We start from the raw sequence: 72,089 nt of genomic DNA on the forward strand, positions 1-72,089 counted from the left end.
CCCACCAGTTGAAGATCACCAAGTATATCATTTCTATGGACCTTCCATCTATGACACTTCATGATTCTTTATTTTTCACAGAATTAATATTTGGTTGTTCTTCAAATTACCTCAAATTTGCAGACAATTATTAGGCTAGCACTGACAAGACCCAGTATGGTTTCTTGACATCTTGCCATTTCCTTTCAGTTGATGTATTAGAAATGACCCATTATAACTTTTTTGATTTACCTACAAACATTTTATTTCAGAATGCATATATCCAGTAAAGAATACGCTGTAGAGGCACATGTTTAGTTGTCTATGGAATTCAGTTTACCACAGCAGAATTGCTTAGGGATTTTTTAACACTGCCTTGGTCTAGGGTGGCTGGCATTGATCTGTTGAAAAATCAATGAAGTCTGTGCTTTGGAAAAGAGAGCATTAAATTAGTTTTACTGGTTCACAAAACTGGAAAGTAGGTCATTGCCCAACATTCCAGTAATTGCTGCTAGTTGTTGCAGGCTCAGTGGCAGATACTGAGGGACAGGACAGTCACCCAAAGCCCTGGGGGTAGAGGGAATAAGGTCCCATGATTCCAAGAGGGGCTAGTCAAAGCACTGTCTTCAAAAAGGGAGAGAATGAACCTCCCCACTTAGTCTTCATCTAGGGCTACAGGAAATAATTTTCTGCCACAGCATATGGTTTGTTTTAGTTTTAATATGTCAGAGATGTTTCCTTTAATTATTTTCTCATTACTTTCTGCTTTTTAGAAAAGACTTTTACCCATCCCTCCCCTGAGAGTGCTTGAGGATTCTGTGTTATTTCATTTCTAACATGTTGCATTTCAAAAGACTTGCAGAATTAAATCTTGGCAGAAAAAGAAGGGGCTAATTAAGTAAGAGTGGGTCATGTTCTAATATCCTATTCTTAGTCAGAATGAAAGCCTTTTTAATTGCAAGGCTTAAGTTAAGGAACTAAAAATTTTATTTTAATAATTATGAACATCACCCTCTTATACATTGGTCAAAAGAGAAACTTGTACAAAACCAACTAAGGAAAGCCATTGATGATTTCAGAGAGAAGGAGATGGGAGGCAAAGTAGAATAGCAAGGGATCACAGGCAAGAGTGATATAGCTCTGGTGTTAGCTATCCTATGATATGTGGTATTATTCTTGTGGCCCTTGGTTGAGACCTAGACTATAGATTTAACAAGGGCTAGCCCTTATCAAGATATATGAGAAGTCTTTTCCCCCTGACTTCACATTTCCCCCTGAAAATGTCTCCCCTTCCAGTCCTCTCTTTTCCCACAGAGAAGGTGCCTCTCTTGTCCTCAGATACTTATCAAGGCCATGACATAGGATAACCCCAGGAGGCACCATTTAGAGATGGTGACTGGAGTTGGGTAATACCATGACTCTTTTGCTTTCACTAAAAGATTAAAAAGTCTTTGAGGCAGAAGAAAGTCACTCTTCAATAGTGGAGCATCATGAAATTTGGCAGAGACAACAGAGACAGTTGAACTGGTAGTTTCCTAGTGTTCTGTCATCACTACAATTGTAAGGGACTGTGCATGATATGGCTCCAGCAATGATTCTTGAAGGATAGCATCATTGCTTCATTGTTCAGTACATTTTCTAGAGAATAAGATAGGAAAGGATGAGAATTTGTTACTAGAGATCTTGTGATATCTGCAGTGCTCTGACATACATTATATTCTTTCAGACTTTTGATGTCATCATGGGGCTAAGGATATCAGACATTATTGTGCCCACTATATAAAATTAGAAACACTAAATCTGAGAGACCAAAATACATTCCTAATATTCACAAGTGAACAGTTGAGCTCCACTAAAAGTCAAGTGGCCTACCTCTTAATCCATCTTATTCTAAGTGTGTGTGTGTGTGTGTGTGTGTGTGTGTGTGTGTGTGTGTGGTATTAATTCTACACACCCCCTTTACAGTAGAGAGTTCCATTTTGGAGCAGGCCCACTTAGGGCTATGAAATAGAAGCCAAAACAAAAATATATAGCTTTTTGGTCTTTTAGTCAAAGTTTTCTAGACGGACCCTGAGGCAAAAGCTTACGTGCTAATACTTTATTAACGGTGTATCCCAGGAAATTAAGAGTAACAGAGGGGCGCCTGGGTGGCTTAGTCGGTTAAGCGACCGACTTTCGCTTAGGTCATGATCTTGCGGTTCGTGGGTTCGGGCCCCGCGTCAGGCTCTGTGCTGACTGCCAGCTCAGAGCCTGGAGCCTGTTTGAGAGTTTGTGACTCCCTCTCTCTCTGACCCTCCCCTGCTCATGCTGTCTCTCTCTCTCTCTCTCTCCTAGAAATAATTAAAACATTAAAAAAAAAAAAAAAGAGTAACAGAAAAAAGGATATGAGGAGGTAAGGAAAAAAAGTTTAGTGGACGCTGGGATATAGCACCTAGATCTCACTTCAGGAATGATAGGATTGTTCCCCTGGCTGCCAGAACTGCTGCTAGGGGACAATCCTTAGTTGTCAGCTCTCTTCAAGAATTGCCTCAGTTGAAGAGAGATGCCTCATTCGAGCAACATCCTCTTCCGAACAACTGGTCAACACAGCAGCATAAAGGCTTGGCTCTCTTGTCTCAATCTGAGACAACTTTGAAGGCCCATCTCAGTTCCAGAGTTCTCCCATGGAATCAGATGGCTCCTTTATTGGGACTCATCACAGCCCAGCTTTTCCCTTTGCCTATTTCTGTTTCCATCCCTTCCCAAGATCACTCCCTAATAAACCACTTGCATGTTAACCTCTGTCTTAGTCTGCTTCCCCAGGAGCCCAATTTGTAAAATTACACATTAACATTTTGCAGTAGGCCAATGTTAACTCCCCTGCCCTCTGTTGTAGGATTGTCCAAAGAGATATGGATCATCTGAACATTCTGCAGAACACTATACTGTCCATTATATCGAGGATGTCATGCCAATTGGACCATAAAAGTGAGAAGTGGTAAATATTTTGGAGGCTTTGGTAAGACACAAGTGCCCTAGCAGGTGGGAGATAACCTCAAGGGCCTATCACATCAGTGGCATTTTGGGTTTGCATTGATCGAAGACACCTCCAAATAAAAATGAGATTATTTTATCTTTTACTTCCCACTACAAAAAATAAAAATGAGATTATTTTATCTTTTACTTCCCACTATTATATCTAATAGACCTCCTCAGATTCTGAAGTAGCATATCCTATAGTTGGGAATTCTTCTTTGACCTAAATATCAGGTAATACGACAGGCTCCCAGCTCTAAGTGGATCCTAGAATATGAAAGAGCTCTTCAGCTGGTACAGGCAACAGGCCTGCTATTTGGGCCACACAATTAGCTGACCCTATAGTATTAAAGGTATCAGTGGTGGGAAAGTCACCATATGGAGTTTATGGTAAGCCTTAGTGGGAATACTAATACAGACTGCTAAGGTCATGCTATGTGCAGAGAAACTACATGGCACACTAGGTAGAGATGGAATACCTGACTAATGGGACATTAAATGACCATGTGGCCATAACTGCCATCATGAGCAAAGCTCTGTCAACACACTAAGCCATAGATTCAGGAGGGTCTAGCAGTAATCCATCTCAAGATGGAAGAGGTACCCCCCAAACTGAGCCCAAGCAAGACTAGAGTCTACAAGGAAGCTGCATAATAGGTGGCCCAAACCCCTCATGTTATGTCTGTGTTGCTCCAGGGCCTCTTGTTGAGTTCACTCTTATAACTGCAGAGGGAAATCTCATGCCCAGCTCTCATGCCCATGATAGAGGAAAATCCTCAGCCTTGTTTCATAAATGGTATAGCTTAGTATGTAGGTATAACTCAAAAGTGAATGGGACTGTTTTACAGTCTAACTTGAGTGTGTTCAGTGTACAGAACTTTTGTCAGTCCACCTGACTAACTGAATTTATGAGCAAAGAAAACCCACCTAAGGCTATAACATATCCAAATACACGGGCAATGGAAAACATCTTGGTTGGCTGATAAAGGGTCCTGAAGGAGAAAGATTGCAAAGAGTGAGCACAATATATGAAGATTTTTGTATTACATGCAACATTCACTAGAACACACCTATCACAGAAAAAGAAAAAGTAGACAAAACAACTCAACCGTTGTCAGCTCAGAGCCCAATACAGGGCTCAAACTCATGAACCACAAGATCATGACCTGAGCTGAAATCAAGAGTTGGATGCTTTGCCAACAGAGGCACCCAGGAACCTCTGGTTTCCTAATTTTTATAGGGCACATAGAGAGACTATATAAAGGAAATGCATCTCAGAACTGTCCATGGGAATGGAGAGAGGGGAAGACGACAGAGCACCTTATCTCCTGGCTCCTTTCTTTCTCCTGTTGGTCAAAGTTTGCTCCATTGAGTGACAATACCTCCATACTTCTCTGTTGGGTCCCTCGGTCACTCCAGGTGACCACTGGGGAAGCCAGATTCTTCTCTTGTACAATCCAGCCAGTGTCTCAGAACAGGGAGTTCTCCTTGTCAGTCAGACACTCACAGGGGGCTCCCAAACCTACAATGGTGGTAGCAACAGCAGCCAGAATTTCTGACCACAGGCATGGCAAGAGCCATCAATAGTGCCACTCTGGTCAGAAGGGAGAGCAAGTGACTGAGGATACAGGGCTGAGTAGAGGTGTGATGGAAAATAAACTATGGTCAGTATAATTAGTAGGAATGTATATGAACATGTCTAATTTCTGAAGGACCTAGCTATATGTTTATCCTACTATAAAGAATTTACTTCTATTATCTGATTGTGGGAGAGGGAGTAAGCAGAATAGTAAGGGTGGCAAAACAGTGGCAATAATAATAATAATAATAATAATAATAAAATATATGACTGTATAGTTCTTCACAGCTAACAAAAATGGAAAAATATGCTTTTGTAGAGGAAAAACTGTGAGACATTTTTCCTCTATTCACCCACAAGCATTTCAACTTCCTCACTCTTTCAGCAAAGGGGAGGATTTGATGGCTGGCCTAAACTGGATTTTCCAGTGCAAAGGAAAACTAGGAAGAAGCCATAGAAGCCCAGGTATTGAAGGACACTGGAGGTGAAATATTATCCAGCCACCTTACTATACAAATTAGAAAGCAGATCTAGAGAGGGAAAATGAGCTCTGTGTCAGCTTTTGATTTAGGAGGAAATGATTAAGAAGGAAGTGATTGTATTCCTGTTAAAATTAAGTGGTGTCCTCAATAAAAGTTAGCCTCTTAGGAAAGAACAGGCATGGGTGGAGACTTGCATTTACTGAATCTCTGCTATGTTCTATGGATTTCATGTTCATTATTTCCTCTAATTAAATGATTAATCTTCACAAAATCCTAAGAGGTAGATATCATTACACCTATTAGTTAAGAAGTTTAGTAGCCTGTACAAGGCCAGATTAATAATTAGTAGCTCCTGGAATCAAACCCTGATTTCTGACCCTGAATATTATATCCATACAATAGTGCTGTATCGACTCCAGAAGTGAAGCAGTTAAAGATTACTGAAGCCAAAAACAATGAAATCATATTTTCATTTTAATATGTTGTTTCCACTTCCTTTTCATTATGTGAGTCAAAAACATCAAAGATTATAGAACAATGGCTTGTCCCAAGTTAGTAAGAGCTTAACTTTCCATTTGACTCAATAAAACACTGAGCAAAAACATTCAGGAAAGACACATTTCCAAATCTCCTCACCACCACCTAGGGCAGAATCACCAAAGTCTTCCCACCCTAGCATTTCCCTGTATAAAATGAGGCCATTCCACTTCTGGGCCTTCTAGCTCTAAAACAAAACAGAATAGAACAGAACAGAACAAAACAAACACAATCACCACCTGCATAGTTCTTTTCTTTCTTTTCTTTTAGTTTTTTTTCAGGCAAACTTTTAAAACTTCCAAGAATAGGAACACCAATGGGGAAGGGGCAGACTCACTGAAATGCTGACCCAGTGCAAACACAGGAAGTGCAGTTGCATCAGGAAACTGGAGCAAGTCATCCAGAGCACCCTGAGCTTTTGCCTGTGGTGGTTTAGGTTAATTGGCTTAGGCTGGCTGGTTGCACAGCTCATGGGGAGTCTGGGTGCTATTGCTATAGCATGGTCATATTAGGTATTACCTGGGAAAAGAATAAGAGATTCGTTTAAACCCACCTATCTGATCACTCACAGAAAATATTTATTTTTTTTCTTTTCATTTTTAAATTTTTAAAATTTATTCATTTCTAAAGTAGGTTTTATATCCAGTGTGAAGCCCAGTACAGGGCTTGAACTCATGACCCAGAGATTAAGATCTGAGCTGAGATCAAGAGTCAGAAGCTTAACTAACCCAGCCACCCAGGCATTGCCCACCACCACCAATTTTTTTTTCTTAAATAAGTCATCTTTCTTTTTCCCTTCCCCTTTACTTCCTCCCACTTTTCTCCTCCTCTCATGCTTACTATGCACCAGGCACAATCTCTGTACTTTACATGTTTTAACTCTGAGGGAAGATAAATTTGTTATTCTCATTTTACAGATGAATCCACTGATACACACACACAAAAAAATAAATAAATATCTTTGGTCCCACAGTAAATACATCTGGGGGCCAGTGTTTGAACCCAAGCAGCCTGGCTCAGGAGTTTATAACCCATAATCACAGTGCTATTCAATTATCAGTTAAGTCACAAGCTGCACATGCTTCTTACTTCCCAGAATTGGTTAACCATGTGCTTATTTGTTTATGAAGATCACTAGAGATGCTTGGCTCAACCCAAAGCAATTAAAAAATGTTTATTTATTTATTTTGAGAGAGAGAGAGAGAGAGAGGGAAAGAGAGAAAACTACCAAGGGAGGGGCAGAGAGAGGGAGAGAGAATCCCAAGCAGGCTCCACGCTGTCAACACAGAGCCCGATGTGGGGCTTGATCCCACAAACAGTGAGATCATGACCTGAGCTGAAATCAAGAGTCAGATGCTTAATCGACTGAGCTACCCAGGTGCCCCTCAATCCAAAGCATCTTAATCAGTTTTTAGCTCATTTACAAATCTGAAAGACGGTCACATTGAAATTGCTAGTTTCTAACAGCACTACTTTGGACTGCTTAGGGTTATACTGTCTACCTGTTTAGTTGATACATTTATTCTTCATTTCCAGCTTCAAGCCCATCTGCAGCCTTCTAGCCTCCATGTTCCAGCCACACCTAATGTCCTACTGTACTGTCATGCCTCTGTGCTTTGCCTATACTCTTCCCATTTCCCTTAATGCCATTCCTTCCTTTCTATACCTTAGGGACAAGTTCCATCCTCCTAGCCCTATCATTCTAGCCTGTAAGTCAAAACATTATAATGACTTACATGTCCTTTGCCCTCTAGATTGAAGTTCCCCTGAAGGACATAACAATGTTTTGTTCTTCTCTGTGTCATTACCCATAAGAGTTAATACAAAAAAAGACGCTAAGTAAACTTATATATGTTTTATCAAGAAAAATTTAAATGTGAGGAAAACCCTTTTAAATGTACCTGGTATTTAAAACATTAACAATTCATTTTAGGGAAGAGTCGGTTCTGAGCTGAGTTCATATTCCTCTTACTCTAAGCCCTTCAACCAGCAAGGCAAAAGTATATATAAAGATAATACAATGAAAAAAGTTCACAATATAAATATGCTTGTGTTATTATGTGTAACCCAATGTGATTTGTCACAAACTGTCTTTCCCTTCTTTTCGCACACTGCCCTAGCTGGAAGAGATGCACATTCTCTGCTACAAGGGTTTTAGAATTTAAGGACTGCACAAGGCAAGGTAGTTTAAGTTTACTTAGGTCTTAAGAGAAAGCCGCAAGGAGATTACTCAAAACTTATCCAGGGAGAAGGATTCATTTGACTTTTTGCTTTTCTTGGAGACAAAAGCTTGGGCTATGGGAGATACTCAACTGCAGGTAGGACTGGGTTGAAGATAGTCTGGCTGGGTATTCGCACTACCTTACAAACTAAGAGCCATGGCCTGACATACATATGCTACAGCTGCATTTCTCAGACACTTTGCTGTGCCCAGGAGAGTACGTGATGAGGACCCAACAGAATCTGGCCAGGATGGGATGGGCTCAGGATGGTCCCTCCCTTGTCTAGTAAAGGAAAACCAACATGGGAAGTGGTCAGAACAGCACACATCTAACACTGTAGATAATTGAATCTATAGCCTAGTGGAAAAGGCAGGTTGATACCAACATTCAATTTTGTTTTATTTTATTCATTAGAAACCAGTAAGAAAAGAACTAGTATATAATTCATGGCTAGACAATAACAATAATAATAAAGTAGACAAAAAATAGCATCATTAAACTATTGGTTGACTTTCTTCCACTAACGCCACATTGAAGGACTATTTTAGGATAAGAAGGGAATTGATGTTTTATGTCAGGAAGGTCAGTGACTAATTTTGCTCAAACTGAAAAATGTGTGAACTCTCTTCACCCCCAACTCCAGTTCCCTGAAGGTAATATAGGTTCACAATTCTTTATCGACAATTTTGAAAACCAAAAGTTTTTTAACTCACTGGTGGCAATATCCAATCTGAGCTCTCATGGCAGCAAAATCAGACCTGAACAGACATGAATCTATTTAGAGTCTTTATTTATCCCACTCAGTGTGAATTATTTATACATTTCTTGGCAGAAAATGAATGTGTTTAATTTGAGGCTGCTACCCCAGATCTAGAAGAAGATATCTGTTATATGCCCATTTTACCTTCCTAATAATGACCAACTCTGCATTCTAAAACACTTCTAGTTTCAAAGGCTTCAGGTATTTGCCCATGTACTTGTAAATAGATAACAATTCTTTCCTCGATGCCAGTCTCCTTGTAATCCCAGAGACTAAAATGCATTTTGAATGGCAACCAACAATCAGCTTAATCCTTTATTTCCTGTTGTCTGCATACGGAAAGAATGTTCAGTTTCTTGGTGGATTTCAAATTAAACCAGAGGAGGTTATCATCACACTTTTTGTTTCCATTTTTTAACTGCTAAAATCACCCTGGGTTTATAAAAAAAATTATATTCTTTCACACCTGGAATGGTGCCCCTTCTATTCAATGAAGTATTTATTTTGCAATTTTCACTCCAACTAGCCAATTCTAGGGATATAGCATGTATATAAAAGTTAGGAGGGTCTCAAATATAGACAGTTCTAGACTCTGGTCAGTTATAGCTCTCTTTTTATAGGTAATAAATCCAAGACAAAGAATAATTGTTCCTTCTTAGAAGTTAGTGATCATCAAGTCATGCTGCAGAAGACACCAGTTGTGTTTCTTTTTATTATTTTCATCTGTTCCTTCTACTCAATTATTTAATCCAGTGCTCTACACAGAGCAGGTAAGCTGTGGAATTTCAGTAATAAATTACAAATTGGTTAACTGCTTAATGTGGGGGTAGGGGTGTCTTTTTCACATTTTTCATCTCCCTCTCCTCCTATGTTTCATTCTGGGTATTTCCTTCTGTTGTCTTTCTACTGACTACTTTTATTTTTCTACATCTAGTTTACTCCTTGTTTCATGTATTAAGATCCCTTTTACTTCCAATAACCATGTTTTCATTTTTGTTACTTACTGTTGGTCAGATTTCATGTATTCCTACTCTTGTTTGATAACTTTATGTTCTTGTTTCTAGTATGCTCTTCACTTCTATATTTTTGAGAAATTTGAACATACTTATTTTAATTTTTAAAAAATGTTTTATTTATTTATGAGAGAGACAGAGAGACAGAGCACAAGCAGGGGAGGGGAGAGAGAGAAGGAGACACAAATCTGAAGCAGGCTCCAGGGTCTGAGGTGGGGCTCGAACCTATGAGATTTGAGATCATGACCTGAGCTGAAGTTGGACGCTTAGCCAACTGAGTTGCCCAAGCACCCCAATGAACATATTTATTTTAAATGTGCAGAATTCTATCTTATTTATATTTTATGATTTGTGAATTCTTCTTATATATGAATCTTTTGGCTGTCTCAGATGGAAGGGATTTCCTTGTGTGTTTTATAATTTTCAATCATCAATTCTATTATCAAAAATTTCTCAACTGCAAAGGAACTTATTTTTATTGACACCTCTCCTGATCTATTTGTTTCATAGTTGGCCGAATTAGGCTATTGGTTAGGATAGGTTCTTAATCTTTTTTGTCCTTAGTGGTGTTTTTGTTAAATGACTTCATGGAAAACTTAACATTCTTGTTTCCTTTCCACAAGAAATACTTATCCCAAACCATTTTATTGATGACTTCAAGAAGTTTATAGGCTCCTCAAAAACCAGTCAGTTATCCTGTAGGAGGATTTAGATCTCAGGTGAAGGACTCCGGGTTAGAGATTTTGCTTTTGTCTCCTATGAGTAGAAAAATCCTAGATGTTTAGCTTTCTTGCAGTACACTAATTACAATGATATTGAAGGGATTTGCTTGGGTCGCAGATATGTGATGTATTTTAATTTTAGGCATCCTTAAAGGTGTATAGAGGTAATTTGTTGTGGTTTTAGTTTGCATTTCCCGATGACTAGTGATGTTGAAAATTTTTTCATATGCTCGTTTGAATTCTACATACTTTTTGGGATTATGATAAAGGGTTTGAATCTTTTGCCCATTACTTAAAAATTATTTGTTTTCTTATTTTTGGGATTTTAGAGTTCTTTATATATTCTAGATGGTAGTCCATTATCAACTACCTAATTTACAAATATTTTCTCCCATTCGACATTCTCTTAATGTCTTTTAAAGATTAGAAATTTAAATTTTGACAAAGTCCAATTGTCAACTTTTTCTCTTGTGGATTGTGCTTTTGGTCTTGTACCTATGAAATCTTTGATTAACTCATGCTCACAAAGATTTTCTCTCTCTCTCTCTCTCTCTTTTTTTAACTTTTGCAATTTTAGGCCTTTGATGTATTTTAATTTTTAGATGTGATGTAAGGTTACTGCATTTTTAAACTATATTTTTAAAACTATCTTATTTCTCCTTTTTCATTTGGAGTTGTAGGGGGTCTATTATGAACTTACTTACTCCAGCAGATCGACCTTTAATTGGTTCTACATTATATACTCTTTTCATTCAATACTTCTCCTGCTTGATATGCAAACTAATTATATATAGACTAATTGGCTAGTTTCCAATTAAGATAAGGAAATGACTGGCCATGCATGAAATATTGGATAATGAAGAACAGTATGTAAATCATTTTTCCTGACTATCATCAGACTGCTGGACTTCCTAAACAACTACACTGGGGAAGTTATTTGCATAATGAGATCAAACCCATACATTAGCAAATCCATATTTGCAATTAGGTAGTATATATCAATGGGGTGTAAATAAATCAGCACAGAGGTGATTAATTCATGAAAGCATCTCTTCAAAATATAGTATTATGAAATATATTAAATGAATAATAATATTCATGTATTAAATAACATGTATTAAATAACATGTATTAAATCATACATGTTATGATGGGAACTGATGGGTTAAGGGTTTTCTAATATTGTTTTGAACTTTAGTATATTTTCTCACCAAGTTTCTAATATTGAAACATTCAGGAATTCATTCACACTTTTCTTGAGAAAATAAATACGTTTATGAAATAAATAACTCACAGAAATGAAAAGTACAGCATAGGGAATATAGCCAATAATATTGTAATAATGTTGTATGATGACAGATGGTAACCATACTTATGGTGGTGAGTAGAATAGTGTATAAAATTGTCAAATCACTATCTTTAACACCTAAAACTCATATAACATTGTATGCCAACTACACTTCAATAATAAAAACAAAACTAAATTTAAAAATATTAATGTTTCTCTGACCCAGAAAAAAAGAGATTCTTTTATAACAAACAAATATTTTTAGAAAAGAAAATAATCAAAAGAAAACAAAGGGCCTCAGAACAAGATGGTAATATCTGGAATACATATTCATGAGCAGTTTGAAAAACATAGGTCATTGTGATGCCACTTCATCTTTTGTATAAAAATTCCAAAAACCACAAAATGTAAATCATCAGGAAAAGTCTCTGCATTTGTACCTGTGTGGGAAAATCACTGCTAACAATTTAAACTATTGTAAGAAGTTTTTAACCAATGTTTGTTTTAGCATGGGAACCATATTTAATTGAGAAAGTGCCTCAGGTAAAATGTAAGATTTTAATAGGGTTTTGACACTGATGAAAGTTCTATGTAAAACAAAAGCATAGTTTTACTTGTTACTTTGGAGAAAGGGAGATGAGAGAGAGAACAAGATCAGCTGGGTTGCAGAAAAGTGTCCATACCCTGTCATGAACTTATGCCCTCAATCTCAGTCTCCTCAAATCTTCAGTAAAATGCACACACCAATCACAAAACATACGTTACTGGACATCTTGTGGAACTGATGAAGAAGTCAGACCCCCGTCATGGACTAATACAGCACAAAGACAGATATGTGGATGAGGATCCTAAAGAATTAAGTACAGGAACTAGCAAAAAACATGGGATTTCTCTGACAGGACTGTGGAACTGGTGTTTGGACCAAGTTGAACCATATCTCTAACGGTCAGGGAACCCCCAGTGAGGGAGCTATCATGTGGGCTATATATAGATTTTCCTTGTATAAAAAAGAACAGGGCATACATACTTACCAATATAAAAACATGTCCTTGGGGCACCTGGGTGGCTTAGTCAGTTGAGCGCCCAACTTAGGGTTAGGTCACAGTCTCACAGTTCGTGGGTTTGAGCCCCACATTGGGCTCTGTGCTGACAGCTCAGAGACTGGAGCCTGCTTCCGATTCTGTGTGTGTGTATGTGTGTGTGTGTGTGTGTGTATCTCGCTCTTTCTCTCTCTGCCCCTCCCCGATTCACACTCTGTCTCTCAAAAATGAATAATTGTTAAAAAATGTCCTCAGAATATTATTAAATAGAAAAAGCAAGTTGTATAAGAGCAAGCTGTGCTCCGTTGTTCCAAATTCAACTGGAAGTTGAATTTCAGAGGGAGAATTTGTTATGCAAACCAGATCTATATTAAGAATGCATTCAGATACAAGTAACAGGTTGTGATTATGGAGTCTACGTGGAAAAAGATGCGGAGAGGGTGAAGAAACAAAGTTGCAAAGGATAGAGGCAGAACAGACCTTGCAAAGGAAAATGGGAGCACAGATGACTACATCATATACCTGGCTCAGTGAAAAGTGAAAATCTGGGATCTCCTGATGAGAAATTTTGAAGACTTCCAAGATGACAAGTGCAGAGTTATTAAATTGCATGCAGGGACCCCTCTATGGCTGGTCCTGTGCAGCTGCACAGGCCACATGTCCATGACGCCAGCCCTAAGAGGACAGAATCCGTAATTCCTGTGCTTTATTGCACACTTTTCTCTTTTTCCCTTAATTGCCTACTTTTTGGGGAAAATGTAGCTTTCCTTCCAAAGGAAATACATGGTGAGAAAATAAAGGTTTACTTGGCCCAGATCTCCTTGCTTGCCATCTATCTTTGCCTCATTTCAGCTTGGCAGCTTGGAAGGTCCTTTAAATTCTCTTCCTGGGAATCACCCGAATCTCTCACATTGACCAAGACATGAAGAATCTGATACACTACACTTGATTATACCATTTACGTAATATTTCACAGTTCCAATAAAACTATATTCCTACCTGATTGTTGTAGGGACAGTGTGGTGTAAAAAGCACAAATTACCGGCATGCAGTAGATTGTTAATACCACTTCATGAATCACTGAATTCATAAATATTTCATTCTAGTCACAGTTCTGAGTGTTACTGAGGAAGTCACTGAGAGGCTTCAGCTTCTCGTCTAAAAAATAATGAGTTTGAGACAAATATCAAGTCTAACACTCTATGGGTGGTTCAGTTTGTAGAAAGATAACATTCAAAAAGAGAAGAATCTGAGAGGATGGGAAGGTTTACTTCTAGCAGGTGTTCTATCTGCTTTGGAAAATATGCAAGCTGTTGGAACAGGAAAAATCATAAACACAATTTCTTGATTTCCAACATATAGTTAATTAATGGATGTACTTATAACTTCCACATTAATATAATCACAGCTACATTATTTATTCTACATGTTTAAATCTGCTATTATGTGATTTCCTACATAGAAGATACAGCTAAGGAGGTTAGGGTGTGACTATATCTAGTTGTATGTCCAGACTATTAACCACATAAGAATTGAAGTCAAGGTTTATAACCCCATGTCTTGGTCTTTGGGCAGACTAAAATTGGTTGTCTTCATGAACCACTTTTTTAAGTACAATGTACATCCCCAAAGTGTACAACCTGATGTTATTTCCAAAAGAAATAGCAATAGAAGCAAGCAATGACCAGAAAAGCAAGCATTGTACAAGATCCAGTATAGAGTTTAAACACAGAATTTCTCTTAAAATGAGCCTTCATGTATCAACAGACAAGAATCAAGATGTGGGGTGTCTGGGTGGCTCAGTTGGTTGAGCATCCAGTTCTTGACTTTGGCTCAGGTCATGATCCCAGAGCTCCACGTTGAGGGTGGAGTCTGTTCAGGATTCTCTCTCTCTCTCTCTCTCTCTCCCTCCCTCCCTCCTCTACTGTACTCACTCTTCTTTCTCTCAAAAATTACTTAGGATTCTCTCTCTCTCTGTCTCTCTCTCCTCTCTCCCCCCTTTCCTCCTACACTTGTACTCGCTCTTCTTTCTCTCAAAAATTAAACAAACAAACAAACAAACATGTTAATCAGCATTACTAATATTAGCTGATCCAGATTCTTTTGGAAATTTTAAAATTCACTTGGGGCCAGAGGCAATGAGGGGAAATAATGACCTCCTTATGCGCAGTTAAATACCTCATTTACCTTCCTTCTCTTCAGAAGTGGGGACAGAACCAATACAATTTCTTCCTAAGAAAGTCTTACATATTTAAAGTAGCCTAATAGCAAATTTAGAATACTAATTTGTGGGTGAGTCCGACTAAATCTAATAAACTGATTTTTCATATCAAACATAATGCTATTTTGCTCCCCACCCCTGGCTTTTCTAATTCAGAATTATCAGCAAAATGGATGACTTTAAGAAGAGAATTTATTTGGGAAAATTAAATGTAGTGAAAAAAACCTTCAAATTTCTGTGAAGTTGAAGAAAGTTTACATACTTCAGCAGGAAGTAAAATATACACAGAGCCAATTATGAGACAGTAGAAAGACAACTGGACCTTGAGTTTTAAGGAGTTGAATTGTAGCTTTGTCACTTACTAGCTTTGAGGCTTTAGATGAGTTTTTTAAAATATATTTTTTAGTTTCTTTATTTTGAGAGAGAGAGCACATGAGGGAGGAGGGACAGAGAGAGAGGGAGACAGAGAATCCTAAGTAGGTTCCACGCTGTTAGTGCAGAGCCTGATGCAGGGCTGAATCCCATGAATCATGAGATTATGACTGGGGCCTAAGTCAAGAGTCAGATGCTCAACTGACTGAGCCACCCAGGCACCTCTAGACAAGTTTTTAAATTACTCCAAGTCTCATTTTCCTCTCAAAAGGGATACAGTGATCATAGCTCACAAAGAATGTTGTGAAATCCATACAGTGGAGCAGCACCATTGTTGTGTTTATTATGCAAATAATGTGCATTCTCCCCCCAAATTAAAATATATTACTATGTGCCCTCTTTTATGTAATTAATACTTTGAGAAATGAATTTTGTATACTATTGTGTATTGTATATTTTACACTAAAAATTACCTACATATGTATATTTTAAATATATAAAACCAAGCATACTTTTCTTTATGGGCTGAGGGAATTCCATGGGTAATTTTATCCATATGTGATTTTCACCTCATAAAAATGACTTCAGATGCAACCCCCACATAACATGTAGTTCCAATGCATATGGAAATGTTTTGCAAACCATAAAGACCATGCAGGTATAAGATGTTATTAATATTTTGTTTCCACTGAGGAGGACAACAAAAATACAACAAAAGAAAAGAAAAACACACACTTTACATGAAAGTTTTCTCATATTATTTTTCTTAACTGCCCCAGTTTTATATTTAGATGAAATAATATTGCAGTTTAACACATTCTGTCTTTAATCCTAAAGAAGTATATTCGTATTCAGTTAAATACCTATGGGCTTAAACATTTTTTAAATTTATATGCATCAACTAATTTTAATATAAATTTCTTGCAAATAAAAACATTACAGCTTTTATAGATGAGAAAAAATCACAAAAGAATCTCAGACAGGGCAGAGAGACTAATTCAGCACAGCTTTGCAGTGTCAAATAAAAATTCTATCACAGAAAGCTACAAGGGAGTTTGAAACTTCCGAGTGGTCAAAAAACTTGTCCTTGCTTGGGGCACCTGGGTGGCTCAGTCAGTTGAGCATCTGACTCGATTTTGGCTCTGGTCATGATTTTGGTTCTGGTCATGAGATAGAGCCCCTTGTTAGGCTCTGCGCTGAGTGGAGCTTACTTGGGATTCTCTCTCTCTCTCTGTCCCTCCCACCCACTTAGGCACACACTCTCTCTCCATGATGTGGTTTTAGAGTGGTGGGGCTCTGAAGCTGGCCAAGATCAAATTCTTGAGAAGTCTTTGGTGCAAAAGAGTGATTTTTATTAAAGAATGGGGACAGCACTCGTGGGCAGAAAGAACTGCCAAAAGTGAGTTAAATTTAACACAATATTTAATAGTTTTTGGAAGTTAGCTTTTAGCAGTTCATTAGCTGTCATTTCTTCTTGGAGTTTCTTTGGAGGAGAGGTCTTTCGTTTCGTCATTTTAGTTAGCTTTCCGGCTCTTGTTGGTTTTAAAGACCTGTTATGCTCTCTGTTTCTATGAGCGCTGCTATATCCAAGGACTCTTTGACTTTCCAGGGCCTATCCTTTCAGAGAGTGTTTTTTGAATGGTATCCCCTGGTCTCTCTTGTTGGGACCTTGGTTATTTTATTTTCCTATTCGTAGTGATATTTGGGACTCTCCACCTTGTGTACTCTAGCTTATTTCTTGAGGTAGCCCTGGAAAAGAAAACAGACAGACAAACACACAGGGAGCAGGAGCACACAAACGCACAGGCTAATTCAACTAACATGCAAAGCGAGAGGGAAAACGAAAAAGTTAAGAGAAAAGACGGAAGAGGGAGGGCGAATAATAGGGAGTATAAAATACATAAAAGGGTCAAAAAGGGGAAAAGAAAAGGAAAAAAAGATAACCGATGGACAAAGAACGGTTTAAAGCATATAACCAGATTTCCCAGCTACAGTTAAATAGCCGTGTGTATGCAGTGCTGGTTGAGGAGCATAGAGAAACAGAGAGAAAGCAGGGCGGGATGAGACACAATTGGAAATAGAATGAACATGCAGAAGGGATAAGAAGCTTTTTTCAAAGAGGTAAAGGGTAGAATATGGTTGGATAGGTGAGAGAAGGGTGCTGGAATTATCCAGAGAAACTATATAGCCTAATTACTCCTGAAAGAGCTGAAAATGTCAGTAGGTGTAGAGTTTACATTTACACAATGGACTCGTGATTGTTTAAGCAAGCTGGCGACCAGAGTTAATCAGGTCAGTGTTCTGGGGAAAAAAGAGAGAAAAGAGAAAGAAGAAGAAAAAAAGAAAGTAAAAAAAGGAAAAAAAGAAAAAAAAAGAAAGAAAAAAAAAGAAAAAAAAAAGAGAGGAGGGCACCTCTCAGGCAGGGATGGGCGTGGTGGATCCAATGCCGCAGGCGGGAGCTCTGCCTCGGCGGTTGTGGGGAGGAGAGTGACGGTGCTCCAGTCCCTTCTTGAACCAAGCGCTGCACCTCGCTCTTTTGGGCGTGTAAACTCCCCGTACCGGGGGCGCAGCCGAAGTCGGTTGCACTCTTCAACCCAGGCCAGTTCCAATCTCCAAATCCCCGTCCGCACGCCCCGCTGAAATTGCCTTAGACACAGCTTCCCAGGCAGCCCCCTCGGGCAATCCCAGGCCCCCTGCCGAGCTCTGGGAGCGGAGTCAGAATCGCTGCTTCCTTCTCTGGGTCTGGCTGGTGCGCATGCGCGGGGGCTTGCCTGCCGGGTGCTCTGAGCCCGAGTCCGCTGGAGTGAGGAAAACCGGGTCCCTCTATGGCTCGTCACCCAAAACACGAACTCACAGGCTAATTTCCCAGTTTTTAGTTCCTTGCCTTCCCTCTCGAGTTCCAGCCAGCCAGGGGCGCGGATGCCCGGTGTCTGCGCGGCTCTTTCAGGGGCCCCAGCCGCCCGGGAGCTACAATGGCGGCAGGCGCGCCACCACTCTGAAGTCTAGCCTCCAGGAGCAGCACAAGGAAGCAGTTTGTGTGCTCAGCCCCCTCCAGGACCAGTTGGCGCGAGGGGACCTGGTGTGCATGTATTTGGCAAGTACGGTCTTTCTATGCACCGAGGGGAGGTTTTTCTCCCCTGTGCGGAGGTTTTTCTGTTTCGGACTCCTTTTCCCCTCTCACTCCCCGTAGAGGGTAGAGGGGGATCGCCTCCCACCCTGGGGTCTCCGATCCCGGCCCGATTTTATCTTCCCCGGTTCGCACTCACGTTAGAAGGCTCTCTCAGTGGATTCTGCGTCCTTTTTCTCCCAATCTCTCAGGTTTTGTAAGGTTTCCAATGGCTTCAGATCCTTCTGTGTGATGTATGGGCGCGAGTGCAAGTACGGAGCTCCTTACTTCTCCGCCATCTTGCCCTCTCTCTGTCGGAAGTTAGCTTTTAAATGATAAACAGATTAAAATCGTTTTTTAAAATTTTTTGTTTATTTTTGAGAGAGACAGAGTGCCAGCACGGGAGGGGCAGATAGAGAAGGAGACACAGAATCTGAAGTAGTTTCCAGGCCCTGAGCTGGCAGCACAGAGCCCAATGTGGGGCTCAAACTCATGAATCGTGAGATCATGATCTGAGCCTAAGTCAGATGCTTAACCGACTGAGCCACCCAGGTGCCCCTAAACAGTTTAAATTCTTGAATAACCACCTTTTTATATTAGAAGAATAACCAATTTGAGAATCTTCATATTTGTTCTGTGATCACCGGAACTTCACTAATAATTTCCAAAGTAATTGGTTATTCAACCATAATTAATACATACATGTTTGTTTTACAAAAAATAAAAAAGAACTTTAAGTTATAATTTACCCAATGTTAGCAACAGAAATTTTAAAGATGATTTTTACTCTCTTCTACAATTTAGAAACAAAGTGGAAAAGGTTAAGTTATTTGATGTAAGTCAAGCTTGTATCACAGAGAAAATGGAACTGGAGGCAGAAGAGTGAAAGCCAGTGAGAACAGGTCAGCGTGGCAAGGACAGCTGAAACAGCCTGCTCGTGAACGCTGGCCTTGCTAGACTCCTCAGAGCCGTTGTAAACATCTGAGCTTTCTGGCTAGTCTTGGAACAGTTCCAGAATACATGCATGAGGCCTCAGAATATATGCATTACCCTAAGTGTTGAACTTCATTTTATTTTAATATTTTTATTTATTTCTAGGAGAGAGAGAGAGAGAGCGTGAACAGGGGAGGGTCAGAGAGAGAGGGAAGACACAGACTGAAACAGGCTCCAGGCTCTGAGCTGGCAGTCAGCACAGAGCCCGACGCGGGGCTCGAACCCACGAACCGCGAGATCATGACCTAAGCGAAAGTCAGACGCTTAACCGACTAAGCCACCCAGGCGCCCGAACTTCAACATTTTTAACAGCATTTAGAAAAATGCTGTATATTAATAAGCATCAAAATATAATTGCAGGCTTGCAAGTGATTCTCTTGGTTCTATTTACACTTTTTGTAGACTGATTTTTTTTTTTTGATTCTTTAATTTGTGTTCTTCTATGATCACATATTACTCCCAAGTACTTAAGGGTAGGCATTACCCTGAAGGGTTTCTGTGGCATATGGCCTACAGGAACATGTACTAATGTCAAGTGAGACCATCCTGGCTGTGAATCCAGCCTCCAGCACTTACTAGTCAATACCTTGGATCAAGAAACACTTTCTCTGAGCCTCTCTTTCCTCCTTGTAATAATATTGCATAGTAGGATAATATTGCATAGTAGATATAAAGATTAAGTGAAATACATAAAATGCTTAGTTTAAAGTAGACATACAATACATGGTAGCTCTTTACCTTCAAGACCTCAGAAGCTCCTCATTTTCCTCAAAGAGAAGGAAGAGCAACTTTAGAAAGAAGAGTAATGACTCTTCCATGGGAAAAAATATCTTGCTTGAATAGTTATAGTAATTGGTCTTATTTCACGATTTCCCTTTCTGGCATTTTTACAGCATTTTTCAGATCATTATAGTAAACATTTTTCAGCATTATTGAGGTATGATTGGAAAATAAGAATTGTATATATTACATTATACAATGTGCTTTTTAAAAAGGTGTACCATATGATGACAATGTGCATATACATTGTGAAATGATTACCACAATCAAGTTAATTAACATATCCATCACCTCACTTGTCTGTGTGTGTGTGAACAATTAAGAGGTACTCTCAAAAAATTTCAAGTTAACAATATAATATTATTAACTACAGTTATCAAGAAGCACATTAAAGCTTTCATTATTTACCATATAATTAAGTTTCTACTCTTTGACCCATTTCTCCCCATTTCTTTGACCCCTAACCCTGGTTCTCTGATTTCAACTTTTTTATGTTCTACACATAAGTGAGATCATGCAGTATTGTCTTTATGTGTATGGCTTATTTCACATAGTATAATGCCCTCCAGATTCATACAGGTTGTCACAAATGGCAGGATTTCCTTCTTTCTTATGGCTGGATTATACTCCATTGTGTACATATACTACATTTTCTTTATCCATTCATCCATCAACAGACACTTAGGTTGTTTCCATGTCTTGGCTACTGTAAATAACCCTTCGATGAACACAGAAGTACAGATATTCCCACAAGATAGTGAATTCATTTCCTTCTGATATACACCGAGATGAGGGATTTCTGGATAATTATGATAGCCCTACTTTTAATTTTTTAAGACATTTCCATATTGTCTTCCACAGTGGCTATCCCAATTTACATTTCTACCAACAGAATGTAACATGTCCCTTTTCTCCACATCCTCACCAACATTCATTATCTTTTTATTAATAGCCATCTTAACAGATTTGAGGTGGTATCTCATTGTGACTTAGATTTGCTTTTTCTTGATGACTAGTGATGTTGAGTACCTTTGTGTATATTTATTGGTCATTTTTTCTTTAACTTCTTTGGAAAAATATCTCTTCAGGTATTTTGCCCATTTTTTTCTTTGTGTTTTTGTTTTTTTGCTGTTGAGCTGTTTGAGCTCCTTATGTTTTATTTTTTTAACTGATTTCTTTCTTTTTAAAATGTTTTTTAATTTACTTCTGAGAGAGAGAGACAGTGTGAGCAGGGAAGGGTCAGAGAGAGAGGGAGACACAGAATGTGAAACAGGCTCTAGGCTCTGAGCTAGCTGTCAGCACACAGCCTGAGGCGGGGCTTGAGACCATGAACCGTGAGATCATGCCCTGAGCGGAAGTCAGATGCCCAACCGACTGAGCCACCTAAGCGCCCCAGTATATGTTTTAGATGTTAGCCTCTTATCAGATACATGCAAATATACAAATATTTTCTCCCATCCATGGGTTGCCTTTTCATTTTGTTGATTGTTTCCTTTGCTGTACAGATGCCTTTTCCTTTGATACTTGTTTATTTTTTGCTTTTGCTGCCTGTACTTTTGGTGTAATATCCAAAATATCATTGCCAAGACCAGTGTCAAGAAGATTTTTCCTTATGGTTTCTTCCAAGAGTTTTATTGCTTTACATCTTACACATAAGGTTTAATCCATTTTGAGCTAATTTTTGTGAATGGTACAAAATAAGGGTTCAATTTCATTCTTTTGGATGTGAATATCCAGTTTTCTCAACATCATTTATTGAAGAAACTATTCTTTCTTCATTCCTTCTTGGCATCCTTGTCAAAGATTAGTTGACTGTATATGTGTAGGTTTATTTCTGGGCACATTGTATGTGAGTGTGCATGTGTATATATACATGAGAAAAGTCCTTGTTTCTCAGTTTATTGACATGACTGTTTAGTGAGGACCTGAACAAGGTCCGAAGAAAACATGTTATTGTTATTCTGGGAAGATTATTATACTGGATTATTTATCTTGCCATTTCTTCCTGTAAAAAGGAGTAAGAAAGATTTTTTAAGAGAAAAAAGATTATAATCACTAGATTCGTATTATGTAATCTGAATCACAATCCTTTGGGAGTCTTCATTTTATCAAGTCCTACCCTCACCCAGCTGCTTAATGGTTAAATAATCTCCTTTGCCTCTCACACCATCTCAGGGCAAAATCTGACTTGTTTATTTAGGCTTCCAACACAACTCCGAATAATAATAAATGCAGTTGTAAAGTAACATTAACCTTTTATACTAATTCCCACACAAGATTAAGTAGGAAGCAAGAAGTTATTAAAACAACCAGGTCTCAAAGCTTAGCAAACTTAACCCAGTGTACCAGCAGTGATACTTGCTCACTAGGCTATGTCTAGGGGATCTGAAGAGTGACTTCACAAAATAGAGACCAGCCAAGAGGTCAGAATGCTTTTGCTCCTTGGAAAAAGTAGAGATAATCTGAGAGTTGGTTTTGTTATACCTATTTATCTTAATTTCAGCATTGCATACTCATGGGGAATAGCATGAAACAAATGAAAACAACCCTCTTCAAAAGGCTTCCCTAATCACTCTGGCTGGAAATGGACCTTTTTGTTTTCCCTGCTCTCTTGTATTAGTCTTTATCATACTAGCTTAAATAGAAGTGATTTGTGTCCGTGTCTTATCTTTCATACTGAGACATATATTCATCGAAGACAGGTAACTGTGTCATATGTATTTTTCTATCACCCACACATTTAGCAAAGTTTTTTATATATAGAAGATAATAAAAGTATATGAAATTAATGTGTAAATGGATAAGTAGAAGAAGTGCTTTGGGCCCGTTCAAAAGAGTGATCATGAAATGAGAGTAAACAAGAAAAAACTAGCCTAGAATTTAACTAGAATTTAACTTTACATAAAGCCATGGAATCATTGTAAACCTACAAACATTATTACCAGGTTGGTCTCAATTCTCCACTTTACCTACCAAATATTTTATTTCTTTGACGTTTCTTTATGTATACATGGGAAATTTCTTACTGCTTTATTTTTTACTTCTTATTTTTGTGTCTTTATAAATTAGCTCTTTGAAGTTAAAAATTTCAGTGAAATTGAGCAATTGTTACTTTCTTTAAATTAGAACATAAGACTTATCATCAGGGAAATACAAATCAAAACCACACTGAGATATGACCTCACACCAGTCAGAGTGGCTAAAATGAGCAAATCAGAGGACTCTAGATGCTGGCGAAGATGTGGAGAAATGGGAACCCTCCTACACTCTTGGTGGGAATGTAAACTGGTGTAGCCCCTCTGGAAAACTATGTGGAGGTTCCTCAAAAAATTAACACTAGAACTCCCCTATGACCCAGCAATAGCACTGCTAGGAATTTACCCAAGGGATCCAGGAGTGCTGATGCACAGGGGCACATGTACCCCAATGTTCACAGCAGCACTCTCAACAATAGCCAAAACATGGAAAGAGCCCTAAGTGTCCATCAACTGACGAATAGATCAAGAAGATGTGGTTTATCTATACAATGGAATACTACATGGCAATGAGAAACAATGAAATCTGGCCATGTGTAGCAACATGGATGGAACTCGAGGGTGTTATGCTGAGCGAATTAAGTCAGGCAGAGAAGGACAGATACCATATGTTTGCACGTATAGGAGGATTAGGAGGAACTTAACAGAGGACCATGGGGGAGAAGAAAGGGAAAAATAGTTGGGGAGAGGGAGGGAGGCAAACCATGAGAGACTCTTGAATGCTGAGAACAAACTGAGGGCTGATAGGTGTGGGGGAGAGGAGAAGGGTGGTGATGGCCATGGAGGAGGGCACTTGTTGGGATGAGCACTGGGTGTTATATGGAAACCAACTTGACAAAAAACTATTTAAAAATAACAAAATAAAATAAAATTAAAAATATTTAATAAAAAAAAAAAGACTATTAGAGTTGATGAGTTTTTTTACCCTGAATTCTGCAGAGACTTTTGGCTTCCTGTCAATCTTCAGCCATCATTAACATTGATAATGCTAATTGTATTTCCTGTGGTGTCCTAGTTGACAATACATAATACAATTAATCAAAAGCAAAATGAAAGCAAATTGTGGACAGGGTAATTCTTTTCATAATGAGTGATATACATTGATAGATGATTTTTATTAATGAGGAGTTCACATTACTTAATAAATTTGGCATTCCCTTCCCTGTAAGCATCTGGTAAGGATTAGTTTCCCTGTCTTTGGAGAATTTGAGACTCAAGACTGCACAGAGATAGTACAAACAGGGCCCATTGCAGACTCCTAAATTAATATAATCTATCTCCCAGATCATTTGTCTTCCTATAGAAACCTATTAAGTGCCTCTGGTATAAAGACAGACACTCATCGATCACAAGACAAATGTGATAACAAACTTGCACCGAGGTTATGGGAAAACAGAGGGACTAAAAGAACACACAGCTCTGCTCTCTGGCTGTAAGTTGGACTCATGCACCCTCTAGAAGGATCCAGAGGCTACTCTCCTTCTTCCCCTTACATTTCACCAGCATATACAGTTTACAGAGAAAACTGTTACCAAATTGTTCTAACTGGCTTCAAATGCCACTTAAGGCTGGTATTCATTGGGGGCTACAAATACCACTGACTCTTTTAATAATCCTCTGCTCAAAATATTGAGAGAATGATGTGTCTTGTTAAGGGTATAATAAGGAATTAGGGAGACTGCCATTTTTAGAAGGATACCTTTTATTTTGTTCTTGGGACAGGAGTTTGAACAGTGCCACATGGAAGTTATGTAAAAGATGAACAGTAACTGAACAGTGGACTTTCAAAACAGAATATTGTTTCTCATAAGCATCCGAAAAATAATAAGTAAATAAAATTTGAAAAGTATCTGAAACAGCACCGTGTTATTAGAGAAGAGCCTTTACAGCTTTCATCTGGTTGTTTTGGTTCTCCTTTTTGTTTTTTTTGTTTTTTTTTTAAATCAAGAAGCTTTTCAACACAAATTGGAAACCACAATGTTTCCATTTGGAGAAGAATGCCTACTGCCTAATGCTTTTATTTATTGCATACATGTATTTGTAAAAACGGTTGAGGCAGTGATCTAATAATTCTTGTTTTGCTAGGAAACAACTTAATCTTAGACCATGTTTATCTACTCTCCCTCAAGACTGAAATGCATCATTACCCTTCTTAGTCTTTGTGGACCCAATGAAGATCCTGCAAGAAAATTTATACTGCCCTACAGCTACCACCACCAAATGAGAGAATTGCCCTTTATTTTGCAAGCTGACAAAATACTATTTCATGGAATAATAGAGTGATCTCTATTGATCTCTGAAGTAATTTTTGGATTTTAACATTGGGTTATTTTTCCTTAAGTCAATAAATGAAAAATGAAGTAACCCTCAGCCAATTCTGTATTCTGGTAATAACAGAATCTCTGTGTCTTCCACTGGCACTGCACAGGCAGTTTGCTAAGGAGGCTAACTCCCCAAGTTCTGCTGTCAGAAGAGGAGGTTATACAAGCACGGAAACAAAGCTGTACTGTCAGCCAAAATACCAGTTAAGCCTTGTTTGCTATGGCATAAATAAGTGTTCCCTTCAGATCCAGTCAATGTGAGAAAAACAAGGAAATTACAAAGGGTGGTTTAATGTTAAGAAGATAGGAAGTTAGGAGGCATGGAGAAACTTTTAATTGCTTTACAAACGTTTCCAGTAAACCATTCTAAACAGCTGGGTCTACAGAATCACCACAACGATGTTTTAGAGGAGAGTATCTGAGACTTGGAACAGAAGAAGCAAGTAGGCTGCACGATTCTCCAAGAATGTATTTAGAGAAATTACCAGAATAATGCAGATTCTGGCAAAGCACACAAGATTTCCTTCTTTTCCCTAGCAGGTCAATTTACACAAACAAGGTACTATTCTCAAAATAAGAAATTTCTTTTTAAAATGACATTTAAACTAAACACAGAGCCATAAGTAAGTCTTCAATACAGAGGGTGACATAATCTTCCTATGACTCTGGATGTAATATGTGTAGAAGCAGAAAATCCATAAATCCTGCAAACTTTTAATCTTGTTCTAAAAACTCTGTTCAGTATATCACTGAATTAAGAGAAGTGCTTTCTTACTATTTCATGGAATAATACAATTATTTTACATAAAAGCTCTTCGGTTTGTCTTATCTAGTAGAGAGTCTTTGATACTGGCATGAAAGTCTCAGATTCAGCATTTTCTTCATTCGGTCTAGAAATTCAATTCATACATATACAGATGGTTATGCACCTATCTATATGTGGTGTATGTTTATTACTTATGTATCTTTGTATGTGCCTATATCCCAGCTTATCCCACAAAAACCTTAGGTGCTAACTGTAAATACATGCAATCAATTTGCAATATAAAAAAATTAAGACTATAAGACAGGGAATGTCTAAATTAGCATAAGAGATGTAAATTGCCTAGAGGAAAGTGTTAGGAAGAACTTTTCTGCTTAAACATGCTACAAATTTCTATTTAGTTGCTGTAGCAGAGCTATAACCTTAGTTCTGAACTTCAGGAATGACAATTAAATTGTTTTCCTTACGTATAAAGATCAAAAACAAAGCACAGTGCGTTTTCAGGAGGATCACAGCTTCTGCCTAACAGCTCCTACAGCATTCTCTCATGAGCCTTTGTGTTGGGCACACTTGTGGAAGTCATAAACAGTACCCTCAAGAACAAACAGAAAAGTCATGTGTGGTCGTGTCCTGAGGAATGACAACAGCATGATGTCTCATTTCAATTTTGGGAAAACAGTTCTCCCTGACATGCTCATGGGGAGGGAAGGTAATACAGTCAATGCACATAGTGTTTGAATGGGCGGTTTGGTCCCAGGATAAAACATACTGTACCTCTAGTTAAATAGATGGACTGCATGAAACATACCTGTAGGTATTTCTAGTGTTGAAAGTGACCCTATAGAAACTAATAGCTATGACCTATTGAGCAGTTACTATAAACCACGTGCTTTGTGTATGTGTTTTCCACTTATTTGTCCTAAGATTCTTTAAAATAATTACCATTTCCATTTCTGTATTTCATAAAATGAAGACAAGGAAGCTGGAGAGAATTTAATATACCCACCAAAGGAGTGTGTATGTGTGTGTGTGTGTGTGTAACATATATATTTAAAGTTGACAAACTTAAAAGAAAAAATTAAAATCCACTAGCATAGTGGAATATTTGAACACAACTCTCTCAATAAGTGATGGATCAAATGGAGATAAACCAGTACAAATAAGGAAGATTTGAAGGGCACAACAGCTTTGCTTTGCCACAGGATTTCTCAAATTTCCCTGATGGCTCAGTACCAGACCTAGTGAATGAAAATCTCCAAGAGAGAGACTCAGAAAGTTGTATTGTTAAAAAAAAAAAAAAAAAGCCTTAGGGGCACCTGCGTGGCTCAGTTGGTTGAGCATTTGACTCTTGATTTTGGTTCAGGTCATGATCCCAGGGTTGTGGGATCATGCTCTGAGCTGAATGTGGAGACTGCTTAGGATTCTCTCTCTCTCTCTCTCTCTCTCTCTCTCTCTCCTTCCCTCCCTCCCTCTGACTCTCTTCCCTATAATCTCTAAAAACTAAAAAAAAAAATAAAATGAAAAAAAAACCCTTGCCTTAGATGATTCTTATCTTACAGGAAATTTGGTAAAACTGGTCTAATGAATACATAGAAATGCGTGAACCTAGTTCTTTTCAGGTATAAGGAATATTTACCAAAATATGAAACATTTACTATGACAATGCTTTGGCCATATAGCAAGTTAGAATAAATTCCAGAGAACTGATTTTACATGGAATTCCATCTCTGACCACAATTAAACAAAAATGAAATAAAAATTAAATTTTACATTCATGCATACACATGAGGAACAAAACAAAAGTAATTTTGGAATATGAAAATATGTTTTTAGTAACTCATGGTTTAAAGAAAAGAAAAAAATTGAAAATTCAAAAATACTTAGAATTGCACAATAAAGAAAACACTGTAACTCAAAATTTTGGAAATGTTGGTGAGTGGTTTGCAGTGGGGAATTTTTAGGTTGAAAGGGTGTCTTAGAAAAGAAGAAGAGAGTCTAAAAATTAACGAGCTAAGCATCAATCTTAAAAAGCTGGTAAAGAACAGTAGAATAAACTCAAAGAGAGTCAAAGAAGAAAAAAAATAAAGGCAGAACGAACTAGAAAACAAAGATGAGAGGACCATTAAAGCCAAAATTTGGTTTTTGAAGAGACCCAAAATATTTACAACTCTCTGAAAGTTTCATCAAGAAAATAAGACAGGAGTTTCAAAGAAACACTTTAAAATGAAAAATTACAGATACTAGAGAGATAAAAAAAAGTGCTCTGATGCCAAAAGTTTTGAAAACTTTGAAGAAATGGATATTTTCCTAGAAAAATACAGTTTATCAAAATTGACCCAAGACAAAATAGAAAATGTGAGTAGCTTTGTAATTATTGGTCATTAAACACAAATATGTATATTTGAATTCCCAGAAGGAAGATGCCATGCACAGATGGTTTTAGAGACAAACTTCTACCAAATATTCAAGGGAGATAACTCCAACCATGGCACAGGAACAGAGAGAACATTCCACAATTCATTTTATGAGGCTAAATAACATTGATGACCAAAGCAAATAAGGATAATCTGAGAAAAGACATTTACATGCCATCTTACTTATGAAGATGAATCCACTGATTTTTTTCAGTAACAAGTTATTTTTTATAATTTTATTTTATTAGTGGTATAATGTAATTATTTTATTAATGGCATAATATAATTCAAGTTATATTATTAGTGCCTACAAGCTGAGCACTGTTACATCTTTCTCATGAACTGAAAGTTTGATCATTACGTAGTGAACTTCTTTATTTCTACTAATGCGTTTTGTCTTAAATTATATTTATGTATTATAAATTAGCTTTATCAGCTTTCCTTCGATTAGCATTTTTAAGGTACATCTTTTTCTATCTTTTCCAACTTTTCTGTGCTTTTATATGACTTTTAGGTATGGTTCTTATACAGAGCATCCACCTGGATTTTTTAAATCCAATTAGACAAGGTATGTATTTTAACAGGAGAGGAATCATACATGTATTTTAGTTAATCTCTGTCAACAGTCTGGGCTCTCTCTTTGTCCTACTTTTTCTTTTTTTTCCTTTTTCTCCTTTCTTGTTTTCTTATAAAGATAAAAGACTTTTATTATCATGGAGTATTTTCCCTTCTACTGGTTTGGATGTTCCTGACTCTATTTTTATTCTTAGTAAAAACCCTTGAAATTTTACCATGCTTCCATAACAAGACTTAACAAATATTTACTCTTTTCCTGAATAGCCCCAGCTCCCATGGATGTTTAACTCCATCCACCACATATACTACCTTTTAGATTTCATGCTATTTTATTCTTTATAGTTCTTTGCTATATTTGATAGTTTTTATTCTCCAAGTTGAACATAGTTATTTTTGCTTTGTTCAATGTTTTTTTTAATATTTATTCTCATCTTTTAGTATTTTCTTGATTCACCAGTCCTTGCATCTGAGCCTTCTTTCTGGGAAATACTAGATTTTTAAAATCCATCCTTTAAATTTTTCTTGGCTGAGAATCTATTGGTAGTAAGCTCTCAGTTTTTGTTTTTCTAAAAATGTCTTTCTTTCACTCTCCTTTTTGAGTGTTTGTTTTAAGTGTTTTGTTTTGCTACTAATTCCTTTGTGTTCCACCTTCCATTTTTGCTCTTGAGAAGGAAAACCATTAGATTAATGATTTCTCCATTTTAGCCAGTCTATCTTGTCTTGCTGGCTACTCTTACAATATTTAATTTTCTCTTTGGATTTCCCTGGGAAGGTTTTGATATGGGATTTCTTTTATTCGTCACATTTTGAATTCATTAGCTTTACTCAATCTGAAGATAGGTGTGTTTTCAGTTCTAGAAAATGTTCCAATATTTACTTATTTAAAATATTTTCTCTTCATCTTCCTTTTTTATTCTCTCTTTTTGGAGTTCCAGTAGGATATATTTTAGGCATTTATCCACCATGTTTCAACTTCTTCATACTTTCTGTCTCTGTCTCTCCCAAAAAATATTTGGGAATATTTTTAGGCTCTGTCATCTAGTCTGTGATTTTTCTTTTCAGCTAAATCTGATTTACTGTAGTCATCCATCAAGTGTTAAAATTTCAATGATTTTATATTTCATCTTGGAAAGTTTTATTTGATTTTCGTAATATGACTATTTTTAAAAATAATCTCTTGCTCCTGATGGTTTTAATTCTCTATTACATGTCTTAAGCATATTAAATATGATGCTTTTATGTGTTTTGCCCAATAATTTAAATATGTGAAGTATAAAAATATCTAGTTCTTTTGAAAAACAAAATTTTAATGTTTATTTTTGAGAGAGAGTGAAAGAGAGAGAAAGAGAGAGGAAGGGGAGGGACAGAGAGAGAGGAGACACAGAATCTGAAGCAGGTTCTAGGGTCTGAACTGTCAGCACAGAGCCCCATGTGGTACTTGAACCCTCGAACTGTGAGATCATGACCTAAGCCTAAGTCAGGTGCTTAACTGACTCAGGCACCACTTTGGTGGCTTTAACAACAGAAATTTACCCAGGCGACCCTAAAAATATTTAGTTCTGATGGGGTTTTGTTGTTCTTTTGTTTGTTTTGTGATTCTTTTTTTAAACTTTTTAATGTTTACTATTTATTTTTGAGATACACATACACACACACACACACACACACACACACACACACACACACTGCGAGTGGGGGAGGAGCAGAAAGAGAGAGAGACACAGAATTCGAAGCAGGCTTCAGGCTCTGAGCTGTCAGCACAGATCTGGACATACGGCTCAAACCCACAAGCAGCAAGACCATGACTTGAGCTGAAGTAGGATGCTTAACCTACTGAGATACCCAGGTGCCCCTTGTTTTGTGATTCTTAGTCATGGTGTTATTACCTGGTATGTTTTAGAACTTTGTTTTCCACTATGTGTTATACTTATTGGAATATTATATGCGGGAATACTCTGAAGTCTGGATGGAAGAGGCATTCTTCCAGAAAGGATGTACTTCTGCATCTACTAGGCATATGGAGACATTGCATACTCTGGTACACTTTGTAATATTAAATTCAAGTTGTAGAGGACAAAGTGTATGGTATCAGGCCCCAGCCTCCATCAAGTGTTGGCCCGTGGCCATGGACTGTCAGGGGAGATATGTTGTGCCTTTCTCCAAAGCCAAGCCTGACGAGTCCTTATGGGCAGGTTTTATTTGTGGTTTTTCCTTTCCACCTCACTCTTTCCTGGAGGATATAGTCCTTCCTAGGTCTCTGCTCTGTACTGTGGGCCTCCAACTTGACCCCAGCATGCATGCATGTAAGGCCTTGTTCTAGTTCCCTGTGTGACCATTAATCTGCAGATCCAGCCATTTTCTACTCCTCCTTGGGGCTGCATGGCCTCAAGGTTTTATTACCTCTCTCATCCTATGCTCTTCCTTCACATTCCTGCCTCGGAGGATTTTTCTTACTTTCTTGCAAATTCCTCTAAGACTTGTGAAGGATGTTTACACAATATTTTATGCAGCATATCAGTGTTTGGCAGGTTTTCAAGATCTCTAGTCCATCCTAATGCTGAAAATAGAAGCTCAGGTACATTTCCTTAATGGTACCTAAGGAGGTCTTTCTTTTTTTTTTTTTTTACAAATAGTTTATTGTCAAATTAGTTTCCACATAACACCCAGTGCTCATCCCCACAAGTGTCCTCCTCCATGCCCATCCCTCCTCCCCCCCCATATCCATCAGTCCTCAGTTTTTGTCAGCATTCAAGAGTCTCTCATGGTTTGCCTCTCTCCCTTTCCCCCACCATTTCCCCCCTTCTTCTCCCCCTTGGTCCTCTGTTAAGTTCCTCCTAATCCTCCTATACGTGCACACATATGATATTTGTCCTTCTCTGCCTGACTTATTTCGCTCAGCATAACACCCTCAAGGTCCATCCATGTTGCTACACATGGCCAGATTTCATTGTTTCTCATTGCCATGTAGTATTCCATGGTATAGATAAACCACATCTTCTTGAACCATTCATCTGTTGATGGACACTTAGGCTCTTTCCATGTTTTAGCTATTGTGGAGAGTGCTGCTATGAACATTGGGGTACATGTGCTCCTAAGGAGGTCTTTCAAGTCTGGACTTGATAACTATAAGATTGATTAGGAATTATAAAGAGTTTTCTAAATGTTTAGCTTAAACATAGGTATATGTACAAATAATTTTTAAAATGTGCAGATAAAGCTAGAGAGTAATCCCATAGTGCTGTGGTAGTGGTGAATTCTTTCTCATGAGAGGCTGAAAGAGTCTGTAGTTGTCATGATGAGGCTGTAGCACCTACTGCGTTTTCCTTTTTAATAATGCCAATCCACACTAGTGGACAGCTTAGTCTGAGGACTTGCAGTCTTTCTCTGTCTGTAATGGGCCTGATTTCAGTCCCCAGTGATTAGAGATCAAAGCTCTAGCTAGTCTGTTCTTTGTGTTACTTCACACACTGTGCATGTGCTCCAAGTGAACTAATTTGCTACTGCCTCACACTCGTGGTTCACTTAATTTGAAATACTTTCCATGTATTTTATAGTGATAAGACATCTAAGGGCTTCTCGAGTTTTGCTAGGAAAGAAACAAAACCATGCTCTGGCCCTGGGACAATGTAATAAGGATGCGGTGGGTAAATTTGGGTTAAAAGCCAATGCTTTTGCTCTATGTACACTTCTTTCTCTGTCTGAAAAATATGGCATCTGTATTAGTTAGGATACAGGTTAGGTGCTGTGATTGGAAGACCTTTGGGTAGTGTCAGCTGGAATCACATGCCAGCTAGCACTCAAGATTCTACTACTAAGGGAGGAGGAGAACGGATATCAGGAACAACTAAGTCTCTATGGAGAGCAATTACATGAGTTCATGCTAGATGCACAGGTTGTGGACAGACCATGAAGAATCCAAACTTAAGTACTTTAGCCTTAGTCTGATATGTAAGGGGAAACCATCGAGAGGTTTAAGTAAGGCAATAGGATCTTCACATCATGTGAAAATATAAAGTACAACCACCTTTCAGAAAAGCCGGAGATAAGAGTAATACCAAAAACAATTTGAAACTATCAGAACTACATTCCAGTTAGTGTTTACTACTCACATATTGTCTTTCTACAATGCATGTATCATTTCTGCACCAAAACAGGCTTGTTTTGGGGGCACCTGCATGGCTCAGTCAGTTGAGGATCCAAGTTCAGCTTAGGTCATGATCTCACAGCTCATGAGTTTGAGCCCCACATATGGCTCTGTGCTGACAGCTCAAAGCCTGGAGCCTGCTTCAGATTTTGTAACTCCCTCTCTCTCCCTGCCCCTCCCCTGCTCATAATCTGTCTCTCTCAAAAATAAACATTAAAAAACACTTTTTTTAAAATAAAAAACAAAACAGGCTTGTTTTTAATATAAACATAAAAATTACCAAAACTTTTAGTGTGGGAAATACATATTTTTAGAGCATTTAGTGAGTGGGAAGAAAAAGCCTTTGGTGACATACTTTGCTTTCCATTATCTGTCTGTTAAAATCTCTTAAAAGGGAATACCTCACATTTACCACAGAATGATAGCTTACATTCAATTTAATACTCATCTTTTTCCTTAATGTTCCCTTGAGTCATTTCTCAAACAATAAAATTAGTTAATTGGGTTGACACAGGAAATTTCAAATGCACATTCCTCTTTGCAAATAGGCAAATTGTTATTCATTAGCTCTTCAATTCCCTAGAAGTAGACTTTGACCTAAGCACAAGGTGTTGTTATTGAAAATTTTAAAAGAAAGTAAAAATTGTGAGTTTCTCTTAAAAACAATTTTTGGTACTTTTACACAGGCTTTTTACAAAAAGATTTTAAAGGACTTTGCTGGTGTTTTGACAAAGTGTCACTTCACTTATTTAATGACAAGGAAATTAGGATGTAGGTTGGATGTATATAACATTCAACATGACTGAGTTAGCTATTTTCCTGTCTGCTTTGATTTTGTTTTTAATAAATATTAGCCCATTAGTGACACAGCCGTCACTAGACTTTGTCATCGATTAACTGAAATAATAAAATCAAATTACATGGCTTGATTTCCACGTGGACCAGACTGGCTGGGCACAATTCCATTTGTTGGAAAGGGAATGATCATCTGGTCATGTCCTTCTGTAATAATTGGCATAGCTTTCTGAAGGATTCATACCCAACAAATTTTGTTTCTTGCTACAACTGAGTGATGAGCCATTGAGCCTGCAAATAATTTAATTCCATTCCTTCAACGTTCAGATCTAGCCAACCATTTCTCAAACTGTGAGGCTGTGAGCACTCAGCATTCTTCTCTTACTTAACATCTGATTTCTTTCCACTCTACTTCCATGTCATCACATTATTCTTTATCCTTTATTTCCAGGCATTGTGCTCTTGCCCTCTTCCAAACAGATTCAGTTTTTTGAAAGTGAAAAAATCAAACAAACCATAACTTAGCTTAAGAATCTGTATATTAGGAAAGAAGGATCCATTGCACTGTTAACAGTAAGAAAATCTAAACCATTTGGATGTTGTTGTTTAGTGATATGAAGCAATGCACCAAGAATGTTAGAAAATCCATTTAAGGACTGAAATATTTTGAAAAATTGAATAAAATTAGATGCAAAGCTAACTAAAGGGTTTACACTGAAGCTGATAAGTTCCTTAAAAAGATTGTGAATGGAGGCTTTATGAGGACGAATGATTGCTTTTATTCTGTGAAACAATGATGAATTTAGGCCACCATGAATTCATGCTTCTAGTGCCACCTGGGCTGTCTATGGTACCTGGCCATCCTTTCAGGCCTGCCTTGGAGACCATTTGTGCTCTCTTAGTGGTAAGAGCTCTTCCAGATCTTCTCTGATCTCAAGCCTGGCTCCCACCTTCTGCTCCAGGTTTTGGTAATTCACACTCCCTCTGGCTTTTCTGACCAGATGAAAGCCATCAGCTCTGAACTCTTCCCATCCTGCTGCTTCTGACTGCATCTGCCTCCTCTTCCCTGCTCTTGTAGGGTCACAGGATCCCAGTGCAGCCCTACGAGGCTCTGGAATAACCCCTGCTTTAAGTCACAGTCTCAAGCAACAGTGCACAAAGGTAAATGGGTTGTTCATCCCACTCTGACTTTATGGCTAGTTTTACTAATTGAGCTTCTGCTTTGTTCTTTTGATCCACAATGGACATTGTCTTAGTGATCATTTTTACTCCTCAATTACTAAAGTTCTGTCTAAATCACCATCCCATTATTAAACTTTGTCATTTCCTTCTAGACGCCCCAGTGCTACAAGCATATTGCCATTTAGCACCTTCCTTAGACTCTCCACTAGTGTTCTCTAGGTACCTGAACTCCAACATTCTCTCCCTCGCTACCTCTCTGATAGGACCATCACCTTTTTCTTATCATCATAAGCTGGGTACTATGCTCTACTGTCCTCTGTAGACTTTCTTCCTCTACTTGTATTTGATTTTGACCCCAGAGTCCCGCCATATCCCGATCATTATGTCCAATCTCCAATCTCTTGATTTGGCCAAGTATCACCAAGGTGATAAGCTCTGTTATGAAACATTCATTTTATAAGCTTATTCTCTTTCCTTGTCATAGGAAAAGGTACTTTCACATCTTTCCAAGGACAACTTTTAGAATCCTTGAAACCTGTGCTTTTAGTCCTCTCCAGTTCTACCTTTTTTAGCTTATTCATGGTTTTGATCTCTCAGTTATTAACTCTCTCACTTATACTTTTTCTGTGCAGTCTCTCAACTGTGCCTTCAAACATGCATGGTTTCTCAGGCTTGAGAGAAAATAATGTCTCTTGATCCTCCCGATAGCACTTGACTACTGCCCGTTTTCTCCTTCCTTATAAAAATAAACTTGTAGAAAAAAATGGTCTACAGTAGCTACCAGTTGATTCTACTTTTATTTTTAAATGTTTTTTATCTATTATTTTGTTTTTCTTTTTTTGTTTTCATCTAGTTTTGAGAGAGACAGAGAGACAGAGCATGAGCAGGGGAGGGTTAGAGAGAGAGAGGGAGACATAGAAACCGAAGCAGCTCCAGGCTCTGAGCCATAAGCATGGAGCCCTATTCAGGGCTTGAGCTCACAAACTGCTAGATCATGACCTGAGCCCAAGTTGGATGCTTAACTGACTAAGCCACCCAAGTGTCCCTACCAACTGATTCTTTAAATCTTAGATTGTGGCCTAGTCTTCTTTCCTATCCACATTGCTGAAGTGTTTGGTGTCCTAATCAATAAATTTGGTGAAATACTATCAGTTCTCATTATTTTTTATCTCACTGCAACAGTAACTGTCAACATTTGTTGAGTAGCTATTGTGTGCTAAACAATATTCAAGTTTAACGAACATTTGCAGGGTATTTTTCTCCCGAATCGTCTTCACCATCTTAGGAATAACTGAATATTTTTAATGTGAAATTCTTCATGAAAATGGGTCCAATAAGCGATTAAAATTTGGCTCTAGCTTCTGCTCTGCGCTTTTCCCTGTCTGCTACTCTGTACATTGGGAATCCAGTTCTGTGACACTTAAGGAGGTTTCCTGTTCGACATCATATACTCATTTGCAGATGTAATTTTTCTAATAATCAGTGTAGAGCAGTTAAAGGCACCATTATAAACCACAGCAAGATATGAACAGACCTTTGTATGTCCCAATTACAGAGGCCCCTGTTATATGTGAAGCTTAGAGTCTCACTTATGATAGGTTCTTCTTCTTTCTAGTGTGAAATGAAAATGTACTTAGCCAGAAGGTTTTCTTTTCAGGACTTCATATATTATTGATGTTTAATGAAAATGAAACAAAAAATAATCTTATCAACAAGGGCATCTTTATATTGAATTGCTTGTATCTCCGTAGAATTTCATATTTCTCTTGCTTTACCACCAACCCCCCCTCACGCATGCACACTCACAATGCACAGAAATGAAACATTCTAAACATTTTGTATAGAAGCGGCTAAAGGATAAAACATCTAAAGATATATTTTCAGATGGAAAAAACTGCATATTCTAAACCTAATACCTGCCAAAGCTACCTTTATGCAAAGTAGCATATTTCAAGGTACTATGTTTTACCTATAAATGACTGCATTTCTGTTTGTTTGTTTTTTCCCCTTATAATTTTAAGGTATGCCTCTGTGATACTGTATTAAAGTAGGGGGAAAATATTAGTTGATGATTCTGCTTCACGTCCTTGCAAGAATAAGAGATAAAGTAAATAACCAAATAAGTTGTGAATTAAGAGAGGATCTACATGAGAAATGCTGTATGTCCATCCAAGGCCTTGTTTGTGCTCAGATCAAACCATTTCCTGCTCAGCTCTGTGTCACAGATATGGAGGCAGCTAAAGCTCCTGTCTGCTGGCCGACAGATGTGCTCGGGCAAGGGGAAGGAAGAAGCCGGACTATTTTCCCACCCTCCCCACTCTACTGAGTACAGGTCGGATGGATACCACTTTCATCTCACGGTTCCAGTGCCCACTGGACAGGCTCCAACGGACCCAGTGTCCTCTGGACAGCCCAGCCCCTGGTCTCTGGGGCTTCCCTTTGTTGCTTCAACCCTGGGGTGAGAGTGGCTTCCTGAGATTAACTCCTGGGTTGCCTCATGCTCCCTTTTGGTCTTATCTTCTTTGTAACCAATTCCCTATATTTAATTTTATCTGTTCAAAATACTCAAGTTGGTTTCTGTCTTCCTGGTTGGATCACAACAGACACATGCTGGTTATTTAGAAAAACCCAAATAATCCAATGACTCCCTGTTTCTTCCAGATGTATTTTTTATGGACAGAGGGGGAAAAATCTAAGTGTACCACTTTAAAAAATGCCAACAACATTTGTTTAATCTTTTGAATTTGGAATTAAAATCACCTCCAAACATTTCCACTTTTTCATTCATGGTTTAGTGTTTCTGTATTGCTGTTTCTTAATGCCAACTCTGTAACACGGAAATTTTATACCAGCTTTTTTACTATTCTTCAGGAGGCACAAAAGTTGACATTGCATTTTTCCAGTGTTTCAACTCATTGTCACGCTTTTACTCATGGACATCATCTTTGGTTCAAGCTTCCCCTTCTCATTTTGCCAACATGTCCTCCATTCATAAGTCAGACTCAAAGCAAAACTGTTTGGACTACATTAGGCTTTGTGTAATTCATTCAAGTCAGGGCACACTTTTGATTCAATAAGTGAACCATTGCTGTCAGGTGCTCAACAATATTTATATGGTGCCCACAGTCTACAACCTTCAATATATATATTATGGGCAGATAAACATCAAGGAGTACATGTGACCCCTACCTGGTGACGGGGGAAGAAATGCCATTTGGCCTTCAAGGGACAAGGATACAGAAAGATATGAGTAATAACTATTGAAGAAAATGTAGTCATATGGAAAGATTTACAATTAAATGCTGTGTGGGAACATTCCATCCTGAGATGAGTACACAAACAGACTAGATTATAACCAGGTAAGAATAATGAAGAAATAATTTATGTGAAATGTAAGCCGTGAGCAGAAAAAAGGGACCAGGCAGCTTTAGTGGAAATGGAGGGGTAAAATGGCATTTCCAGGTAGGGAAGAAGCATACAGAGTTTTAAAGTTACATGAAGGAAAATGCACATGGACTCACTAGCAAGAAGCAGGAGGAGAGAATCAATTATGAAGCAGAGCAGGAAGACACGAGGAAACAGATAATTAGTGCCAAGTTCTGAACAAAAGCAAGGAAGAAATTTGATTTGGAAGACAAGAGGATTCTGAAGGTGAAGATAAAGAACTTTCTTTAGGGCTTTGGGGAAATGTCTCTAATATTTGAGAACAGAATAGAAACCTATGTATAGAAGCCTGTTTATATTGAGCCTGCTTAGATGCTTGGAGTTTAAGTGATTTGTACAAGTTCAAATGGCCTCCATAAATGCTGAAAGCTAGGTCTCCAGACTGGAGACCCATGTTTCTCTTGTCATGTCATTTTTTTTGGCTTTTTTTTTTTTTTTTTTTTTACAAAGCACTGCTTGGTGCTACTAGCAGACAAAATATTGGGCTGTATAGATAACTGCTTCGGTACAAAATGGCGTATTTTCAAAGAGAGGGTTACCAGAGGGGCAAGGGTAGGTGGGAATGGGTAAAATAGGTTATGGGAATTAAGGAGTTTATTTGTTGTGATGAGCAGTTGGTGATTAAAATAAAAACTTTATAAAGGGCATCTTTTTTGGTTTGTCTTTGTGACAAAGTCCTTCATTTTCTTTCCCCCTGTCCTAAGACAAGGACTCTTTAATGTTTGTCTCGTATATATCCACCCATTACCCTGGTAATAGAAAATATTTATATAACACAGATTTAATAATGATATCCCTGTGTTTAAAATCCATGAGTACTTCTCCACTACCTGCAGGATAGGTCTATTCCTATAATACGGCATACAGGTAGGGTTGCCAGATTTAGCAAATAAAACCCCAGGATTCACAGTTACCTTTGAATTTTAAACAACAGAATTTTTAAAAATTATAAGTATATTATATCCAATATTTGGGACATACTTATATTTCAAAATTGTTTTGCTAAAATTTAAATTTAACTGAGTTTCCTGTATTTTATCTATCAATCCTATAAATGGGGCCTGACCCCATCTTTCTTAGGCTCTTCTTACACTATGCCCTCCCCGCCCCTAGTGCCCAACATTCCAGTTCTCTCCAGAACCCGCAGGTGTTACCTGCCACCTCACATTCTGCTCTTTGCCTGAACTAGAGTTCCTGTACTTCAATCAAGACCTGGAGGATTGTGGAACTCCAGGTGGGAGAAATATAATCAAGTCTAACCTGCCATTGCTCTTGGAAACATTGACTCCTGCCAGTGGGGCAAAGGGTGCTGGCTATCAGATGCAGCTATGCTGTTGGGGGGCAGCAGGGGATGTTCCAGAGCTGATCCTTTCAGCCTGAGGGGGTTCTTTTTGTTTCTAAGTAACCAAGTCTTGCTTGCTCCTAAAATAACCCCCCTTACAGCTTTATGAGTCCATGACTCGGGGACTCCCTCAAAGAGTCCAGTCCTTCCTGAGGCTGCTCATCCCCCTCTCCAGACTGGCAGTCCCCACCATGATTCCTTCCTGTTTCATACCGCTCATCTCTAGATACTTCTAGACACATGTTTACAGGTGTCCAGCTTCTCTCCACACCAGACAGAGCTCTCCAACAAAGCTGCTTCCATAAATTATGCCTCAAATAATGTTTGTGCCAAGCTGATTTCCTTCACTGTATAATAGTGTCTATGTTGTAACCCCAGGAAACCTGACCCTTGGATAAACTACTTTTGAACTAAAACTCTGCATATTGTGTTGAAATTCTTTGAACTTAGACATGTAAACTCTAAGCCAAGAATCAAGTATATTTTCTATCATGGTATGAGGAATATGAATAATGAGCTTAATCAAGTTACTATCTGTGAGAATATGCTGACCTAGAATTTACAATAATCCCCTCATCCAAGGAAGAGCTCATTCTTGACAACAAAGGGAGCGTTTCTCTACTCTTAGAGATGGCTTATAAAAGATGATGAGAGTGTGAGTCTCTAGCAGGATTTCTCTGGATAAATAAGAAAATGTTACTGAGTTTTTATGAGTGTACCATTAGACATGTTGGGATTTGCAAAAAAAAAAAAAAAAATTCTGCATGTGTGATGTGTACTTAGATCCTTCCTTCCTCAGGCAATGAACTGCATGGTAACCATGATAGCCCTCTTTCCCTTTACATGGAAGTCTCCACAGAAAAGCATCATAAAAGTCTTCCTTTTTGACTTTAGAAAATATTTCAACATCAAAGTAATTATCAAGAGGCTGAGGAAGTTGCAGCCCTGGTCAAGCTGTTCTCTCCTGAAGCAGAGGCACAGAGGAGAATGTGAATAGAAGCTGATTAAAGCAAGTAGGCCAGGCTGTAGGCAGAAGAGAAGGTAGCACACTGCATGTGATACAAAGTGAATTATCTTAAGCCATGTCTGTGTACCAGTACTGAGTAGCTCTGTAAAGAACTACATTCTGTAGAAGTACTTTGGAGCTCCCATGATGAAATATAGCTGTCTATTGATCTACATCCTTGAGATTTAAACTTTATAGGTTTATAAATGAAATAATAATAATATAAAACAACTGTGTGTAAGGACAGCCACAGCAGTCACACTAATTAGCACTGGTATTATATAAAACTCCTTAGAGAAATCTAGATTTGATGTTAAAATAAAAGGAAAACCTCATTTTGGGAAAAGGAGGACAATGGACTCATGAAAATGTTCCTCGTGCCCTTTTAGCATTTTCTTCCTCATTCTGTACATGAAATAACTGAATACATTTCCTGGAGTTTATCAAACTGCTTCCCACAACTTGCAAAAATTAAGGGATATTATTGGATTAAAAACAAGCAAACATGTACTCATTCTGTCAAACAGCCGTGATGTGCCATCTTCAGAAAATAGGCTGTGCGCATATTCATTGATTTATTTCAAAACTTCTCCCAGTCAAAGGGTCCTTGGGGGTTTAATAACTTCCTGCTATAGACAGTAGCAGATCTATTAGGCGGAACTGGTGAAATAGAGCCATTAACATATAAACCCAATGTCTTATTGAAAATACATTTTAAAGTTGGTGACAGGACCTAAAAATCATCATTTAATACCATTATTTTCAACAGCTTTTTCATTTGACATGGATGCTTTGGTGATTTAGTGCCACGACTACAAAATGTCAGGAAGATTTATTGACATGAAGCAGATCAATTCATATTAGAAAATAGGAACAAGAACTAGAACATCCCTTTTCTGATTGAAAATGTTCACCTATTCTAAGCAGATTGAAGTAATATCTAATCAGCATCCTCAATATTAATTTTAGAATTACTTTTTATTAAATTATAATCTAAATTAAATAGCAATTATGTCTACAAGTCATGGGAGAGAACGAAAGCTATTGTATCCATGGGCAGCAATAGTTTTCAGTTTCATCAAGGTCAAGTAATAGTTCTATCAATTACCATGTAAGAAGTAGATTTCTCAGTGAATCCTGAATCCTTTTAGAGAAAGAAATACCAGTTTATTGAACCATATCAAACACAGTCACAATGAATCCCTCCTACCATGTTAATGGTTGCTTCCATGGAAACAAAGCTTACAAAAATAGCTAATATTCTGTTGTGCTTAAGAAATTTAGCTTACGTGTTTGTTCCAGCACAATGACTGTAATTGGCTATGGGAGTTATGAGTGGGTTTAATATTACTCCTAAGCAAGTGTGATAAGTGTGCTGGTAGAGGTATGCATAGAGCACACAGAGCACAGAGGGAGTCAGCTAGCTCAGGCAATCCAGGAAGGTTTCACGAGATGTCTTGGAGAACAAGGAAGAGTTCGCTGAAGCATGAAAGAGCTATCCAGGAAGAGGAAATAAAGAGGGGTAAGAAACAGTAGGGAAAGAAGAATCAGGTTTTAGGCATCACTGATTGCCCCACTGAGAATCTTTGCCTGGAAGGCAATGAGGGTCTGTAGAGTACATTAGTTACTTCTACATTCCTGGCATCCATTTTTTATGAAGGTAATTGCACCTCAACTTTCCTTGGATAACCGTACCAATTACTTATAGTATCTGAGCATTTAATTCTAGACCAGGAACATATTGAAGAGACTTGCCAGGCAGTATGTATGTGAAGAATGAACAATCCACAGTACCTGCCTTCAAAGAGTACGTAGTCTAGTAGCAGATATGAGAAATATAACTATCGTGAAGTCATAGTGAAAAAATGTTATTATAGACATATGTACAAGATATTATAGAAATACGAGGAAGAATCTGAAAATGATACCATCTAATTGGAAGGGACTTAAGAGGACAAGGAAAGGCTTTCAGGAAAATCTGAGCCAGGAGCCATGTCCAAAGGACAAATTTGAGGGATGGTGGAAGGTGGTGGGGGCAGGATGGAGATAGGATGAAATCCCTGTGAGTTCCCTTTCTTTAATTGTTAAGAAACAGCCTGTGTTTTAGTATGGATGGAATAAGGGGTTGGTGTGAGGATATGGATAACATTATGTGAGTACTAGAGGCGTTTATGGAGCTTTATTCCCTGGGGGTCAAGCAACTGAATACAATAAACAGCTGGCATCAAATGTAGGTCTTAACTCCAAATCTTAAGGGAATATTTATCATACCAGTAGAGTAGGGAAGGACAAAGCTCAGAGAGGGAAACATTGTGGAGAGTTCACTGCAGTAGAAAATTCTAGGTACTGTGTTGCCAGCACAGGGCAAGCAATTATTGAAATAATTTCCCTTTCCTATTCTCTGCATCCACAAAGTGATCCATTGTCTTGAAGAAACTAAAAAAGGCAAAGTACTCAGATATTCAATAATTCATTTGGCCTTATTCACTTAGTATATTTGTACATTGGTTTTGTTTGGATATACAAGATGTGGATTGGACCCATTCACACCATTGATTTGGGTGTGACTTTTTGGTGACTGACAGTCTGAGTTTCCTTGTTTTTCTTCTTTTAAAGTCTTTTAAGTCTCTCAACCTAACAACTATTATTTCTATGTTCTGAGGCTTTCCAACAAATCTGAGAGGTTCAGAATCCCACAAAATGGATTGCAGTTTTTCAGGCAATAATGCTTCTTTCAGAACATGGCAGAAATCTTCCAGGCAGTAAAGGTGAAGGTAGAAGAGGCAGTCTGTGGTGGATTTGCAGGTTCAGAAGTAAGAGAGAAAATTAAAGGCACCCCCAGGGCCAGGTGTAGGAGATGCACTTTACTTGCTTTCATCCCAGATATGTCTTTAACTTGTGTTTTATTCTTGAATCTTCGGTTTGAAATGCAAATGTCATCTGGGAATCGAGAGAGACATCTAGAAAAGGTTGTTTGAAACCCTTAGTATGCCTAGATATGTTTAAATTCTCCCCACAATTTATGTTTATCTATGGGGGCTCATATTTTTAAGGAATTGGCTGCCTCAGACTCCTCTGTCTCCAGGAGAAGCCCACACACATAAGGGATTTTGTGAGCTCAATGGACTCTACAGTTCAGTAGAGTGTGAACTGTGCTATAGTCCAGATAGCACAGAGAACAGTCTTTTGCCCTTCCCTTGACTTTAATCTCTCTCTCTCCATTTCTCCCTTCTCTCGCTTCCTTCTTTGGAACCACATAAAACCATCGCTTTGTCTAATGTACAGCCCTTTAGCATTCAATTTTTGAAGAATTCACTCCCTTCCACAATCATTTGCTACCAAACGTAGTGTTCCAAGAGGAATTTGGTGACAATGTTTTTCTCCTTACAATAGGAGTTGTATTTACCCTCCAGGTGACTTTCTTTCCCATACTCAGGGTTTATTATTGCATATCTTTCCCTAACCCTTCACTTTTCTCATATTTCCATTGGGAAAAACAGAAACCAACACCAGAAAGACTCCCTTATGTTCCAACGATGAGTTTTACAAGTTTAGCTGTGTTGGCACTGATCTTTGCCTTCTCTCTTCTTGTTATGATTAGGAAGTTTCTCTTTGCTCACAAAAACTAAAAGTTACCATGTTTTCTGCATACATCCTCCTTTGCTTTCTTAAACTTTTTATGTTTATTCTTTTCTTCAGTACCACTGACTTCTCTCGGTCAACTCGATCTTTCCCATCACGTATATACATTTTCTTGTATCTCCCATTGTATTTTTTTAACTTCATTTGTTTATTTTGAGAGAGAGACAGAGCACACAGGTGGAAAAGGGGCAGAGAGAGGGAGATAGAGAGAGAATCTCAAGCAGACTCCACACCATCAGCACAAAGCCCAATGTGGGGCTCACACTCACGAACTGTGAGATCATGACCTGTGGTGAAGTCAAGAGCTGAATGCTCAACTGACTGAGCCACCCAGGTGCCCATGGTATCTCCCACTAAAAAAACTTTTTTTTAATGTTTCTATTTTTGAGAGAGAGACAGAGTACAAGTGGGGGAAAGGCAGAGAAACATGGAGACAGACTGGAGCAGGCTCCAGCCTCTGAGCCATCAGCATAGAGCCCAACGCTGGGCTCAAACCCACGAACTGTGAGATCATGACCTGAGCCAAACTTGGCTCCTTAACTGATTTAGCTACCCAGGAGCCCCTAGTATGTCTGATTTTAAACAAAATTGTAAGCTAACTTATGTTCTTCCCTAGCTGCCACCCCAGTCACTATTCCTTTTTACAGAAAATTTGTAAAAGCCTTATTTATGCTGTCTCCATTCCCCATTTTCAAATAACTTTTCCATTCATTACAACCCACCTTTCCCCTTTATCCTACCACTGAAAAAAATATGTCAAAGGCATCAATGATCTCCAGTTGTAAGATCCAGTGGACACTTTTCTCTCCTCCTCTTTTTTGACTTACTTAGCAGCATCTAACAAGATGACCACCTCCTTCTTTCTGTACAACGTGTCTTACCTTGGTCTGACTCCATGTTTGCCTGATTTACTTCTTAGCACCCATCCTTCTCTTTTTTAGTCTCCTTGACTGACTCATTTTCCTCTGTCTATCCTCTAAAAAAAAAAAAAAAAAAGGATTCTCCAGAGCTTAGTCTAAGCCCTCTTTTCTACTCTCTTCCCATATAATATCACCTAATTCTGTTGCTATAAACACTAAGGATTCCCAAATTCTTTCTTCCACTTCCAAATCTCCAAATTCCCCTCTCTGCTCCAGACTCAAAGAGCAAAATTTTTATTTGATACTGTCAGTTAGGTATCTTTCAGGAAACATGGTTAATATGTCTAAAAAGAGAAATTTTGATTTTCCACTAAAATCAATCCTAGCTCCATACAAATTAAATGGTATCACTTTCTTCTCAGCTGCCTGAAGACAGAAACCTGTGAATTATTCCAGATTAGTCTGTCTCTCATTCTTCACAAAATGTCTCTTGGCACATTTTATTAATTTTACCTCTAATACAATGAAAATCCACTCATTATCCATCTCTACTGCCACCCCATCCAAGCCAGCATCACTTTGTGCCTGGTGAAACCTCACGAAGTCCCAACTAGTCTCTTTCTTCTCATCATTTTTCAGTTTAGTTTTAGTATCCACAGTGATCTTTTAAATACAAATTTGATTAGGCAATGGCTCCCTATTTTTTCTCAAAGCTTGGTCTTGGCTTATAAGTCATGACTACTTCATTTGCAACTACAACTTGTTAACTGCCATTCACTCAGTATGATCCATCCCCATGCTAGCCCTTTCTTACCTTCTTAAGTACATTAATTTTCTCCAGTCTTACAGCCTTTGCACATGCTGGTTCTTCCACTTGAAATAGCCATTCCATGGTTCATTGCATTTTTGTTTTTTTTTTTCCTTCAGGTCATCTGAATGGTATCTGAATGGTATCTCCTAGTCATCTTAGGCTCCCATTCCCATTTGCTACCACTGCCTTCTCTTCAATTTCTCTACAACTTCTAGTTGGTTTTCTGACTTGTCTTTCCCATGAGACTATCAGTTTGCAGAGCCTTTAAAATTGGATGCCTAGGAGCACCTGGGTGGCTCAGTAAGTTAAGTGTCTGATCAGATCAAATCATGATGTCATGGTTCCTGAGTTCCAGCCTCACAAAGGCTCTGTGCTCAGAGCCTGGAGCCTGCCACATTCAGATTCTGTGTCTCCCTCTCTCTCCGCCCCTCCCCCTCTCACACTCTATCTCTCTCTCTCTGAAAATAAATAAATAAATAAATAAACATTAAAATAAAATAAAATAAAATAAAAATTGAATGCCTAGATCCCACTCAAGATATTTTGGCTTGTGTAATCTGAGGTGAAGTCTGTAGTTGAGATTTTTAATAACTACCTTGGCAATTTTAATGGTCAGCCAATATTGAGAACCACTGCTCTGGATCCCAGTCAACAGCATCAGTATCACCTGCAAACTTGTTAGAACTGCAACTCCATAGGTCCTACCATGAAATTACCAAATTAGAATCTGTCCAGATGATTGTGATGCATGCCGAAGTTTAAGAACTGCTACTCTAGAATAATGTCCACAGTGTTATTCCTTGGTGCAATGTCTTTGGCCCAGGAGGCATAACACACATTGGAATCAACAAATGAATAACCAATCATAATCATAATCAATACATGAATACATTATATAATAAATGATAGAAGTTCTAAATGGCTTTCTCTTGCAGAGTTGAATGCAGGCGATTTGATACCAACATACTATCCTTTACTAGGACCTAAGGATAACTTTATTCTACTCGCCCTCACTAAGAAAGGATGCTGTATTAGAGAGAGAAGAGCAGCAAAGAGTGTGATTTTTCTGAACTGCTGCCCCAGCAATTTCCTTTCTCAGCCTCATCTATATTGTTCCAGAAACTATAGCACTGGGTGTTTTGACAAGTGTGCTATTTTCACTTCTATGACTTCCACCTCTAATTCAAAGGTGGTAAAGTGGAGAGGCTATTTATTAGATTCATTGGTAACAGATTAGCACACACATTTATTTTCCTTTCATTGCCCAGTGAGTGGGTCACTAATGGCCTGCCCGATCAAATTAGGAGACGCCTGCCCTTTCCCACATGAGGTTCCCTGTACTTTATGTGAACAGTCTCTGTTAGAAGCCCAGTGTTGCTATCATCTGCATCTCCTCCCTGGCACCATCTGGAAACCTCACCATTCTCAGAATGCAAGGTGCATCCGCTTCATTCTTAGACATTTTATCATGCTGAGAATGCTGAGGCACTGGGAGGACTGTCATGATTGTCTTGTTGGAGAAAGAAAGAAAGAAAAAAAGATGATCTACTCTAATTCAAGTATGAGGCTGAAATATAAGCTGGAGAAAAACAATGATATTAGTTCAAGCTGCTCAGAAGTGAATTATATCTCCCCTTGGATTGTGTCTCTAACAAATAAACCAAAAGCCGCTACTGAAGGTGGATGCTAATTCTGTAGCTCAGGCTTATTTCTGGCATTATTCTCTATAGTGCATCACTCTCCCAGACCCTAGGGAGAAATAATGCTGGAGCTCTATATTGCCCAAAAGGGCTGTGCCGGCAGCCTCCTCCACTGCCAGGGGTGCCCTGGAGGGCTCTCCTCCAACTCACAGGGGCCTCATTGGTGGATGTTTCAGCAATTTCTTATAGGGGCAGCAGTGGCAGCAGCTTTGAAGGAGACTGCAAGGACTTGCTCAACAAAGATGCCCTCCCTTCCCCCCACTAGTCTCTGGTGGCTGAAATTCTTAGCTGTCATTATTCTTTAAGAGGCAAGAGTATGGCACTGTTTGGGGAAATTTATCCCTGACTATCTCCTTCTCTGCTTCCTTAGTTTCCATTTTTTTAAAATGGAATTTAAATTTTTTTCAGGTATTTTTGTTTTTTAATGTTTTATTTATTTTTGAGAGGAAGGGGGGAGAGAGAGACAGAAAGAGACAGAGGTGGGGGGATCTAAAGCAGGTATCTGCACTGAGCCTGATGTGGGGCTCAAACTCAGGAACCTTGAGATCATGACCTGAGCCAAAGTAAGATGCTCAACTGACTGAGCCAGCCAGGCGCCCCAGTTTCCACCTTTTTTTATGGTTACTGAGGATTAGGATGATGGGCATTGAGGACGGCATTTGTTGGGATGAGCACTGGGTATTGTATGGAAACCAATTTGACAATAAATTAGATTTTTTAAAAAAAGGTTACTGAGGATTAGCTTAACATAGATAAATCAATGAAAAATACTGAGGGAAAAAAAATTTATACCTGGGCTCTGCTCACCCTACTCCGTGAATAACACAAAACAAATACCTTGTGCTGCATAAAAATGGAATTTGTACATGCCCTGAAATGTACGACATGCCTCTGATATGGAGAAAAGAATGAGTAGCCAGCTGCTACAGTGAGAATACACTACGGAAACTGATCCTGCTGCTGGAAACTTCTAGAAATGATAAAGGAGCATATTCAAACTTAGCTCAAGTAATACATCCCAAATAGAGATTTTCTTCCATTCTCCTACCACCAACACACAGGCGCATGCACACACACACTCAACCCCAAGTAAAATTGGCCACACTCTCTTTGGTGCCATAAGGGTAGGAATTTGTTTTATTAATCTTCATATCTCCAGTGTCAAGAACAGTAGTACTCTCAGGGTAGGTGTTTAGTGTTTTTTAAATAAATGAATGGACCTCAATTTATTAAAATGATCCAGCAATAGAATGATCTGGTTTTCCAGGGAACATAGAGTGTGGGCTGCATCTCCATACAAATAAGCTTTATTTATATCCTGTATTTATGGATGAGAAAATGGAGCTTCATAGAGATTCAGTAGTTACTTGCTCAGGGTTACTCAGCTAGAAGATAGCTGATGTGGAATCCAATCCCACATTTGTCTCCTCCTGATAATCATAGTCATTATGGAATATTGCCCTATTATTGAAGCCACTTTTCTAACATGCATTACTTTTCAGATCTAACCCAAGTAAAGCCCAGTTGATGTAAAATAATCTTCCTAAAGACAGAAAGAGTGTTTCTTTGATGATTAAGCTTTCATTGCTGGCTATGGTAACAGGATGTAAATGAAAAGATTTAGGTTATAGGGTCAGGTGAATCTCTTTTGAACTTGGTGAACTGGGGCAAATAATTGGATCTTTCTGAGTATTCATCTCCTTAACTTTAATTAGAGAAAATACTATCTATCCTGTTTTACTCACAGGGTATACAGGATCATATAGCAATATTTGAAAATATTCTGTGAAATATAAAATAGCATAAAATGTATTTTTTTAAAAGGACATATCAGGAATTTAGACAAATATTTGAATCACTTAAATTCTTTTGAGTCTATGTGTGTATTGTATATACTACATATATTCTTATGTCTTTTTTATTTTTTGAATATTTATTTATTTGCTTGTATATTTATTTATTTATTTATGAGACAGAGAGAAAGAGTGCATGTACATGAGCCGAGAAAGGGCTGAGGCAGAGGGAGAGAGAGAATCCCAAGCGGCCTCCATGGCCAGCACAGAGCCCAACTTGGGGCTTGATCTCCTGATCGTGGGATGATGACCTGAGCCAAAATCAAGCTCAGCTTACTGAGCCACCCAGGTGTCCCTTTTAAATCTTTTTTTAATGAAGATAACTTTGGAGTAATTTATGGGGTCTGTTTAGTTGAAGTTTTTCTGTTAAGTCCAACCAAGGAGACCCAGTGGATCCATTTGCCAGCCATCCTGAAAATGAGAGGCCTTGTGACCATGTGGCCTGCTCATTTAAGCAGAAGGAATAACACATTCAGTGCTAATTAAAATCTTCAAAGGGTCTTCAAAGGGTAGCAGTAAATACTATGTATTTCCCTTATTTAAAACACCAGCAGATGAAAAGTTTTTTTTTCTTCTTAATGAATATAGGATTCCCATCTGTTATCTTTACGAAAATGTACCATGTAATGCAGAAGAAAAAAATAGAATTGAAATGATTGTGTCATTCTCTTTCTTTTACAGTAAGGCATTGTTTTCTAGAACCAGATGATGCCTTTTTTTTTTTTTTTTTTGGTCCTTTTCTTTTCCTTTCTTTTCTTTCCCTCCTCCCCACGCCCACCTCCTATCTTCCTTCAAAGCCATGGGAAACTATTAGTCAGTCCTGATAAAACATAACCAAGCAGAGCTTCTGGTCACCCCTATTTCTAAAACACAGTGATGATACTGGGATTAGCTCACACAGCACCCCCCCACCCCCCAGCTAGTCTGTCTTCTCGTGTAGAATGGCTGGAAAGCTTAGGCCTGTGTTTGTCAAGTGCTCAGCAGCTAGGATACAGCCAGGCAACCACTCAGACCTCCACACAGCCCTGTGTACAGGAACCTTGGATGTGGATGTGAGCCACATCAGGAGAGTGTGGCTCACAGAGAAGGCAGGTACAAGTTACCAGGTTCTTTAGTGGCAGCTACCCTAGGGCTTCTGGTGTCTGATCCTGGCATGTTAGGTGGCACATAGTGGACGATAGGGACAACAGTGGCTTTGTAGCAATACAGATTCTGTGAGGAGATTGGGCAGTTTTCATATTTGTGTCTGTGGCTGATTATATACAAGAGTGTTTTCCTGGCCCTCCCAGAGAAGTCTGTGAGCTACCTAACATCCATTTATAAACCCTCCTCTGTTCAAACTAGCCAGAGACAAATCTGTTGCCTACAAGAGTCCTGACATTTATAATTAACACCATATGAGGTTTTAACCAGTTTTAACATAACTCTATTGATATGCTTCAGCAAATACCACTAGTTGCCTAACCAACAACCATTTCCTCTCTTTCTTATTTACAGAACCGTTTTGTAGGCAGTAGCAATGTCCCCAGTGAAAAAATGACATTCCCTACCTTCTCTTGCAATTAAACATGGCTGTGGACATAATTCGAGTTAAAAGGATGTCAGCAGGGGCTATCTGTGTAAGCTTTGCTTCCCTAATAGAAGCAACAAACCTTTCCACTTCTTTTTCACCTGAAAGATAGATGAGGCAGCTGGAGCTTCAGCATCCATCTTGGGACCATCATGGAAAGGCTGAGAGAGTGGCAGAGAACCCACCCTGACATCCAGGAGCCTCAGCACTGATGTCAGCAACAAATACCTGCACTACCTCTGGACTTCTTGCATTACAGAAATCCATCTCCAATATCCACTTTTAAACATTATCCTACTGGGGACTGAGGCTTCACAATTTGAGTGGGAGGTGGCACACAAACATTGGTAGCAGCAGCAGTTTTAATAATGTACCTACCATAATAGGTCCTAGTATTAGGAGTCTGGGCTAGAGATTACCAAAGAACCTGTCAGTTCCTTTCCTCACTAGTTGTTCTTTCTTTTTTTATTCTTTCCTAAATAATTTTTAAATTAGTAGGGAGAGGGATCTTGCCCCTTATCTAGGCTACCACACTCATCTCTCAAAGAATAAGAAATAGAAGCCATGGGAAGACAGACTTCAGATCTTTCTATAAAAGACTATTTCACCAGAACTCCAAAAGTGTCACAGAAACTTAATGAAAGGTAATGAGTTCCCATCACTTAAGTGTTTAAGATTTGGCTAAATGACCTGTGGGAGGAGATGGCAAAAAATTAATATTCAAATATTAGACCGTAATCAAAAAACCCTCAAGTACTTGAAGGCACTTGGATTGGCTTTACAGTTCTTTTATCCTATGTCAATATCTCTTTCACAAATACTTTGCACTTGACCATAAAGAACTGGCTTGTTGTGTTCCTCCCTGACATCCTTGTGATGAACATCACGCTTTTCGAATGCCTTGCTGGTGGTGTGTACACTCTTTGTTATTGGGTATGAAGGATGGCTTTGGGAAGGCAGTGAAGCTCCAAAGGTCTTCAAAGGCCAAGGGTGAAACAGATTGGAGACAAGAGCAAAGATGGAAAGAGACTGGTGAGGGCAGAAAGAAGGGTACGGAGTTTATTAAAATGGGAATTGGATGGAAGGAGATTATGAAGTTGAATTGGGTTCAGTTACTAGAAAAGAACCTATATCTAGAGACTTGTGGGCATGGGGACCAGGAGACTTGCAGGCATGAAGAACAGTTCCAGCCTGTCACCAGAGCAAACGTGCTAGACACAAAATTTCCTTTCCTCAGATCCTTTTAGCTAAAAATGATTACTCAAAGGCAGAGAAGCCCAATGGGGTAAAAATAAACCATGCTAATGTCTCACAATGCCAAACACAAACCTGTAATATGCTGACCTATTTGCAGCTGATAACTTGGGATTGCTCACCTGTATGATGTAGTTTTTTTTGCAGCTCTACCTAGTTGGTCAAGGGTGATGTTACAATAACTCATCACAAAGACAGGGTCCTGAGGGAGCTTAGGGGCTGTGCTGTGTTCCCAGGCCCTCTGGTCAGGCAGGTAAGGTCAGGAACATAGGGAGTCTCCTAGGTTGAAGGACTCTGACTATCTAACATGTGCTCTTTTTTACATGATCATCTCTTCTGTCTCTGGCAATAGTCAACTGTGGTCTGAAGACCTACCACATTTCTGCCTGCTCAGCCCAGGTGTTATTTAAGGTAAAAGATGCCTTGTTTCATATCATGTTCCTTAGATTCTGGGAAGTTCTTAGGATTTGCTGACTCATGTTTCAGGCAGTGGAAAAGAGGCATCATTCCTCAGCAGTGCTAAGGATATTTCCTTACTAAGTAAGTTACAATCCCCAGAACTGGGTCCCCAGCCCAGTTTGCCTTCAACAAAGCGGGGGATTACTAGGAAACAGAAAACACACACCCTGATTTGACTTTGCTTCCTCTTAGCTGACTTTGAGGCTTGGCCTGGTCTGTTTCCCACTCCCACATAGTTCCCTATCATGGCTCAAGCTGCTGAGGAAGTGACTGGCAGAGGCTCAACCCTCCCTCTGCATTCTCTGTCTTTGGTGAGGCTTCCTTCCTTTCATGGCAGCTGCTGCAGGGAAATGTTCTCCTACAGTTTTGCATAAGGCATTCTCAGATGCAAAGTGCCTCCTTGTTTCCTTTCTTCTGTATTCTCTTACCTTCCAACTCTACTGGCCACTAACACCAACCCAGAGAAAAGAGCGTGGCTGCATATCAAACTGGTCCTCAGAAAGGTCAAATGTCACTTCCCAGAACTCTGAGGAATGATCAGTTGTTTTCTACAGGTGACTGAATTCTTGTGAAACTTACTTTGGTCCTTGTCTTCCAAATAATATAGTTTTCCCCCTTGATTGAGCTGATATTTGTCGTGGGAAAGATAAAAAACACAAAGGGCCTCTTTAATTTGTATTTGCAGTCCAGCTTTCTTGCAGTTGAAAACTAGGGACTGTCAGTCTTATCCTTCTGCTGGAGCCTCTAGGCCTCTTCCATCCACTTGGCCTCCCTGACTCCCTGAAGTGCTACCCTCCCCCAACATTTCTCTTTTATTCTGTTGGTCAAGGAGTGTTCCTTGCTACACTCAGGTGTGGCTTCAGATCTCACTTCATTGTAGAATCCCTCATAGACTATAAAAAAGAGATGTGATATCACCAAATGTTTATTAAGACAAATTCCATGAATCTCTGCAAGTCAGGACTGTGGAAACACACTCTGTGTTAAATCCATAACGTTAATGTTGATATTATTCATGGTATATTAGTTGTATTCAATTTCCTTAATTTATAGTAGGTCTTTAGAAGGCAAAGATGGATAGGGCAGAGTAACAAGATTTAATTCAATTTAATAAATATTTGTTAAGGGCTACACATATGGTAAAATCTTTGCATAGAATTACACAGTAATAATAGCTAATAAGTGCTTTTTGATGAGAACCCTATTTTATATATGTTGTGAGGCCTTTAACTTTTGTTACATGATTTTTTGAAAAGAAAAGAGAATGTAATAGCTATTCTCCTAGGGCAAATCAGGATTTTATTGAGATTTCAAACTGATATTTCAGAGAACTTCTGGACGCCCTTTAATTTTGACTTGTTTTGACTTGGACAAAAAATAGTGGAAAAAAGTATTACTTATGGAATGGTGTAATTCATGCTAACATTCATTCCTTTCTAAAGTTTCAAGAATTAAAGAGAGTGACCAAATAAAATCCATGCAAATGATTATTCCAAATCCTATTCATACTATAAATTATGGTTCTAAAGACTGAAATGTGAGGTGATTAGAAACATGCTCAGTTTGTTCTGTCAGTCACAACGGGGGGATCATTTAGCACATCACGGTGGAGGGTTATTTTGTAATAAAATGGGCCAACACGAAGAACAGACTGGTTGAAATTAAGTATCTTCAAGTTCCAAAGAAGTGTAAGAAAACTCTTGGGCATTGTCTCCCTAAAAGAGGGAAAGCTTTGGCTTTTTTTGCTCCTTCAGAAGCAAAACTTGACCTTGAGACAAACTTCAAAAATAGCATGATGCCATTGCTAACAACCTTCTTTTAAAATGTCACAATTAAGTGTCCTTGTAGTGAGTCATAGCATCCATGATAAGGGCATCAGGGGTAAGAGTATAACCCTGTCCTCCTATTGCTCAGAGGCAAGACAGGTTGTTGCCTCCATGGGTGATTTGATCCATGCTGAGAAAGGTCACCTGCTACCAAGTAATTCTCCTTCCAGTGTCAGAGTGCCTGGCGTGGCACAGACGTTAGATTTTGGTGCTACGTCTTAGTAACTACGTGACTTTGGTGATTACAATGTGACAACAGCACTAACAGCAGCCAGAGCTGAATCAGGCACTTTATTATTTTTTTTATGTTTATTTATTTTTGAGAGACAGAGAGAGACTGAGAATGAGTAGGAGGAGGGGGGAAGCAGAGAGAGAGAGAGAGGGGGACAGAATCTGAAGTAGGCTCCAGGCTCAGGACTGTCAGCATAGACCCTAATGTGGGACTCAAACCCATGAACCGCGAGATCATGACCTGAGCCAAAGTCTGATGTTTAACCGACTGAGCCACCCAGATGCCCCTTTAATTATAAGCAGGCACTTAGGTTAACCAAGCATTTCACATTTATTCACCTTTTTAAGCCTCAAACTCTGAGGACTACAAAGGGGAACTGTCTCCATTCTATAGGTGAAGGATAGGAGGGGTAGGAACATCAAAAGGTATGTCTAACATCATGAAGGCAGTAAGTAGCATAGTCTCTGAGTATTTGTTTCTTCTCCCATAAAATGGAGATAATTTACTTACATTGCTGGGCTGTTGTGAGGATTAAAGAAGTAATAAAAGTAAAGAATTGGGCACATAATAGATACTCATTAAGTGGAGATATTAATAATTCCTTTAGATGAAAACTCTTCTAATACCTTCCTAATATAATCCCATAGTGACTCCTCATTTTATTTAGAAGTTGCTTATCTACTGAACCTACAAGCCAACTAAGAACTAGCAAAAGAAACACAAAGCAATCAACATAGTCTAATCAAAATGGGCAATCGAACAACCCTCTTGCCCATTATCCTGGTAGAGCCCCTGGGAGCCTTGCTGAGAGTCTATTTACTTCAAGGGAGGCCTGGTTCTGAGGAGCCTGGTTATAAGACTTCCCAACTCACAGATGATTAGAAATGTAAATTGGAAGGGGAAGAGTCTGCTGGGAGCAAGATGTGACAGCTGAGGGTCTGCCTGGGTGGGGGAAACAGACACAGTACAACAGATGGACCAGTCTGGACTCTCTGAGGAGGGCAGGGTCCCTAATGACAGATCACCAGCCCTCTGAAGAGCCTATCCTGACACCTTGTACCCTATTTTGGCAGAATTTCTATTCCTCCTCTGGGTCTCTCAATGCCCCATCCATGCCATGCTCACAGCCCTAGTGCAGCCCTTATTGCCCTGGACTGTGGTAGCTTGTTGTGCACATCCTCATTTCAATTTGATGTTAGCCCCCTTGTATGGCAAAGGCATCATCTTTGTATCTCTGAGCCTCTCACATAATGGATGTTCAATATATGCTTGTTGAATGAATGGTTATTGAGTCAACATACTACAAGAAAAACAGACAGGAATTTGAATTCATGTTTCTGTAGGTAGGAACCAATGCAAAGGGTGTGGAGAAACTTTCTGTTCCAAGCCATTGCAACTTTTAAAAGTTTTCAGTTAAACAGGTAAGCTTCAATAGCCTGGAAAATTAATGTCAGTGTGGAGCACATCATTTCCTGAAGGCTCTGGATAAAGTAGGCATTACTCTATTCTGTCCACCAACCCACTGGTGAAAAGAGGAAAGAAACCCATGTCTTGATGAGCACCTGGGAATTCAGATAAAGAGAGAGAAAGAGAGCCCAGGAAACAGATTACAAATAATGAAAATGAATGTGATTGATGTCACAACTGAACCAAAGTCTGCCTTTGTTATGTCCTTTTCTCTGAAAATGCATGGCATTTTAGAGGAAACATGGAACACTGATTTGAATTAATTTGGAAGGTGGTATCAATCTTATCCATTTGGAAGAATAAGCATAAGGCAGGATAATAAAGCAACACAATAACTCATCAGCTAAATGGTGAGGCATCTATGTTTCACGGAAGGATATTCCTACAAAATATAGAGAAAAACCTTTGACTGACCAACGACTAGACCCTTGAAAGACTTAGAGAATAGAGAATCCATTAGCATCAAGACTGGGTTGTTTTCTAGAGTTAAGGGAAAAGGGGATCAGAGAGAAAGCAAATAATAAGCTGATATAATGAGTTGCTGGGGATGAGAGTTAGGGGTAGACTTAGGAACTGCAAGTCCAGAGATGAGGCAGAGAGAAGAGACATATCAGATTGGTTTATGGGATCTGAATTCAGAGGAGACCCATGCCTATCTTCCAATATAGAATCAGAATCAGCATCTACCCTCAAGTATAAATACCTTGATGACAGGCCTTGACCTATAGGCCTGAGCAGCCCATGGGACCCTCTCCCCAACCAAGGAGGAGGGGAGTAGTTCTTGTGTGCCTAAGCATAGCAGGGAAGTGACGAAGGGCCATAAAGGCCACCAAGCTTTGCATGGCCCCATGCGCCGCAGGCACAGCAACATGATCTATGTCCTAAAAGGGTCATGAGTGTAAGCTCAGGGAAACCCAGATCCTGTGTAGCCTGGAACAAGTTCCTGAGTGGGCCCTACTGAAAATCAGATGGGAAAGATAAATTTGAACCCTCATAAAGATAGAGGGCCATCTATATCAGTTACAAATCCTTCAGATTATGCCTTAGCACTAAGTAAGGCCCCAGAATCAGATGCAACCTCAGTGGAAAGGATTGATTCATCCTCATGGTATGATGAAAGGCTCATTGTTGGACTAAGTTTCATGCCTGAAACAAATCCAGCTTTGTCACACATCCTGATTGACCCTAACCTAAAAACCACTATCAGGAATACCTTCCCAGCTGGAAGCCAAAGGCCTCTTGCTTTGCTTTGCAGGGATAGAAATAGCACACTGTGGACCCTGTACTCAATCAAATCGTGTGTACTGAAGTGAACTGGAATAAGCTAGGGGTCAGATGGAGCAAAGCATCCAGCCAGGGCAGCCTCAGGCCTGAATGTCCTCCCAGAGCACTGCCCTCCCCCTCTGCATCGGTTCCTGTGGTTTCCCGGGGGAAGTCACCTCTGATAGCTCTGGGACAGTGCATAGCAGGAGAAAAGGTCACTTAAACCTTTGCCCACTCCTTAGTGAAAGCACACAGGAGGGCATGCTCTCCACTTAGTTCTCCCTACTTCCATAACCATGAACTTTATTCTTGTGTTTCAGGCAGATGCCTAATGTGTAATAAGGAAAATTTAGATCAGCTGGAGGCTTTTGGTTCAGCCATTTTTTTTCTTTTGTAAATTTGGTTTCTGCTGCTGTTCATTCACATTCATACCCTTCATAGACTATATTTAGTTTCCATATTTTATAGTTTTTAGAGGCATGAATTAAGTTTCACATGCAAAAGGAAACCTGTGAAATTTCTCCTCTCCCTGGATGAAAGAATTCACCTGACACCTGGAGCAATTTTGCCAATCGTGCCAGAAGCAAGAATCAGATTTTGCCAGTGAAGACAGGTTTATGCAGCCTAGAAACTGTACTGCAAATAACTTTCTAGAGGTCAGTTGAAATGTAGCTTCTTGCCTTTGTAAGACAGTCTGAAATATAACCAAAACAGACAAAATTATCATACCATCATCCATGCTCTCAACTGAGAGGACTTGTTACTTGTATACATCAAAGGAAATGAAAATAAGAGGAAATAGTGCAGGTCAGAAGTAATCGTGTTTGACACTGGGTTGTCAGCACAGGCCACCAAAACAAAATATCATAGACAAGGTGGTGGCTTAAACCATAGACATTTATTTCTCATCAGAGTGCCAGCACCATTTGGCTCTAGGGAAGACACACTTCCCGGCTTGCAGACAGCCACCTTCTTGCTTGTTCTCACATGGCAGAGACAGACAGAGACAGAGACAGAGAGAGTTCTCTCTTTCTTCTTTTTATAAAGCCACCAATCAGTCCTTTTAGATTAGGGCCACATCCTTATGACCTAATTTAGCCTTAAGTACTTCCTGAAGACTATCTCCAGATACAGTCACATTAGGGGTCCAAAATATAACTTGGAGGTGTTCTACTTGGCTTTGAAACTTCCAACACATACTGGAGAAGTGGGGAACCAGTACAGTTGAAGGACCTCTGGGGACTGTAGTCTGGTAGCAAACATTTTCTCATCTGGTCAATAACAAGAGCGTTTCAAGGCTAGTGAGTCTAATAAACACTAAATCTTTCTCATCATAACAGGGACATTCCCTTCAGTACAGGGTTTCCCCTCAAATGAACTGCTTATGAGTCAGCCAGAGCCACTGTCTGACAGTACCATAGGTGAGAAGAACTAACTCCTTCATACACTTCATTAAGATACCTTTCAGTAAATCTAATTCTTCCTCCGGTATCACACATCCTGCATTCTCTCTCTTGACTCTCTTGTGTAAATCCACATGCTATTTATGAAATCCATAGAGGAAAGAGTAAAATTCTGTTTAGGTAAGACCTCATTTTCCATTACCTATGTATCTGCCTCCAAGACCATAACTAAACGTATCTTCCACCACAATAATAACTAGGTTCCAAAGTCTTGTCTCTCCATAAGCCTACTCACTCAACATCTGAACACAAACCAACCTTTCCTCTCTTGAGTTTCTGTAGCACTTTTATTTCCTGTTCATCTGGCAATTAACTATTTGTTACAGTCTTTCTCAACCTCAGTCGTGTTCTCCAGCACCACTTGTTCTCTATGAGAACTTGTAGGTAACCATATATGTCAGTGATAATCTAAAAAATAGAGACATGCTCTGGATCATCTGATGAATATCTTGTAACTGAGAATTGCCTTATATTTTCAGTGCCCGTTTGAGTTTATGACTGGTTTCAAGCAGTACCACTTTAATCCTAACAAGCTGATAAGCTCATAGGCAGACTTAATATGCAAATGATACTTTTGCATTAAGTGAAAACAAGGTATTTTTTTCTATAAGCAGACCAAAATTACCACTAGTTTCAAAAGGAAAAGTGGTTGAAGAGCTATGTCATTGCTCAGCATACCTTCATCGAAGCATGTCAAACTGAAAATCTATGCCAATTTAGTTTCAGTAAAACAGTATTACCTATCTCATTCAATTGATGACTGTTAATTAGAATATATGACTTTTGTTACTTTTTCATATTTAATTTATAGATTTGTCCTGGTTTTATAGCTATGTAAGAGCTGTAAGCATATGGAGTATACAAGGTTTACATTTGTAGATATAAATAATTTAAGTCAACACTGAAATTCCACAGGGTTTTTAAAAGTTATGATCATGAAAAATAATTTTTAATAAAGTTATGACTGTAAAAATACATTTCAGTTATTTAATATAGTACTATATTGTGACATTTATTTTACTGTGGCCTTAAAAGTTTGTTTCAGTCTTTTACTATTTAATTATTTCCATTTGTCATTGCCTTGTTGCCCCCCAAGTAAGATGTCAATTTTTTCAGGACAAAAGTGAGATTTCAGACCATGTGCATCCTCCTTACCATTATGCACAGTGCTGAAGACAGAATGAATGCCCATTCATTCGTGGACTGAAGCTCTTTGATCAGCCATTCTAGACTTAACTTCCCACTCCAGAATATTGTCTATTTGTTTTTAAAATCCATTCCTAATAAAGGTATTTTTTAAAATCTATTTACTCTTATGTTTCTGGTGTCTACTATGATTATAGGCAAATATATTATAGCCTGCTTCACTGAATATATCTGGGTGCTAAGAACTGCTTTGATAATTTTATATAGATCATCACATTTCATCATGAAAACTGTAGAAAGGCAGGTGGGATAATATACAGATTACTTCTGCTTCTTAATGAGGAAGAGAAGACATAACGGGTGTAAGTACATTGCTCAAGGGTCATACTACTAGTAAGTGGAAACAGAGTTCTAACCAAGGCATACTAAGCCCATGGTCTGGTATGTACTGCCTACATCTTAAGTTTGCAATAAGGGGTACCTGGGTGGTTCAGTCAGTTAATTGTCCAACTTTGGCTGAGGTCATGATCTTGTGGTGCAAGAGTTCGAGTTCCCTTTCAGGCTCTGTGCTGACAGTTCAGAGCCTGGAGCCTGTTTTGAATTGTCTTTCTCTGCCCCTCCCCCACTTGCACACTCTCTCCCTTTATCTCTTTCTTTCTCAAATATAAATTAAAATGTTTTTAAAAATGTTTAAAAATTAAGTTTGCAATAGGAATATGAAAATTAATGCTTTATATTGCATTGATGTTTGTATCTCACACCAGGAAAGTGCAGACTAGAGAGGGAAAAGATTCCTCTTCACTTTATAGGCATGTGACTACCACATCATTTATTAAACACCTATCATATGTCTATTATAAAGGTGCAAGTGACAAAGTATATGTTGTTCAAACTTCAAGTTTCTCAAATGGACACCTTATTGAAAAGCAAATCTTTTGATACTTATTTGGGCTATTACTCATTTTAGTTTGCTCTTTACTTTGATGAGAATACTCCTTGGCATATATGTATTTGAATATATATAGCATTCAAATATTTGTTGAATGTATGAAATCCTTCTTTCTCTTTCAAGGTCAGAAACAGTCACCTGTCCCATAGTTTAAGTTCATCTTCCATGTGCAAAATTCACTTTATTTGCATTGTCAATTCATTCTTTACTAGTTAAAAAAAAAATCTACTGATCCTCGAACCATGTCTGGGTGCCTGATAGACTAGGTTGTGACAAAGATGGTCGAATATTTTTATGACCTTAATGACGCAATCTATAATGACTTACTGGAATAATGACACATGTGTTGACTGTAGGAAATCAATTCAATTGTGGTCAGTACACAGAGCCTTTGAAACACATTATTTTCACTTTATTATTTTTCTGCCCTTTTGTCTTAGCTGTCAGAAGAATGGATGATCTCACAGGCTGTCTCCTCCCAATGAGTTTACTGTATATATACTTTTTATATGTAACGTATCTAATTACCTCAGTTATTGCACAGAGATGTGATTTCCCAGGAGACCCTTCATGCCTTGGTTTTAAGATTTGTTCTCTTGTAACTCTACAGCCTAGAGTATCATCTCATGGAAATAATCAGTTCCATCTCAGACTGAAAATGAAGGTAACCCCATGGTCATTATCAGCTTGCCATGTGTGAGTGTATGGACTATGGTCTGTCTTGGATAGTTCCTGAGACTCATTCATGCATTTATGTATTCACCCATTCCTTCAATACACATTAAGTTGTTAAATTTAATACTTACTCTCTGACAGGAGCTAGAGCTAGGGATATAGAAAAGATTAGGGAGATAAAAGCCTGCTCTAAGAGTACTTACACTTTGGAAAGACATGCAAATAATCACTACCTGGTGAGATAAACACTGTAAATTCATGGAGGCTCCTATTCTATGAAGAGGGTGTGTTAGGAATAGGGTGGTGAATATAGAAAGAAGCACAACTTTGGGCCATTAGATACCTTTCCCCCCCAGTTTTAATGAGATATAATTGATATAGAATATTAAATAAGTTTAAGGTGTATAATAAAACGCTTTGATAAATGTATATACTGTGAAATGATTAACACAATAAGTTTAGTTAACATCCATTACCTCACAGAGTCATGGATTATTTTTTCCTTGCAATGAGAACTTTTAAGATCCATTCTCTTAGTAACTTTCAAAAATATAATACAGTATTTTAAATATAGTTCTCTCTAGTACTTGTTACCTCTGGTCTTTTTGATGATAGCCATTCTAAAAGGTGTGAAGTGATATCTCATTGTGGTTTTGATTTCCATTTCCCTAATGATTAGTGATGTTAAGCACCTTTATACGTATCTGTTGGCCACGTGAGTATTTTGGGAAAATGTCTATTCAGGTTTTTTGCTCATTTTTAAGCAGATTATTTACATTTTTGCTATTGAGTTGTAGAAGATTCTTACAAACTTTGGATATTAACTTATTAGATATGTGGTCTGCAAATATTTTCCCCTATTCCATAGGATGACTTTTCATTTTTTGGATTGTTTCCTTTGCTATGAAGAAGATTTTAGTTTGATGTATCCTACTGATTTATTTTTTATTTTGTTTTTGGTGCTTTAGGTGTCATATCTCCCAAAATCACTGCCAAGATCCATGTGAAGTTTTTCCCTATGTTTTCTTCTAGTTGTATGGTTTCAGGTTTTACATTTAAGTGTTTAATCCATTTGAGTTGGTTTTTGTAAGAGGGGGTCTAAAGTAAGCTTTTTTTTTTGCATGGAAATATCTAATTTTCCAAGCACCATTTATTGAAGAGACTATGTTTTCTCCATTGAGTATTCTCAGCTCCCTTGTCAAATATTAGCTGACTGTAAATGCATGGGTTTATTTCTGGGCTTTTGATTCTGTTATGACATCTTGAAGTCTGTTTAGAACAGCACCCAGAGTGATGAGTATAATGCCCCATCTGCAAGGCCATCTTTAGAAAGTATGAAACCTCACTCAGAGAGAGAGTGAGAAGCTAAAAATTCTGGCAGCCAGCTTAAAAGTTATTGGAAGTTTTGTGTGCTGTTCTTTTTTAATATGTATAAATTCACGTGAATTTTTATTCTAGCATAATATAGCATATTTATTTTAACATAAAAATGTGTTAAATTAATTAGCCTCTCCCATTTTGCAACTGACAAGTTCCTCAAGTAAAATGTATACTCTAGGAAAAAAATGCCAAATTATTCCCAGGACTTTTCATACTCTTTGGCACAGGAATGAGTATTCCTATTTTAAGCTGAGGGGAAGAAAACACTAAAAAGAAAAGAAATAGAATAACAGAATATTTCATTCAGTATGGGGAGAGTATGATAAGCCCCAAATATATTTGACTAAGCCAATTAACAAAACAGCATAAAATCCAATTCAAATCCTTGGGCCATAATAATTTTGGCAAAAAATTTAAGAGAAAGCTTACAAAGCTGTTGATGCAACCAATTTTGAAAATGCAAAGCACTGGCTTAACAATTAGGCTCTTTTAAAGATAGATAAAGGGGAGGAGGCATGGGTGCCTGGGTGGCTCAGTTGGTTAAGCATCCAACTTCGGCTCAGGTCATGATCTCACGGTTCATGGGTTCAAGCCCAGAGTTGGGCTCTGTGCTGACAGCTAGCTCAGAGCCTGGAGCCTGTTTCAGATTCTGTGCCTCCCTCTCTCTCTGACCCTCCCCTGCTCACACTGTCTCTCTCTCAGAAATAAACAAAGGACATTAAAATTTAAAAAAAAAAAAAAAAAGAGGAGAAGCAGCAAGATGGTGAAGTAGGGAGCTCCATACATTCAGTCACCCGCATCTCTCAAACAGAGAAGACCTGAAGCCATAGGACACTGAACCACAGAAGTCTGGGAGGAAAAGAGACAGAGTCCACTAAGAAGACAGCCTCAAAGGTGCATGATTGCAAACTGGGGAAGATAAAAATGGGCTGGGACCCGGAGACCTGGAGGGAAGAGAGCCCCCTTCACAGAGAGCCGTGGAGAGACAAGGAGAAGAGAAAGAGCGGCTGAAACTGCTCATAGAACTGTCCCTGGAGAAGAGAAAAACCTTGACCTGGGATGGAGAGGGATCCTATTTCTAGCTGTGGTGCTTTCTTTGGGCTGGGTGCCCCGGTTCTAAGTGGCGCTAGGAGAAACTGCTCTGCTGCTCTCCCAGCTTGATCCCTGGCTGGGAAGTAGCCTCACCTGCGGGATTACATTTTGGGCGGTATCATTAAAGAGAGCGGACTAAGATCTGGAACGAGGTGGGGCTTGGGACATAGAACAAGGCCCACCTTGGCTACACTCACGGAACAGGGAGATTGGGCCCAAAAAGAGATTTGCAACACTTGGTTTGAGAAGGGACTGGGGCGCTGCCATTATTCTCCCCACAACCACCAAGGCGGGGCCTCAGGGAGCAGCCGCATGACCGCAGTGGAGGCCAGACCTGCCTACACCATACCATGCCCATCCACACCAGAGAGCTGCTTCTTTTTTACTGGAGCCCAGGGCAAGACCAACATGGATGCACTGCCATGATTAATTCTAGATCAATTCTTTCTATTCAGATATATTTTCCCTTGTCTCATTTGTATCCCTCCCCTCTGCTGGACTGGGCACTTTGGTCATTGGTTTGGTTAAACAGTAACATTTAATCCATTCTCTAGATGCATATTCCAGAACTCTGTCATTACCTTCCTTTCTCTCTCTCTCTCTCTGATTTATAATCTTGAGACTATGAATGTTTATTGTAGGAAGCTACATAGAAATGCTTGTTAAAGAAAAAAAAATGTTTAGATGTTGAAATGATTTGCCCTCGGAAGCTGATCTTACTCACCAGTGTATACTTAACCCACTGACTCAGACCTCCTTGAACTGATTTTAATTATCTAAACAGATATAAAAAGTTTTGAACAGACTCTCTTAGAACTAGGAATACAGTTAAGGCAATTTTGCTTATAAAAAGCTATATTTAGAAGTAAAATAAAGTGAGTCTCACAGATTAACTTTAAAACACAATGCAAAGTCTTGATTTCCATCTAAGTTCCCCAACTGGAAGTCAAAAAAATCTATTTATTATCTTACACCTGTTTCTCCCTCCCCCTGTACATTCAGATGGCAGTTCTAGCAAGCTGCTGCTCTTCCTCCTTCCCTCCCCAACCTGTTAAGGGACCAACACTCACCAGGTTGCCCAAACCAAAGTCTTTCTTGATTTCTCCCCCTTCTCTCTACCTACCAATCTCTCACTACCCTTAACAGCAAGCTGCATCTGATAAATATTCATGGTGGCTGCATGCTGCTGAGCACTGGGTATTCTTTCAGGTCTTCACTTCCTGATCTTCTATTCTTGGCCTCCTGTGCTTTCACTCCATGTTCTAGAACCCAGTAACCTAGATTCCAATGCCAGCTTGGTGTTTGAACTTAGAAATCCCACAGGATGTGACCATTAAGAATCTGTTCCCTTCCAGCTCCCAAGCCTATAACCAGTTTGCAGGTTGGTGCATTCCAATCTCTATCCACTGCATCTGTTCCACTCAGGGAGGGAGATCCAGGACACGTTTCCAAGCTAGTCACTCTCCATTTCAATCCACACCCCACCTGCTACCAGAGCTACCACATCATTCCTCCATTCAAAGTAGTCAGTGAATCCCTGCTGCCTGGTATGTAACATCTGTAACCTCACTTAGAAGTGCACTTAAGGCTAGTGTAACCTGGCTCAGACTATCATGTCCCCTGCATTCATGTCACATCAGATTATCCCAAACAGTCATTATTTTATTTAATATTCTATGAGTGGCTGCTATGTGCCAGGCATTGATTGGGCTAGGGATTCCACAATGTATAATTTTGACACTCTTAGGGAATTATTATCTAGAGGGGGTATGGAAAAGTAAATAATGAAAACAGTGATGAGAGCACTGAGTGATGGTTAAGAGACATTCTAGGAGTGTAGTAAATCCAGCTTGGAAGCCTCTGGTAGCCATGAATCTCCATCAGACAAATGGGAAAGGCAAGATCTGAAGGATGAATATGTACTATGTTAAGGATTTATCAATTAGTTTCTCTCTTTTGAAACAGCTTTTTCTTTGTGAGAGAATTCGTACTTGACCTTCAAGTCACATCCTGAGGTTTTCCTTGACCTTCTCAGGCAGACTTAAATGTTCTCCCACTTATGGCTCCATAACACATCTTCCTTACCCATATTACTGCTATTACCCTATTGCATCACAGTGACTGATGAAGGTGACTGGCCTCACTCTCACCTAGAGCTCCATCTTTGTTCCCAACAGCATTGGACACGTAGTATGTGCTCAAAAGAGAGTTTGATGAATAATAGAATTTAACAAAGAATAAATACAAGTCAACTTTGACATTTCAAAGTCAGTTTTAAAACAGTTAAAACATCTGTAGGGACATACATTAAGGTGTGTCTTTTATTACACAGAAATCTTTTTATATTTTAGAATACAATACATGAGGAAATCAGAAAAGAATTATTCTCTATGGAAATGAACAAGGGAACAAATGCTTTCATATATTCAGGCACATTTTCTAAAACTGGACTAATTCAAGCAATGTTTATAATAGCTTCTGGGGCCCCTGCATGGCTCAGTTGGTTGGGCATCTGACTCTTGATATTGGCTCAGGTCATGATCTCAAGGTTGTGGGAATAAATCCCTGTGTAGGGCTTCATGCTGGGCATGAAGCCTAGTTAGGATTTTCTGTCTCTCCCTCTGTCTTTCACCTGCTGTCTTTCTGTCTCTCTCTCTCTCACACACACAAAAAGAAGTTTATATAATAGCTCTTAAATTGTGGGTTGTTAGACACTGCCCTTTACAGGCTTCAGCTGTGAGTGGGGTCAATATGGACAGCTCAAGGAAGCACCCTGAAGTCACTTGCCATGCCAGCCCACAGCAAATCCACCCACAGGCTTCTGGACCACTGGAATGGCACTAATCTTCACCCAGGCCACTGGGGCCACTGTTTATGACCTTTGCATGTGGCAAGAAAGACAACAGAATTTGATAAGCGCATGCAAACACACATGCACGTGCGCGCGCGTGTGCGCGCACACACACACACTTCCTGGATAATGAAACTAACAATTATACCAAAAGCTTAGTATCTATTTTGTTATTTGTAAAGGTCACTCCCACTTAAATTGCTTGTGGACTTGTCTACAGTTTCTGACTTCACATCCTCTAGTGGTATAATACTAGAGGGCTATTTTGGTCACCAGCAAGCTCAGGATAACCAAAGATATATTACCCATACACGTCGCTACCACATGCTGTTTTAAAATTTCTTCTAAAATGTTTAGAAGACATTTCTGGTGGAGATTGGCCTGCTATTATTTGTTTTGCTTTTCCATCTGGTGTTCAATTAATATACTAATAACCATTCTAATTTCTCTTGCTATTATATCGATCTTATTTTTCCTGTGGCATGTTTATTTTTAAACATGCCCTCAATTGGGGATTGAGAAGTACTGCAGATTGGAGACAATATTTCATTTATAGCTACTGCATGTGATGCAGCCCAAGTGTTGTTAATGTTCTATAATGGGGGCATGGCTAAATCTACTGTGATCTCTCTACATGCTTAATATCTCTTGGATGTTAGGATTCATTAACGTTATACTATAATTTTATTTATAAATATGTTAATAAATACAACCAATATTGTAAAGCACAGATGGGATATTAAAAATCAGAGACGGATGGATTATAAAGCACTTGCAGATAAATGCATATGTTGAGTGGACTTTTTTCTTCTGTTCACACTTTTCATCTTTCCTGTTAGTTCTGTTCTTCTATGGAAGTCACTGAACTTTGCTCTGAAGTTTCAGGGGCATTTTGCAGGTGCAAAGCCAGGAATTTAAGGATAACTGAGTGAGAGGATAGGAATCTTTAAAGAAAAGTTATTGCTGTGCAGGTGAGTGGACTAGAGATACACTTGATGAAAAGCCTGTTTGTGAGGAGAAAGTGTAACTGCCTGATAGAGAGGAAGATAAAGGCAAACTACTTCTATATTGCCAAAGGTGATGGCCAAGAGTTCTACTTCTTTTCTATTTCTCTTAGGGTCTTATACAGTGCTGGGCAATTAGGAGGTACTCAATCTTTGTGGATTGATAGCAAGAAGTTAGCTTGATGCATGGTTCAAGTGAAGCCAACTCAGTGAGTTCATTCTTTTTTTAAGCCAGTCTGTACCATATTACGAACTTCTTAGAATGCCACCCCATCTCAGATCTGACCAAGTCACAAGATACTCTGAGGTCCATCACCACTCCTGGATGCATCCCTAGAGGTAGGCTCTGCAGAGATAGGTCAGCAATATGGCTTCTTTGTTCCAGTTTCTTTTGCTACCCCCTCAAAATCTCTAAATAACTGCTGGGTCTTTCTTGTTCTGTCTGAATGGAAAAATATCTTTAAGACAGGCTCTTACATTTTCTCTTCATTATCCCTAAATGCTGGGGTTGAAATGCTGAAAAACACCTGGACCTCTTCTTCCAGGAGTTTTGCACACTGCTGTGGGAGACTGGAGTCCTGGCCAAAGCACAGGTGCTCAATGAATGCCTTCAGGATTGAAGGAGCTGAAGGAGACATCTACTTCCTGCCTCCAAATATCACAATTATTTCCTTCTTAAGGATTCTTAGACTAGAAGAGTGACCTTGAGTCATTTCTCAAAACACATTGGCTTCACATTTTGTTTTGTTTCTTCACGTTTTGTTTAATGTAAGGAAATAATTGCCATCCTGAGTAAATTTGCTTTTCAAATATAGTCAAAAGTCGCTGAGATGCAAATTTCATAAATATAGTGGCTGATAAGCCCAGGGAATAGTATTGTAAGATCAAAATAAAATAAAGCTATGAAGTAATGAGGTCACTGATAAACTGATCTGGAATGATGTAATAATAATAGAAACTAACATTTTGAACACTTAAATAGCACCCAGCACTTTGCATGCAGTATTTCATTTAATCTTCATAACCACCAATTAATTTGCATACCATTTTTATTTCCATTTATTTCTATTTATTTTATTTCCATTTACCTTTATCTTTTTAAAAAGTTTTTCTTAGAGAAGCTAAGAAAATTGCCCAAAATGACATAAGCGAAAAGTTAAGATGTGAAACCAGGTGTCCTTAGGACCAGACCTGTGTGCTACCACCAAACTAACTTCTACAAAATGAGGTCTGGAGATGTTCTGAATAAGTACACAATATTATGAAGGCATTTCAGGAATGATTCAGACTCTTCAAATCCAGATATAGTTGGCTAAAAGTCCAAATTTACATGGCTGCATAAAGTCAAGGTGACTATCTGTAGCTGTAAATTTTGAGCATGCATTTAGTAAATAAGTATGGAAGCTTTAGTGCATTATCTGAAAGACCACGAGGAAAGCAGCTTAATGTTACCTCTCATTTTATCAAAGAAATCTATATTAACACAAAAGGACAGGGAGGAAAGAAGAATAGAGAATATACTCAGGATCAAGATTAGCGAATTAATTATCACATTTTTCAGTTTTCTCTTATTTTTCACAGAACTTTATAACGTAAAGCAAGAATACAAAAGTCAATGTTCAGAAGTTTTGAGTGTTAACTTTTGTTTTTGTTTGCTTTATGATTAGCCAGAGGATTGCAAGTTCCTATAGTGTCAAGACCTATAGGTCTGTTGTAAACCACTCGTATCCTGCCTGTCTTTAAAAGAATCATATTTGAAGACCAGTGTAAGGCTTGTAAACCAACAAACAAGAACAACAACAAACAAGCTCAATAAATTTTGGAAAATGTATGGGATCAGGCAAATGTTAAGTTTCTTTTCACTTTCACTATATGAAATAAACACATCTAACTCCTTGAAAGGTACTTGCGAATGTAAGCTTGGAAAATGTTTCAGGAATGACTTTGAAATGCAGTGTGTGTGTGTGTGTGTGTGTGTGTGTGTGTGTGTGAGAGAGAGAGAGAGAGAGAGAGAGAGAGAGAGAGAGAGAAAGAGAGACAGAGAGAAAATCAGTATTTATGGGACCTGTATTACACACGTTACTGTGTAATACAGTACAGAAATACTTCTTTGAATATAGATTTATCATCTGCAGTTATAGAATTAAAATATGGTCACTAAATTCATAATTTGTTCAGGTACTTTTTAAACATGTTTTTAAATGAATAGATTTTTACTGGCAGACAGAAAAATTAATGCTGGAATAAGTAATTATATATTGTTTAATCTTTGAAGATGAAAAGCTAAAAGGGAAGGAAAGGGCATTTAGTTATTAAATGTGTAACTCCAGACACATCAAACAAAAAATTTGGCAGAATCAAAATACTCCCTGGTTTTTCTGACCCTTTCAGGCTCAGAAACGTTAATTTCAACAGCTTCAGGATGTTGTTTTGCATGATTTTGCAACTCATTAAAGAAGATAAAAATCTTTTCTTCTGAATGGACCCTTTATTTTATTTTTAAATTTTTATGTCTTTATTTTATTTTGAGAGAGAGATACAGAGTGAGCAGAGGAGGGTCAGAGAGAGAGGGAGACACAGAATCTGAAGCAGGCTCCAGGCTCTGAGCTAGCTGTCAGCACAGAGCCCAATGCGGGGCTCAAACCCACAGACTGATTATGACCTGAGCCGAAGTCGGACGCTTAACAGACTGAGCCACCCAGGCGCCCCCTAAGATTGTATTTTAAAAGTTATATGTACATGTTCATAGAAAAAAAATACAGAAATAATAAACTGTATGTTAAGTACAGTTATTTTTAGTAGGTGGAATTGTAGAAAGTGTTTTTTTTCTTTGTGGTTTTAAAATTATTTTCTGTTTCCTACAAGAACAAGTGCTGCTTTTTCAAACAAGGTGAAAAAAGCCAAGCACTAAATATTATATCAAACATTTAGCATCAAATACAAAAGCTGAAATTAAATATGGCCAAAATGACTATTGAAGTCTCCTGTTTGGACTCTTCCTTCCATCATAGACCTAAAGGATCTGCTTATATAACTTATACACTTAGGAGGAAGATATGAACTTCAGTACAAAGTATCTGGTTTTGTGTTTTTTGAATGTAAGCTGTTAACAGTAGGGTGATAAGGCTTTTTAAAAATGGCATTTACCACATCAAACTTTAAGCATAAGGTCACCAAGTCAGTGTAGCTCACATAGTATGATAAGAGGTGAAAGACAAGGGTAATGATAGCCCAGTCTGACCACATTCTAGTTACTTCCCACCAATGATCAGGTGCCACCTGGCCCTTCCCTGAAGCTGAACTATGTCTCTCTGCCAAGTGACTCCTCAACTCTGCTTTGAAGGGGCTGGCTTCAAAAAGGTGAGACATCAAAAAGATTTATTTTGCCTAGTTTCAAAAGGGAGAACTAGAACCATGGAGCCAGATCTAAGTACAGCTTAAGGAAGAATGCTGTGAGAGGC

The 72,089-nt window shown here is 38.6% G+C and overlaps 1 long non-coding RNA gene across 1 annotated transcript; it reads right to left on the reverse strand.

Annotated features, from left to right (window-relative positions):
* Positions 1–21,992: 21,992 nt before the first annotated feature.
* LOC120222916 lies at positions 21,993–46,759 on the reverse strand. The gene is made up of 2 exons (XR_005526140.1): positions 46,448–46,759; positions 21,993–22,114 (listed from the first exon to the last, which is right to left on the reverse strand). It is a non-coding gene; the product is annotated as an uncharacterized LOC120222916 (long non-coding RNA).
* Positions 46,760–72,089: the final 25,330 nt, after the last annotated feature.

Source organism: Hyaena hyaena, unplaced genomic scaffold, assembly GCF_003009895.1.
Source record: "Hyaena hyaena isolate Hyena2069 unplaced genomic scaffold, ASM300989v1 scaffold_927, whole genome shotgun sequence".
NCBI classification, from domain to species: domain Eukaryota; kingdom Metazoa; phylum Chordata; class Mammalia; order Carnivora; family Hyaenidae; genus Hyaena; species Hyaena hyaena.